Source organism: Amblyomma mixtum, chromosome 4 (genome assembly GCF_055824585.1).
Source record: "Amblyomma mixtum isolate Tamu chromosome 4, ASM5582458v1, whole genome shotgun sequence".
Taxonomy (NCBI): domain Eukaryota; kingdom Metazoa; phylum Arthropoda; class Arachnida; order Ixodida; family Ixodidae; genus Amblyomma; species Amblyomma mixtum.
The window spans coordinates 27,091,241-27,163,329 of NC_143015.1; the positions used below are offsets into that span (position 1 = coordinate 27,091,241).

The 72,089-nt window shown below is 47.5% G+C and overlaps 1 protein-coding gene across 10 annotated transcripts; it reads right to left on the reverse strand.

Annotated features, from left to right (window-relative positions):
- Nucleotides 1–5,362: 5,362 nt before the first annotated feature.
- Nucleotides 5,363–49,281, reverse strand: LOC149345965 (nucleoredoxin-like protein 2). Of its 10 annotated transcripts, XM_089586309.1 has the most exons (6): nucleotides 47,516–48,794; nucleotides 26,816–27,151; nucleotides 13,639–13,747; nucleotides 12,203–12,398; nucleotides 8,045–8,148; nucleotides 5,363–5,555 (listed from the first exon to the last, which is right to left on the reverse strand). In XM_089586309.1, exons 4-6 carry the CDS (start codon nucleotides 12,389–12,391, stop codon nucleotides 5,411–5,413), a joined length of 438 nt encoding a protein of 145 aa, XP_089442435.1. In that variant the 5' UTR covers nucleotides 12,392–12,398; nucleotides 13,639–13,747; nucleotides 26,816–27,151; nucleotides 47,516–48,794; the 3' UTR covers nucleotides 5,363–5,410. The 10 variants fall into 10 exon arrangements, 9 of the variants coding, with proteins under 9 accessions (XP_089442435.1, XP_089442434.1, XP_089442437.1 ...); XM_089586308.1 differs by lacking the exon at nucleotides 13,639–13,747; XM_089586311.1 differs by lacking the exons at nucleotides 13,639–13,747; nucleotides 26,816–27,151; nucleotides 47,516–48,794 and adding an exon at nucleotides 49,210–49,281.
- Nucleotides 49,282–72,089: the final 22,808 nt, after the last annotated feature.

Consider the following 72,089-nt stretch of genomic DNA (forward strand, 5'->3'; position numbering starts at 1 on the left):
AAACAATGGTTCAACAAAAGAAAGCTTTTTATGAAAATTACGAAAACAAATGAGTTTAGTTTTCTGTTGATTAATTGCAATAGAATTATTTAAGAACCAGTTCATAACATGCACCACATCTGTTCTAAGAGCATCCATGGACAGAGGCAACGAAGTATTTGTTGACAACAATAACGTGTCATCGGCGTATTGAAAGATGTAACATTTTGCGACAGCATTCGATACATCATTTACAAATAAATTGAAAAGCAAAGGCGATAAAACAGAGCCCTGTGGAACACCTGCCGACAAAAATGATTCAGAACTTCGATGCCCGCTTATTTGAACAAGTTGAGCCCGATTAGAAAAATATTCTTCCAGTAAATCATTAAAAGGACCCCTAAAGCCCATGACATCAAGTTTTTCTAGCAGTAGGTCATGCCGAACACAATAAAAAGCTTTGCTAGCGTCCAAAAACAGACCACATGCGAATTTGTTATTATCAAAGCATGAGTAAATGATATCAGTAAAGGTTTCTAATAACAGAACAGTTCCTTTACCTTCAATAAAACCAAACTGTGCCTCTGATAAGATATTATTCGTGAAAACAAAACTGTACATAACTCGGAATAGGTGCTTTTCAAGAATCTATGCAATCGCAGGTAGAATTGAAATAGGCCTGTAATTTTCAATAGCTTTTAAAGATCCACTTTTATGTAACGGTTTAACTATGGCAACTTTTAAATTGTGTGGAATGAAGCATTCAGTGATAAAACCATTCAACATAAAAAGTACTACCGACTGCAGTTTCGTGAAGTTCCGTTGGAGGTCACTCATCCTGATATTGTCAATACCTGCGGCTTTATTCGAATTAAAGCTAAATATTATGCTGTGAAGGTCCTGGGGTGTAATAGAGGGGAGAAAAGCTAAAGAAGCTGTGCAATATAAAGACCGAGGAACCTCATAGTGAGATAATGGAAACTTCCTGGAAACCTGAGAGAAAAATGCATTAAGCTCAGAGGCAGCAGAGGGAAGGTCTTTGAAGGATTTGTCAAATGCATCGCTAATGGATTGTTTAGGGTTTCGTCCAAAAAGGCAATTGATAGTTGACCAAGTTTTACGCGAAGAAGAGTGTTGGTTGTTACGGAAAGCCGAATTGAAGTAGTTACGTTTCGAGGCTCGAATCATGGCAGTGACTTTGTTTCTAAATAACCTGAAATTATCTTTGAGGCGTGTGTTGTTGGGAGAACGCTTGCAACGTGTCCAAAGGGCGTCTTTTTCAGCAATGGCCTTTAGAATGTCCCTTGTTAACCAAGAAAGGTTTGGGTTACGTTTTTTGATCACTTTGACCTTTTGTGATGAGGCTGTTATGGAACTGACAACCTGCACAAATCTATCGTATACGTTAAAAGAATTCACTTCCTCGAGGAAAGAGGCCCAGTTAAAGTCGGCTATAAGTTTATCGAATGTGGCAGTGTCTGTATATGAAATTTGCTCCTTATTAAGGCATGATTTATTTGAAGAAGGAAAAAGGATATGAGAACCTACAAAGCAATGATCTGAAAGTTTGTATGTAATCACAGAAGAGAAATTCTGGGCAAACGGAGCTCTTATATCGATGTGATCAATACAAGAAGCTACGAGATGTTTTTCCAGGTACTCTTCTCTTGTGTAGTCTTTTATCGTTGGTTCAATGCCATGTTTTGCCAAAGTGTTGAGGTACTCGCAAACAAATTAACGTGCTGGTGACAAGGTGTTAATATTGAAGTCTCCAATGAGGCATATAGCATGATTTGTCAATAGGGAGCCCAAAAAATTGTCGAGCTCAGAAAGAAATTCTTTCACATTTTGGGAAGGAGGCCTGTAAATTCCTAGAAGTGTAACCTCCGAACTTAAAAGTGATATCTGCAATGCAACACACTCAGCAAAGCAAAATGTTGACTTTAAAGGGTAAGCATTCCATTTGCTGTGAACGAAAACAAGAATACTTCGTGGAAAATTACAAAAAAAAATGCAGATTGCTTACTTTGCCTCAATGAATGTTGGTTTCCTACTTAATTTTGAACAACTGCCCGTGCTACTTTTTTAGAATTTAACTGCCTGCTCCAAATGTGCAAATCGTAGAGGTCAACCTTGAAAATGCGCTGCAATTGATGCACTACGCCACTGTATCGAGTTCCATTGACTGCAGTGACAACTCTGCAATTTCAAGAACGAGCGACCTATCTCTGCTGAAGCAAGGGTATACCGAATAGTTTCGGAACAAGAAAGGCATAGTATCTATCGTGGAGTCGAAAGTGCGGCTCAGGAAGGGGTTAGAGCAGGGTTGAATGGACAGATGCCTAAAAAAATACTGTTTACACCCCAGCTATCATAGACCTTTTCTGTTTGTGCAGCAAGGATTCCAGGTAGCACCGAACATTATAACAGTGTTATAAAAATGTTAAAACATACTAAGCCGCATACTGTACCCAATTGCATCTAATCTCGCCTACGGAACTAGCTGTCATGATAAAGAGGTAAAAGCTAGTATGGAACATTCTGAGATGCTACCTGTACACAAGCAATTTATTTTTGAAATATTGCGCACAAATTTCTTCCACAGCGCCTTTAAAATCGACAACATTAAAGCACGGCCTCTCCGTCAGTCGGAATAATACGTCATACCACGGATTTACACCAATTATGGAAAAAAAACCGCACTCATTATGTTCCTTATTACTTCAATAAGATACAAACAGCCCCGAGCATTAATGGATTAAAACAACTTAATAAGTTTCTTCGATCGTGGTTGAATAGTAATACTGAGTGACAAATTTTTAATCTATTTTTTTTCATGTTCTCAGCGTTGTCATTTCGTGCATGAAAACGGTGGATGCTTTCTTGTACTCGATGTTTTTTGTTCATATATTCGCCTTGCATCGCGGGAGCAGTATCTAAGTCTGTCTGGTTTCAGCTCTTTTGTGTTTTTATGTTGTATTGCATTGCGGAAGCAATTTCTGAAACTGTCTTGTTCGAGCTCTTTTTTTGTGTGTGTTTTATTCACTGCTGATCATGTACTTCACACTCCGGCTGCCCAGCCACGCACACAAGCGATAACGCTTACGCGGGCTGGAGCATGTACTTGCGAATTGAAGTGAATAAAAGATATTATTATTATTATTATTATTATTATTATTATTATTATTATTATTATTATTATTATTATTATGTAAGTAGCAGTAATGTTACATGTTGCAATGTAACTTTACATGAACATTAAAAATTAACATATAACGTTATAAGTTAAATAGGAGACGTTATTTTCACGTTCTAAACAAATATTGTTTTAATATAATCTTCTAAATTTTATTATAATGTTAGAGTCGCAACTATAAAACAACATTGCAAATATATTTCGAGCACTGATTTCCAGACCTTTTCTCACTGTTCGGAGAATAAAGATGTTTTTCAAGTAACAGTACCTTGCAACCACATCTCTTAGATTGTACTCGCCACAGATTGCATGAACAGCCCCATTATTTTGTCACAAATCTTTACTTATTACCCATTCGCCACTATCACTGATGGGACACCCCGCAGTAGTAAGTATATAAGCTCGATGGCATGATATCCGTTCGGATGTGAGTGAATACCAGTTGTATGTTGTGCTGTAGTATAGTGGAGAACGCATCGTTCATGTTGTTGGTTCTTTGAAAGCGTTGTTGTGTGCCGTCACCACTGGCAGGCCTGCATGCTTGGGCGGGGCTGCTTCACCATTTTCGAGAAAGTTCCATTTTTGTTGTTCACATGTTTCATGAATTTTCGGTAAGGTTATTCTAACATTTATATGCAACATTACAAACACGTTACAAAAAAAAGGACATTAAGTACATTGAAATAACATTTGAGCATAACAAAAATGTAACATTATCGCGATATTTCGGTGCTACCTGGGAGACATTGTACATTACATTTTCTTTCTGTCAGCTTTCAACGACCACGTTTCCGGCCTCCGAAAGGCATGCTAATTATTCGTGTACCACGCACACCCACCTAAGCAAATACGCGTGTTCTTTTTTCCCCATAAGCCGAACATGCACTCCACCTTGTGTTTGACACTTCGACCCTCGCACGATTTGTAAACATAAGTGTTCGACAAAGCTGATTCTAATGGGGCAATTTTTTTTTTGTGAATACACTTTAGGCAGATAGTAAACACAGATTACGGAGTTCTCCGCGCCGTTCTACCAGGGGACCTTCTAATTCAAAACGCATTTAGATACAGAAAAATGTGCTAAACTGGTCACCTTTCTACACAAGAATTTGAGAAACAAAAATATGTGTAGTATAACTAGCTCAGTCGGTGAATCAGGGCGGATGGATTCCATCTAGCGTCCGCTATAAGTGATAGCTTCCGCGAAAGCCACATCGAAAATAAGATTTGCCTGTTCATAGGGCCTGGCAGCACCACCTAAGCCAACACCTATCTTTTGTCACCATAGAACGTGCGTGAAAACAACTACACGCGAAATTTCATCCCTGTCCTTAATTTGACTAGTGCTATGAATGCTGCATTTGGTACAGTACTTGAGTTTCATACGTTAATCACGTAATCGGTACATATCGCATAATACAGGGAATCAAATCAAGTAAGCATCCAGCTACCTCTTGCACCACTCCACTTTTCGGAGAAAGGTTTCAGTGCGGCGCAACATTTCAAACTACCGCGGGAGCTGTTTTTGAGAGGCCAACAGCAGCGGACACATGCATGGATGGTCTCTGACACAGGTTCACAGCGGTCCTGCAGCGTGGCGTTCTGCGCAATATGGATTCACGGCACACCCGAATGATGGCACTAGGGTCGCTTGCAGCTGAGTCTTGGTATAGAGTCGGCGCGCGCATTACCTATTGCGGAGACTGCGGAGACTTCTACCTGCGGAGACTTCTATGTATGAGGTGATATGTGCTTCGGAAGTTGTCGAAAGAACGTATTTCGCAGCGTTTAAAACTCACGAATCCCTGTGGATGCTGAGGGGAGAGCATGCACTACTTCGGCGTAGATTGCATTGGGGCTGTGACACATCCGCCATAGTGTACTCGGTGTGGTAATGAGAAGTTGTAACGTCAGTGGTGGTGATTAAGCAGCGGCGTGTGTTATCGACGTCACGGCTTAGCCTCGTGAAGCTATATAGCACAATTGCGTGGGGTATCTTACTGTATAGTACTATCAGACGAAACCTCAAACTGCAAAACGTATCAAAATACATCACCCGCATAACACGGCACAAAGCTAAGTTTCACCATTTACGGAGCATAGCGCAAAGATTCTATATTTTACGCGCTCTTGGCGTGCACATACACTGGACGCGTTTATGTGTCAGGCCGAACTGAGCATGATAATTATTGCATTTATTTGACGACACCATGTCGTTCCGTTCTCCTTCGTGGTTCATATGCAAGTGAGCCAGTCCTTAAAAGCCTGGCATCCTTTCGTCTGGACGTCCGCCCTGCCGTTGGCGCAGACGAGAGCGCCGTCCGCCTTGAGCACAACCAGCGTCGGTATGCCTGCGACCTTGTAGCGAGACTTGAGCGTCCTGCGATGAAGCAACTTCCTATGCAATGCCGCTTTTTAATATGGCTGAAACGCAAAAAAAAACTCATGTGGTGTGCGATGCGACATTACAGAACCTCTGGTTATTGGTATTATTTCTGAGCCCCAACCACAGCACCTCGCTTAGCTATTGCGCAGACTTTGGATGTTAAGTGTTAGACTTTGGATGTTAGTGAACAAGGGAGCCGTAGCGCTCCCGAAACGTCTTTCCATCTTTATTGACTTTGGCCAGTGACCATCAATCCTCATCACCATGATTCCTGACCAGACGGTATGCCGTCAAACCCTCGACTAAGACCCACATACTCTACCACCACCTACCACGGAAAGGCATGTTATATCATACTATATATTTTGCCACACCATATTGCACCGCACCACACTACACCTTTCCATTCGCTGCCTTCAAGGACTGTCTTAAGATTGTTCTTATAGACCCCTTTAGCATACCGTGCACCGCGTTATCGTTACCGGTACAGGACTACCGGGAGCTCGCTCGCAGCTAATGCGCAGGCACAAATACTCTTGACGGCGCCAGGTGGCGCCAGGCACCTGGCAGATGCGCGTGCGCCTGCAGCATCGGGACCAATCAGCGCGTGCTCAGCAGTGCTCCCGGTACTCCGGTAACGGTAAAAGGTAACGCGGTACACGGTATGCTATAGGTATCTAATGTCTAAGAAACATAAAGTGTCGTTCTTGATTCATATTGCAGCGAAGAAGCACACACACACAGAACGAACACGCAAAAAATACGGACGAACGCTGCACTCACAACTGGTTTACTGCGGAAAGATTTCGAGCTTAGAAGGCTAGCGCATCTGCGCACTACAGAAAGAAAACCATAACAACCACGTGCCAAGAAATATCAGAAACATCTTATCATATTGCCGCAAAAAGGTTGAATTCCGAAGCGTACAAACAAACGGAAGCATCACTAATGCAGCAATCTGCTCTTTTCTGCAATCTGCTGCATTAGTGATGCTTCCGTTGAGGTAAAAGCAGATCTGTTGAAGTACGGAGGGGAGAGTGTACAAGAAACACTAGCCGCCCTCTATGCTCAATGTCTTATGACTTCAAGCGTACTACAATTTTAGAAGAACAATAGTATTTTAATCCATATGAAAGGGGGTGTCCATATATAATACGGGGTGCGAGCTTGTGAAGCTGCCCATAAGGCAGCTTTTTTCTCTCGCCCCCTCATGTCCTTTCAGTACATGAAATAAATGAAATTAAATAAAATGAAAGCGAACGTCATCGTCACATCATCATTTTCCTGACTACGTTCACTGCAGGGCAAATGCGTCTCCCATGTCTCTCCAATTAACCCGGTCATTTGCCAGTTGCGGTCACCATATCCCTACACACATCTGAATTTCATCCGTCCACCTAACTCTCTGTCACCTCTGCTACGCTTGCCTTCTCTTGGAATCCACTTCGTTACCCTTAAGGACTAGCGCTTATCTTGCCTTCGCATTGCATACCCTGCCCAAGGCCATTTCTTCATCTTGGTTTCGACTAGGATGTCATTAACCCGCGTTTGTTCCCTCACCCACTCCGCCCGCTTCCGATCTCTTAACCTTACGCCCATCATTTTTCTCTCCATAGCTCGCTTCGTTGTCCTTAACTTAGCGAACGTGCAGCACTTCACAAATTACCGACCGATCAGGTTACTGTCCGTTGCCTGTCAGGTATTTACTGAGGTAATCAATTATATCTGAGCAACCTTAGACTGCAGTCAATGAAACCAGGCCGGCTTTCGTAAAATGTACTCGGCAAGAGCCAGTATTCGCACAAATGCGCAGAATATAACCAACACTTATTCCTGGCATTTCACATAAGATGTCCGCCAATTCTTAAATTGATAGGCTTTTTGAGTTAGAATACTTTTTTTTCGGCGTAGCATTATTAGCGGTTTAGAGCATTATACTACAGCTAAGACAGCAAACTAGTAGGCTGGTTAACTAATGCGCCTAAACATTCGTGCGACTTATCGTGTGTAGACTCTGAGATACTGGACTGATTTGATCATTTCAATCACCTGTCTGAATATAAACCAGGTACTATGCATTTCATACTAATCACAGGCAGCCCTCCAGCACCACGTGAAAGAGAGAAGAGGAAGGGGACCTGGGTGGAAATTTGGGCAAGTCGGTATTGATCCATAACGTAAGAGTAGCGCAAAACCAGGACGACGGACACAAGGGGAGAGAACACACACCAACAACACAGGCGCTACACAACAGCGCCTGTGTTGTTGGTGTGTGTTCTCTCCCCTTGTGTCCGTCGTCCTGGTTTTGCGCTACTCTTACGTTAAGGGGAGCCTACGCACTACTCAGCTCACTCTCAGTGCTCTAATATCGCATTGAGTTCCTTTATCAACAACTCCGTCATTTGAGTAGAATGACGAATTCGTGCATGTTATACAGGTCCCAAATGTCGGGTGAAAAAAAAAGTGTACAGCTCATTACTCACGACTGCAGAGTATCGCCGTAGGGAACCGTAAGCCATCCTCCGTGGTGGCTACTGAAGTCGTCCTGCATTTCGGCCACAGTTCGGTCCTGCGACACGAACACGATCTGCGTTGAAAGGGGGTTCTCATTGGCTGTTTCCGCGCCGCAACCACGCCGGTGGACACGGATTCGGCGCGTCTTTTTTCCGGTTTGCGATAACCGTTTAACAGCAGCAAAATTACCAAGGAATTAAAAAAATACAACCACGGCATTATCCGACCCAAGGTGCGCACAACCAAAAGCGCACATCCAAATCAGAACGTTCTAGCACCAGTGAATTTTATGGAATCATATTGTCACCGACAATATTTCGCTCGAGATTAAGGATTTTGTGCACTTCGGGCAACTAGTGTGAGGTTAATAAGGTGGATTGGTGAGCTAGTTGGTTCAAGTGCCGTATAACTGAGCAGCAGAAAGTGAACAAGGACGTTGAAGAAACATACAACACGATGTTTCTTCAACGTCCTTGTTCACTTTCTGCTGCTCAGTTATACGATCATGAACCAACTAGCCCACCAATCCACCTTAATAACGTTCATCTCTAGCCTTTCTACTTGTCACCCGCATCAACTGTATGTCACGTCTGTATATTTCTTCAACGTCCTTGTTCACTTTCTACTGCTCATTTATACGGTCATGAACCAACTAGCCCACCAATCCACCTTATTAACGTTCATCTCTAGCCTTGTCACCCGCATCAACTGTCTGTAACGTCTGTATATTTCTTCAACGTCCTTGTTCACTTTCTGCTGCTCAGTTATACGATCATGAACCAACTAGCCCACCAATCCACCTTATTAACGTTCATCTCTAGCCTTTCTACTTGTCACCCGCATTAACTGTCTGTCACGTCTGTATATTTCTTCAACGTCGTTGTTCACTTTCTGGTGCTCAGTTATACGATCATGAACCAACTAGCCCACCAATCTACCTTATTAACGTTCATCTCTAGCCTTTCTACTTGTCACCCGCATCAACTGTCTGTCACGCCTGTATATTTCTTCAACGTCGTTGTTCACTTTCTGCTGCTCAGTTATACGATCATGAACCAACTAGCCCACCAATCCACCTTATTAACGTTCATCTCTAGCCTTTCTACTTGCCACCCGCATCAACTGTCTGTCACGTCTGTATATTTCTTCAACGTCGATGTTCACTTTCTGCTGCTCAGTTATACGATCATGAACCAACTAGCCCACCAATCCACCTTATTAACGTTCATCTCTAGCCTTTCTACTTGTCACCCGGATCAACTGTATGTCACGTCTGTATATTTCTTCAACGTCCTTGTTCACTTTCTGCTGCTCAGTTATACGATCATGAACCAACTAGCCCACCAATCCACCTTATTAACGTTCATCTCTAGCCTTTTTACTTGTCACCCGCATCAACTGTCTGTCACGTCTGTATATTTCTTCAACGTCCTTGTTCACTTTCTACTGCTCATTTATACGGTCATGAACCAACTAGCCCACCAATCCACCTTATTAACGTTCATCTCTAGCCTTTCTACTTGTCACCCGCATCAACTGTCTGTCACGTCTGTATATTTCTTCAACGTCCTTGTTCACTTTCTGCTGCTCAAATATACGATAAAGTGAGGTGCGTTAAAAACCTACAATAAAGCCTTTATTTATAAGAAATTAAATACAAAATTACGGAGGGTACTTCAGACTACCTCCGTTCCTTAAATGTGAAAGCATAGTCTCATGGTGAGTTCTGTCGCGAGGTTCATTAGAGATTCCTTGATTTGTAATGATACATTTGCGCATTTTAATACGTTGGAAGGACACGCAATCACAAGGTTCATCTTTATTCGCCAAGAAGTGACGCGTTTTTGTCGCCAATGGGTTGTGTGCTCCCCTCGCAGTCTGAAGGTTCTTGGTTCAGTACCCCACACCTTCCAAACAAATTGTAGTTTTCTTTACTACAGACGTCTCTATCATATGTCTACCGCTGACGTCATGCGAGACGACGATGACGTCACTGGGGGCCTTCGAAATACTGCTGTTGGTCAACGCCGTTGGGTTTCGTTGTCGATGAGCCATATAATATTCGCACACTAAAATTATTCCAGCTTAGAACTGCAGATTGCATGCATAGTAAATTGTCTATACTAGGCGACATATTTTCTTCGAAGAGAAGAGAATGCTATATTCAGCCAAATAGTTAATAGTTTAACAGCCTAGCCGACGGCTGCTTTACTACACGTAGCCATTGGAGCTGGCGCCATCTATTGAAGCTTCTTGTAACGTAGCCGTGCATAGCAAATCCCTTGTATTCTAGGAAACTGCTTTTGGCTCAACTTTCGAACGTTGAAGGTGGCGGTCTTATTAGAAATATTCCTTAAATAAATAAGGCGTATTTCCAGTAGGCTACGGTTAAAGAAGAAACTCAACTGATACAGGAAGACAGGCCGCCTTTCAGCTCCGTAGCTTGTGCTCCTCGTGCAAAAAAAAACAAACAAAAAAAACGTTTTCGTAGAGCTAATACAGCCACGGCAGTGCTGTCGGATTCTCCCTGTTTAGCAATGCGATGCTTGTGGGACAGTCTTTCCTCGTTTGACCCTCATGCCCTTTCTTCCGCATGTTCAGTTCAAGCGTTTGCATCGTCCTGCAGTTGCCACGACATATCCTGGAATATACACGCATTTTAGATTAGGGGACTCATAACTGCTTTTAATTTGTATTATGTGCCAAGAGAATCTGGGTAGTTGCCCAGAGAAATCAATTTCAATATACTTCAAAGCAAGGGCTTGTCACATGATCTTGGAATTTGGCGCCGTGAGGCTCCGTTCAGGCAGTGCTCGCCTTGCCTTGATGATCTTAAGTGTGGCGTTCTGCTGGTCCTTAAGAGTAACGGAGTGGATTCCAAGATAAGGACAGCGTAGCAGAGGGCAGCAGCAAATTAGGTGGGCGGATGAGATTAAGAAGTTTGCGGGAATGCGGTGGCCGCAGGTGGCAGAAGAGAGAGTTAATTGGACGGACATGGGAGAGGCCTCTGCCCTGCAGTGGGCGTAGTCAGCAAAAACGAACAACATCGACAGACGAAAACCGCCGTGCGAAATCGCAGACGAATTAAGATTCGTTGAGTGCGACAAGGAAGTCATCTATGACGTGCCGCTCCAATGCGGTAAGAGATACATTTGACAAACCGGTAAGGTGCATCAACACTACATTGAGGGAACACGCCAACTCATGCGGCCAGATAACGCACCCTGGCAATCTGGCTTCCCACTGTCACCATTGCAAATGGAACGCTCATCATAATGACCCAGGCATGCAAGGCCATGCCAAAACCAGACCAGAAGGAGGATGCAAGCCTCACCTGGATGACACCACCATAATAGGTCACGGGAAAACAAAAGGCTGAGGCTTAACTTGGTTAAGCCTGGAGAATGCGAAGCATCATCGTGTGGCGTAATTTGGAGGCGCACAACCACAGCGACGGCGCGAGGTGGGCCCCCGTTTCTCCACTGTCGTGACGTCATCGTGTCACGTGGTGTGACGTCATGTATCACGTGATTTGGAGGCGCACAACCACAGCGACGGCGCGAGGTGGGCCCCCGTTTCTCCACTGTCGTGACGTCATCGTGTCACGTGGTGTGACGTCATGTATCACATGATTTGGAGGCGCATAACCACGGTGAAGGGCTGAAGTGGTAGCTAAAGTAGTATACTTCGCATAAAAACTGAAAGTGAAATCATTGAAGCCTTCAAGATCAGGATTATCGGAACAGAAAACTGGGTCAGCACACCGTCAATAGCTCTCGAAGATAACGAATTAGACTGGTTGAGGTCACTGGCCAGATTATAGACAGGAAGGTGAAGGCAGCTTTTCAGATGCAAATTGATTATTTCGTTCATAGATCGTTTATGCCACCCTGCTCTGTATAAAAGGGACACGTTTTGGGAAGTAAACTAGTTTAAAGTAGGGGCTTCGTCCGTCTGTGTTCTCGTCTTTCTGTGCCTTTTAGCGCGACTTGATCAGTAATCAGGCAGATGATGATGTTCTATGGCTGCTAAGCAAGGTTAGAACTCCACCGCCTGGCCTCATTTAAATGGTGGCCGGTGAACCTTACGGGATCGTGGTTGATGCGAGACCGTACAATGGCGCTTACCTCGATAGGGAGTCCTTGTTGCTTGGCTTCCCGGTAGGCGTCGGCCAGCATGGGAGTGAAGGTGCGGCACGGTACGCACCACTTGGCCGAGAAGTAGATGCAGACGATCCGCTTGTTGCGCAAAGCCACGTCGGCCGCGATGCTGGTGCCGTCCTTGGTCAGCAGCACTTTGTCCCGGAGCAGTTCCATCCACGACCTGATTTCGGGCGCAAACAGGTGACGGAGGTTGAAAAAATACGGTCGGCACTTAAGGGCCTTCAACCAAAGGCCTTTCACATATATATATAATTTTAATACATATATCGTACAGCATGCATGTCCTTCAAACTAAAGGCCCTGAAGGCTTTCAACCTTATGGCCTTTGTCATCGCTGTTGTCATTAATGACTGTTATAATTATTCAGTACCGTCCTCAATTATTCCAACACTATCACTGTCCTTAACAATCCGTATCCCTAACTACTACTGCCTCGTCTTATGTCTTGCTTCATTGCCTATAATCACAGATTAATATCTTACCGTCTACTGCTGAAGGCATGCGAGACCATTGTGACCTCATTACGGTTTTCTGATCACTTATGCTTTCGCATTAAAACGATGCCTAGTGCACTGCGCAGAAGGCAAACGACAATGACGATTGTAGTTTAGTTGTGGCCGGAATACAACGATGTTATATGGGGCACGAAATGTGTCACGTATACTTGAGCTTCTTGTAGCGTATCGCGTTTATGGTATAGGCGTCCGGAGAGCACTCGCCATATTCTGAGCTCTTTCCATCCGCATACATGCAACGTTGAGACCATGCCGTTGCGCTTCGGCAACATTCACGGCCGGCCCGCAACGCAAATCATACGTTTGCACTGAGGAGCGCTGTAGTGGGAGACTACCTAGGAATTAATCAGTCACATGTAAATACAACGCACCGGGAAACAGCACACTCATTTGGCTTCGTCTCCAGCAAACAGCTGCTGCCCCATACCGATATTTGAACCACAAAAGGCTCGCTTTCAACACAAGAACAACGTGGGTGCTCAACCAGTGCTGAAGGCGCTTCAATTGATACGTCATTCGTTAAGAAGGCTTGTATTTATCTCGGCTAAACCCTGTAGTGGTCCGTGGACAGACGGTTTTCTCGTGGCCCTCTTTAGTGCTGTCACATATTTCCCCACCAACCCGAAGAACCACAACACAACCAACTCGCCTACAGCCATCATATCTGGACGCAGAGATGATGTTCACAGGGCAGCCGCTCTTCCACTGTGTTTGACGTTCTTAACAGTGCCTCAGAACGAGCAAAATTGAAGAGAACTGCTACAAGCAGCCCACTCGCAAAAACAAACTCGATCGTTGCGTCTACGCTGAATGGCCGTGTGGCCTTCACGACGTGTAGGATCCGGGCGCAAAGCAAGGCAATGTTGGCAACGCCGACAGACTGACCTTATCAACCTCTGGGTGGTGGCTAGATACCCAGCACTGCGTAGTGTGGGCCTCGAGGAGCCTGTGTCCACACAACGACGCCGTGTTCACAGGTAGGCGTGAGGCAGTTCTGCGACAGGCCAATATTCGTTTCAAAAGCCCGACCGGCCAACGTTTTTAAAACGTTGCGACCGGCGACCGACAAGCGCAAGGACGTGAAAGACTTCTTCTTCTTCTTCTTCTCCACATGAAAATGGCACATACCGACGTGTGGGGATTGGCCAAGGTTGTTGTTGTTCACCTCTTAGAATGTTTTTTTTATTTCTTTTTATTCGAGCTGTTTGCCATTAGGCATAATGAAAAAAGGAAAGAAAGTTATAAGATGGAGTGGAAACAAGCCTCGCTTAAAAAGTGGCAAAAGTTCGCGATAAAGCGATTATCATGAGTCCACTCGCGATAGTCGCCTGCAACGTCCCATCGCAGGCCTACCTTTCTTAGGAAGCGTCGTCTCACGGAAACTGTAGCCGGGCAAGTCCACAGCAAGTGTTTTTCCCACTCAGCTCTATTCCCCATACTCCGCTAGACCTTTCACGGTGGTGCAACACACGTCAAGAGGTCGTCGCCCTTCTTGTTAAACCAGCACGCACCCCTCTTATTCTAGTTTCTTTTTATGGCCGTCCTAGCTCCGCATCTCCCAATCTTGGATGGGTACGTTTCCTTCGTTGTACCAACCCGGGTATCCCTATTCTAGTTGGTGGAGACTTCAACGGCGCACACACTTCGGGGGGTTACCCAGCAGATTCTCAAGGGGTGCGCACATCCAAGGCAGCTTTTCAGATAATTCCTTTCAACTTTTAAACCACCCGAATACCTCTACCCGCCCAAGAGGTGGCCCGTATTCACCTGACTTGACTTGGTGGTTAGGGCTCGGTAACCCTCGTTGGGATGTTGAATCAGATTCTTTGGGTAGTGATCACTGCCCTATTTTTATCTCCCTCACTCCTTCGCGTCTACGGAAAGTACGCCGCAGCGTGCGCATAACATCATGGGACTCTGTACGCGCTGACAATCGTTTATCTACATTCAACCGTCTTCAGGAGTGTGTACTCTCTCTGATGTTCTCGCAACTCATACTATTACCAGTACTGTAAATGAAGGCGACCCAAACCCGGACATACACCTCCTGAATCTGTGGGCTCTTTGTCGCCAGGCCGATCATTATGCTTCTCGCCACCCTGAGGCCCCCTTGGCTCTTCCCTCTCTTCACCGAGCTACCGCCCGAGCGCGGCGTTATGCAAAACAACTAGGCAGGAAACGCTGGGCTGCATGGTGTGCCCACCTGTCCTCTACGCAGGGCAATCGACATCTTTGGAGAGTGTTTCACGCCATGGAGCGCCCTTCTCAGGTTGCAGATTACACTGAAAGCATTCGCCTCGCGCTGAATGTGGACGAAGATACATTTGCACAACAAGCGGCCCGTCAGTTTCTTCCACACCATGACTGCACCCCTACATCTCCTCCAGTCTTATCGGTTACAGAGCCTTCCGATGAGGTTACTTCTGAATTAACCATGGCAGAATTGCTAGCCTCCATTGAACGCCTCAAAACTACCACTTCTCCCGGCCATGACGGCATAGCAAACTCTTTATTCCGTAACTTGGATGGGTCTGCTTTGCAAACCCTACTGGATACTTTCAACCATGTGTGGCGTTCTGGTGTCATCCCTGGAGAGTGAAAGCATTCTATTGTGGTCCCAATACCCAAGTCAGGTCAGCCTCCAGTATCTCTTCGGCCCTTCGTCCAATTTCTCTCACGTCTACCATCTGCAAGCTTTACGAAAGCATTCTCGCCGCACGCTTGTCGTGGTGGCTAGAATCACACGATTGTTACCCAGATTCCCAAATAGGTTTCCGTCCCAAAATTGGAACGGAGGATGGTCTTGCTACTTTGGCTACTGACGTGCTTCACCACACTCCGCAGTCACCTCGTTCGAACCGTGATCGCGACAGACATAACAAAGGCATATTATAACATCCTTCACTCTGCCATTCTTGCCTCCCTTCAAACTCTTGGTCTCCCTCACCGGTTTCTCCTATGCTTTCACGCCTTTTTAACAAATCGAACCTTCAGTGTACGGGTCCATGGAAAGCCCTTTGGTAACTTCACTTCCAATAGAGGAGTGCCCCAGGGCTCCGTTCTCGCCCCCACATTATTCAATGTGGCTTTTATTCCTCTTGTTAGAGCCCTAGAGACCATCCCTTCTATCCGTGTGCTTGCGTACGCCGATGACATAACCTTGTGGTGCTGTCACCCAGATGCGTCTATCCATCAGTCGGCCCTCCAACATGCGCTAGATGTCTTGACATCTCGCCTCCCACCTCTGGGTCTAACCCTCTCGCCTACTAAGTCATGTTTCATTCGCATTGGAAACAAAGCCGGCTTACGCAAAGCAGTCCCTTTAAACGTTACAGTAGATAGTTCTCCGATTCCTCCGGTAGAAACTGTTCGTATTCTTGGCCTCCTCCTTCATACCTCTGGGACTGGTACCCCTTGGCTGACAGCCACACGTAAATCAGCTCACGCTACTATAGGTCTGATTCGTCGCATAGCTATGCGATCTGGTGGCGCACGTGCTCTTACGGCCCGCCAGCTTGTGCGCTCTATCCTTCAGCCACGGATAATATATCAGGCACAATTTCAACGTCTCACCCGCAGACAGTGGGACTCCCTTGAAGCTATCAATCGTGAGGCTATGCGCGCCATAACATTTTTGCCTCGTTTGACACCCATACCCGTGCTTCAGGAGTTCACCCAAATTAATACTCTCAGTGAACTCATCGACCAGCGGGTGGCAAACAGAACTCGCAAACAGTCTCTACAACTTCATCGTTTAAAGACGCTCCCTCCGTGGTCGTATTGTCAGCTCACAGACAATCACCCCACTGTTTCCCCGTCGGTATCAGCCGCACATCTGCCTGAAGGGTGCATATTGTACACCGATGCATCACATACTGCAGAGCGGGGAGTTACTGCTGTATATAGTCCCTCCCATCCGCATCTCAACTCTCGTGCGACGTACACCGCAGATACATGTACCCCCCTGGCATTAGAACTTCAAGCCATTTACAATGCCATTGCTTCCCTTCCGCTCGTTCCCACATTCAATGCAGTTCATATTTATACAGACTCCCTCGCCGCCCTTAAACAGCTTAAGGCTGTTCGACGCACATTCCAGATTACACAATCAATTCACCTACTCTGCGCAAAATACGCATGTCCTGTACGCATACACTGGATTCGCGGTCATGCTCACGATCCACATAACATTCAAGCAGATGCTATGACTCACATTGACACATCAGACGACCCGCCACCTTCCCCTCTTCCCCCAGATCCGTTCCTGTCCCATGTCACCGATTCACAAGCTCTGCGCCAGCGAACACGCGCTCTAATTCTTCCGTGTTCGCACCCTCTCCCCCGTAGTCTAACTCGGCAGGAGGAGGTATCAGTGCGCCGGATTCGGGCAGGGGCGGCCCTGACCCCATCTGTCCGTTATCGGTGGGGTGATAAATATCTGCCAGCAACTGACAGGTGCCCTCACTGCGGCGCTGCACCGGACATTTGTGATGTGCGGCACCTGTTGTGGACTTGCCCAGCGACGGCCCCTATTAGAAAACGGCTCCTCAGGGAGGTCGGCCTGTAGTGGAACCGCGACGGGGACTATGTGAAGTGGACTACGGACAATCACTTCACCAGCAGCCTATGCGAGTACCTCGCCGAAACTGGTCTACACTCCTTCTTTTAACTTTCTGTAACCTACATTCCACTCCCCCTTTTCTCAACTTATGCCTCAAGGCAGACTTCTCGAATAATAAAAAAAAAACTAACCCACATCCCATTAGCGTTAGCATTGGGAACACCCAAGGTGTGGAGGCACAGGGGCCTGAAATACACTAGTAACACGAATGTAACTAGTGCGTTGTGAGCGAGGCGGGCTGTTTGATCATTACAGCGTTTAACGTTTACCTAATATTTTCCGTCCATGACTTTAAAAAAGGAACTGCACTTAGCCTTTGTGTAGAAAGGATGGTAGTCACTGCCGTTCAGTCACAGTCTCGATGATAGTGAACAATTCATGGTAATCGCAATCAGATAAAGTGCTCTACCGCAGTTTATATTTACAAGAACACGTAACAAAACCAATACAACTACATTACTGTTTCGTCCCTGTATTTTTCTTACCCGCCTTATTACATTCTCGTATCGGGAGGACATTTTTTCTTTTCATATGTCAGCAAAAAACAAACACTCTTATACTGGCGCTGTCATGACGCTTAAACACGGACTGAAGGCAAGAGTTTAACCGGTAGCGTGGATACGTAGTATTTTTACTTGTTTTCCTGCCACTGCAGCTGCATTTTCAACACTTCTGGGGATATAAGTGGCGTTTCGCCCAGGGTTTCACCGCCCCATCCTATGAAACCAAGAAGAGTTGGGTGTGAATAAATGTAGTGTGTGATACACTTAAGACTGTTCGACCATGAAATGTGAATTTCTGGACGTTCATGATGAAGTGAGAGTTCTTTTGTAACCTTGTTGACAATTCTTGTATGAATCATGGAGTTCTTTGAAAAGCATTTGGCTAATTTTGGAGGATCTCAGTGGCATATCTGAGCATGCAGTCCAACTCCATCACTCTGCGCGCAAATGAAAATGACACGGTGCAAAGATTGATTCATTAGGCTGCAGGCTTACCCGCAGCCAGATTAGTCTACTGAGGTTTTAATGAAGTGTTCTTTCTAACACAATAATTCTTGAAAGAACTAATTGTATTTTTAATTGAATTTGTAAAAGGAATTGTAAAAGGAATTGTATTTTTGTTGCAGGGCCTCTATACATAATCAGGCACACAAATGTGACAACCAACTTGAGCTCGGTGATCGCAAACATTTCACACGCAGCCTATATCTTTCAAAACAATACGTGTAAACAAAAGCGCAAATAAATTCCCAATGATTCTCGACCGACAGCACAGGCCGCAATATTCGAAATCTGCTGCGGTTCCCGTAGTATTATTTTTTTTTTCACAATACTGCAGACCCTCATTTGGGTCCAGGCAGGGACGGCAGAAAAACACATTCACACAACAGTGTAGCACATATACAATCTAAAATAGCTCACAAAGTGCGTTGTCAAAATCAACAGCCGATATCACTTGTAGAGGCAGGGCGTTCCATTCGTCAATAGTTTTCGGGAAAAAAGAAAATTTAAAAGCGTTAGTATGCGCGCAAAAAAGACAGCGCTGTGAGCAAAAAAGACAGCGCTGTGTAGATGATGGAGCGCAAAAATTCCTGTTTCCTTTTCATTGAAGTGATTGTCTAGCAAGTTGACCATACACCTAGTGCGATGAAAGTTGTGGGTGAAATTCTCAGCGCAGTGTTCTATGATGTAGGTTTCAAATCGATACAAGCTTGCTACTCTGATGATCCATTTTTGCTTATGTGAAATCATAAGAACAAGGTATCAGCGAGGCCGTTGATTCTACTGCCCGGTGAGCTGTTTCATGAATTGTTTCATGAGCTGTTTCATCAATGCTTCATGAATCCTTTCCATGCCCTACAATTTTTCTCTAAACATAATTTAAGTAGAAAAGGAAATAAAATATACCATGTAGAATTGTATTCCTCATTAAGTCTGTAATCTGATTTCGAAGCGCTACTAGGGGCCTGTGCTTCACTTAAACAGCTCCGTCACTGGTGCATATTTTTTCATCACGGTACTCCTAAAAGAGAAATGGCTTATGTACAAGAATTACTCACAAAGAAAACAGCAGTCTACTCTAAGGCAATCTGAGCACACCAACAACATCACAGCAAAAGATATACACACGGAGGCAAGGCTGAGGCAAGGCTGAGCACTCAACGAAAAGGGTGCAGCAGTTAGGTACGTCATCACGTTTGTGATAGACATCTCAGAGATATACAGTTGTTGGGCAGAAGTGCGAATTTGATGAGTCCAATGGCTCCGCTAGTAGTGCCAATCCGTCACATACCTTTTGTATAAGATACGGAGTTCAAAAACAATGATGTGTAATGGTACATGAGTATAATGTAGTGTAGGGTTCCTCGGGTAAAAAGATTGGTTAATTTGGTTTATTGGGGTTTAACGTCCCAAAGCGACTAAGGTTATGAGAGACGCTGTACTGAAGGGCTCCGGTAATTTTAACCACCTGTGGTTCTTTATTGCGCACTGACATCACACAGTACACGGGCCTCTAGAATTTCGCCTGCATCGAAATTCGATCGCCGCGGCCGGGATCAAACCCGCGTCTTTCGGTCAGCAGCGATTCTAGCCATAGCTACAATACCAGGACTCTCGCGCAGCTTCTACGCGACTCTTCGATAATAATGGACGTACGTCGACCGCCGCTATAGACGAGAGTGGCGCTGGTGAACACTCTGAAGGTTCGGTTACACCACACATAAATACCCTCGAAAGCAGGAGATTAGACAGCCAACGCCATAGCTCACTCGGTAGAGCATCGGACGCGAAGTTCGGAAGTCGTGGGTTCTCTTCCCACCGGTGGCCCCTGGTTGTTTTTTTTCTGCTTTCTAATCAATTATCTTTTTAAAAAATATCCTATTAATCTCCCATTGACAAAAACAACACGTTAAAAAAGCATCTTCTGTGCTCTTCGGTTTCGGCGACCGTTATCTTCCATCATGTAAGCAATGTTCGGATAAATCGAGTCCTAAACCGAAATATCAGCGTCAGTGTATTATGGACGAAAGTTTTAGCTCATGGCGCCAAACACACTTTGGGCGCTTTTATTAGAGCGTCACTTGATGGTATGTCAAAGTACACGGTTTTTCAGGAGTTTGCTTGCCACAAAGTCTGGTTTTCACCTTCATAATCTGCAAGTAAAGACACCTAGCAGGATACGAACGCAATTATAAGTGCGAATAACATTTTTGCTGCCATGTGCGTATATTTTTTGTCTCGGCGGCGTGGTGGCTGCCTTAATGCATGATTAAAAACAACTGGAAAAGCAGAGAAATAAAACTGTTATGAAATAATTTTCGCGGCACAGGAACCCTAGAAAGGAACCAACCGAAAGTGAACACCAAGATACACCTAATTCATAAACTGGCACACATAAGGGCGGTCAGAAAATTTAGAGGAAATTTGGTTTTGTGGGATTAACGTCCCAAAGCGACTCAGGCAATGAGGACGCCGTAGTCAAGGGCTCCGGAAGTTTCGACCACCTGGGGCTCTTTAACGTGCACTGACATTGCATAGTTCACGGGCCTCTAGAATTTCGCTTCCGTCTAAATTCGACCGCCGCGGCCGGGATCGAAGCCGCGTCTTTCGGGTCAGCAGTCGAGTTGCATAACCTCTGAGCCACCGCGGCGGTATATTAGAGAAAATATTACTATTGGTATAAGCATTAGCTCAATATCTGCAAGGACACACAGACGAGATGTGAACTGTATGGGAACAAGATAAAACGTGAAATCAATCAAATCAAAGAATGAAATAAGCACAGTCGGACAGGGGAGACGAGGCGAGAAAGGGGTCGTGGAGAATCACCACTATGCGCCAAGCAAAGGACGAAGAAAACGGTTCAGCTACTCTGCAACTACCAAGCGGCAACAGGATCGCCATTGCAAGCGGTGAGCGATACTATAAGCGAACATCGTTCGCAGTGGCATGCAGTTAGGCAAGCTTTAATTATGCCCTTGGAGACTTGCCGACTCCTTGGCTTGAGGAACCTTGGCCACTGGACGCGCTTTGTCTTGGCGTTGACCACTTCGTCACTGTTTCGGGCGATGGCACATGAGACATTTACTACGAAGCGAGCGCATTACGCCGCCTTTACAGGCGAAGCTCGGTTTGTATTCAGGGCAGGATAAACGCGTAATCCGCAGGCATTTCTGCGCTTGGGTATTTTAGGCGTATCACTGATTACAAAGCTGATTTCAAGCACTGCTGGAGTGGCATATTTGTTTCTTCAATTCTGGTTTGTGCTATGCTTCAACCAATCTGCCACATGACGTGCAACGGTTTCTTTTTAGGGACTGGCTTGAATGCTCAAGTACATCCTGGCTATGAACCTCAGTGGATGCTCTCGGCCCTTCAGCACTTGCTCCAAGAATCAAGGCAGACAAGCCAGTGCGATGTGCTACACTGATGAGATAATCATAAAAGGCTAAGCTTACAAATTGCTTCTTCAGACTTGAGGGCGTAAATGAACAATGCCTTGAATCTCTTGCATTTACTGCATAAGACCAAATCCAATGACCAGTCGGCAGCCATCAGAGCTTTCAGAGTGAAATTTTCCCGAACGAACAGCCGGCCAGCTTAAGCAAGAAAAGACTTACCATGAACTTGACAAAGGAATGTTAATTTTATTTATTTATTTATTTATACACACTGCAGCGCAATTATACGCGTTATGGCAGGAGTGGGAAAAACACAAAATGCAAGGTAACAAAATACAGCAAAATATATAAAGGGAGCACTACAATAAAGTTACAATCACAAGAAAGTATCAAACAACAAAGGAAATGTTAACGACACGGAAGGAATATTCAGCTATTGTGCGTCTTCAACGGCAGTTACAAAATTTTGAAATGGACGAGAACAAATGAACCCAGGTAGAAAATTCCAGTCTTCTATTGAACGGGGAAAAAAACTGAATTTGAACAAATTAGTATGCGCAAAATACGGTATCAAATTAAGCTCGTGATGACTTCTTGTAGATGATAATGGTGCAAAGTAAATGTAGTGGTTAGCTGAGAGCCTTACTGAGGAATTGGCGATACAATGTAAGAATTATAATGATTCAGTGTGGCGACGGGCAGACAGCGTGGTTAAATTCAATGAAATAAGTGTAGAAGAGGGTGAGAAATCGAGATCATAACGATGACATATAAAACGCACCGCTTTCTTCTGGACTGCTTCTAACATGTTAATTTCGAATTGCTTGTATGGGTTCCACACTACAGCTGCGTAATCAAGAACAGCGCGGATTAGAGATTTATACAACAGTAGCTTTGTGTCTTTTGGTGAATTGGGTAGCGTGCGTCGTAGATAACCTAGTTTTTTTAGTGCTTTATTACATACGTAATCAATGTGTTTAGACCAAGACATGTTATGCGTGAATATGACACCAAGATATTTGTACTGAGAGACCCTATCTACCACACGGCCATTGAAAGAGTAACTAAAATGGCAAACGGAAGATTTGTTACAAAAACACATGAGGACGGTTTTGTCGAAATTAATTCTCATTTGCCAGGTACTACACCAACTACAAAACATAGCAAATGACTCTTGGAGGTGGCGATGATCATTAGGGCCATTAATTACTTCGTATAAAACGTAGTCATCAGCGTAAAGACGAATGTTAGAAGAAATGTTATGTGGCAAGTCATTTATATATATTAAAAAGAGTAGTGGTCCAAGGACGGAGCCTTGAGGCACTCCTGACGTTACATCAATAGCAGCAGAATGAGAAGAATTATAGGATACGAACTGGGAACGAGTTGAGAGAAAGCTCCTCCAGATCCCCATAACTCAAACTGACTGTTTTAAATATTTGGGTGTAACAATTACAGAACATTTAAGCTGGTCCGCTCATATTTACAATATCTGCTCCTCGGCGCGCCGCAAACTCGGCCAGTTAAGACACAGACTCAAATACAGCCCCTCCCATGTAAAGCTTCTGGCCTACAACACACAGATCAAATCTAGATTGCAGTACGCATGCGAGGTTTGGGAACCTTTCACTAAAAAAGGCATTAGCAAACTTGAACTGATTCAAAGATCAGCAGTTCGCTTCATATATAACCGGTACCGACGACATGACTCCCCATCTGAATTAATGAGAATCAACAACATCAAACCCTTAGAGTACTGGAGAAAGCTAGCAAGAATTAAATTCCTCTTTAAACTATACCATTCTCAGTTCCGTCTTCACCCTTCATTGTATGTGAAACCTTCAACAACTAGAGTAACAAGGCATTGCCATCCGCATAAATTATCTCCTTTGTTTGCCCGCACCAATAACTTTAAATATTCTTTCTTTCCTCGAACTATAGCACAATGGAACAACCTACCCCCTCATGTGTTTGTATCCGAAAATGTGCTTTCCGCCATTGAACAAGTACTTGACCGTTAACTATTGTCTGTTGTTTGTTGCGACTTGTTTTATTTTCATGCTCCGTATCGCTTCTACTGAATTCTGCTGTTGGCGTCGTCTTCTGCGGGTCGTCAGAGTTCTCTGTATGTTTATCCCACTCCTTCTTGGGCCTTAACGGCCTGCAGTATTGTATAAATAAATAATAAATCAAAATAGAAATCCAATCAACCATGTGAGGATTGTTTAGTATAGCATTTAGTTTAGCAAGAAGCTTGGAATGTAGAACAGTATCGAATGCTTTCGAGAAGTCTATAAAAATGGCATCAACTTGGTTACCGACATCGAGGTTATGTTAATTGTATTACTGTTAATTGTGTTACCGTACTAAAACCGCGCCTAAACTCATGCTGAATGTTAGATAGCAAATTATTGGATTCAAGAAAAAGGATGATGTGTTTATGAATGACGTGTTCCAACATTTTGCATGACTGCATGCGATGTCAATGAAATCGGTCTGTAGTTCGACAAGCACTGTCTATCACCGGATTTAAAAAGAGGGAGCACTTTGGCTAATTTCCAACAAGAAGGAACGGTAGCAGATGATAAGGACTTGTTGAATATGATGGTACGATATTTCGAAGACCACATGGAGTAACGAACCAGGAACGCATTGTGTATTCCATCTGGGCCGGTACATTTCTTAACGTCGAGGTTTAATACAAGATTTAGGATGCCATCAGTGTTTACGACAACATCACTGATTGCTGGAGAAGAAATTATATTAGTGAGTGGCGGAAGGACGTTGTTATCCGGAACGAACACCGAGTGAAAATATTTGTTGAAAGCATCCGATATTACAGCCGGCTCACTGATGACGTCATTATCTAATCTGAACGAAGTGGATGAAGTATCACGAGGTAAGATGGATGACCAAAATTTTTCGGGGGTTAGTTCTTAACAGATCGCGCAGGTGGACACGAAAAAAGAAATCGTTGGCCATGCGCAACTTGAGGTTAAGTTCTTTTTTTGCCTTGTGAAATCTGTCTAAGGTTATGGGATCGTTGCTTCTTTTAGAAGGCCTTATCCTACGAACGCGACGAGATAAATGCAAAATGTCTCGAGTCATCCAAGGAACATTAGTATTTCTTTTCTTAGTTTTAATAGGAACAAAGCGTTGGACGCATTCCTTGACAAGACATTCAAAATAATTAGCAAGAAAAGTTACGTCGTGGCTTGCTGAGAAAGCAGAGAATGTATCGAAACGATCAGCTAAAACATCAATAATGGAATTGTCGTCAGCACGAGTGAAGTCAGGAAAAGTAGTAAACAAATAGGGTGATTTGGAGACTGGACAGGAGAGTGAAACTAACACGCCTTTATGGTCTGAGAGCCCATCAATTACTTCACAAGAGAAGTCATTTTGGGCCAAAGTAGAGCTTAGAAAAATTAAGTCGAGGATGGAATTCAGCCTAGTAGCACTAGAAACAACCTGAGTTAGTCCAAACAATAAGGAAATGTTTATTAGTTCTTTACAAATGGTAATGTCACGACCAAATGGAGACAACGATGGCCAGTGGATGCCAGGAGTGTTGAAGTCTCCCAAACAGATAAATCTTGATGAAGTAATGTTGATCTTGGTCATGAAATATGCGACAGCGTGAAGGACATCAATGGAAGAACGAGGTGGACGATAAATAACATTGATTAGAATACTATAATTGTTTAGATAAACTTTGCACCACAAGGATTCTGTATCAGGGGGAGAAGGCAAAGCTGAGAATCGTAAATCCGATCTGATAAGCATTGCCGCACCGCCACCAGTACTGCAACTTCTGTCTAAGAGCACGGTAACAAAACCTGGTGGAATGAATTCGGAGTCGTAAATTCCACTATGCAGCCAAGTCTCCGTTATGCCAATAATATGGGGGGAGTGAACAGAAATAAGGGACAGTAAATCTAAATTTTTTAACCATGCTGCGAGAGTTAATATTTAGAACAACTAGCTTATCAGGACGGCCAGAGCTAAGTCAGGGAGTCGATGATGCGACAGTCAAGGACACAGGCGCAGAACAAGCAGGATCATTGCATGCTCTTACCAACGAGTTAGAACTTTCATCCCAATTGTAAAGAACCTTGTCAATGAAGGCATGATCGAAACTTAACCTCACGATAGAACCGTTGTCACGAAAAGACAGTGATGCGCCCCATATTTTTTTCCGAATGCACCTAACCCTTGCAGAAAAATCTTCTGTAATGAAGAAGGCAGGGCCCTTGAGTTTAGAGACCGTTTTTAAAAACCACACTTCTGTCGTTGAAGCTAGAAAGATTTAGGATAACTGGACGAGTATAACCTCTGCAAGCTGCACCGAGCCTGTGGAAGCGCTCAATACTGGGACAGGTAATCTTCAATTTATCAGTAAATACAGATGAGATGCTAGCCAACAATGTGTCAGCGGTTTCGTCCGGGTCTTCTGAAACGCCGTGTATTATAATGTTATTTCTTCGAGAGCGATTTTCAAGGTCATCATTCTTTTGCACCAGCTGTGTTACTCTGGAATTTAAAGAGTTAATTTCAGCGTGTAAATCAGAAATTAGATTGGAATTTTCGGGAGTGGGTAAAGACTCTAATGCAGCCACACGTGGCTCCAATGCATCAAAGCGACAAGCAAAAGATTGCTTAATGTCCGCGATGTCACGGGCCAACTGATTCTGCCCTGCTAGTATTCTAGAAAACATGACAGACACCGAAGGATTTGAAGAGATTTCACTGTCAGGATTCACAGCGGAAGAACTAGCATCGTCAGCCTCCCCGAGAGTGAGACTGGAACCACTCACAGACCGGGTTAACGGTCTGGTACCAGATGTACTGCTTTTACTGGAGTTCGCTGACTTTGATGAGGGGCCTGGATTGAGTTCCACGTCACCACTCAGGAGGAGATTACTTGCGCAATAAAACGCGTGTACGCAGCAGGACACAAGAGTATGCGGGCCAGGGTACAGCAGCAAGTTTCGATCATCAGACCGGACGCACTCAGCGTCAGAATAGTAACATACCTGCATGAAGAGCAAGCAGCGATTAAACATGATGCCGGTGCCGCTGCAGCCTAGCCCACTGAAGAGTTGATCCGCGCACATGGCCTTTATATCCTTGGCAGGTGACGTCATAGACCAGCAGTGCAGCGAGAGTGGCTGATCTAAGGAGAAGTTGGCGAGATGACTGGCTTGCAGATATTTGAAGAAAGCGGGAAACCCGAAGCCATCACACAGGGTATCAGCTGGCAAGTCCAAGGGTAAGCACACGGTGGTATCCACGTGCCCATCCAGAAGCGAAGAAGCCAAGCCAGACGAGACGATTCCGCAAGAGCCGTGGTCAGCAAAACAAGCGATGAACTGCATGAACAGCAAGCAGCGATTAAACATGACGCCGGTGCCGCTGCAGCCTAGCCCACTGCTGATGTCTGCTTGTTGTTTTTGCCGCTGAGTGAGTATGTGGTATGGTAGGTGGTATGTAATGCGGCTATTGATTAGTGCATTTGTCATATTTAGGGTCTCGCGTTCAGACAGCCCATGATTACGTGCTACCACCTGCCTGATAAGTGCAGCGACCTGTTTGGTCTGTCATTGCAAGACCTGAAGTGTGGCGGTGGCATCGAGTGTGTTGTTAATCAGAAGGCCGAGAATCTTCACCTGAGGCACAATGGGCAGTGGATTCCCGTACATGTGCAGTTCTATCTGGGGGTCACTGGGGAGGGGCTTCAGCTGCAGGAGTTCCGATTTATTTGGAGAGAAACGGAGGCCTGTGTTTGCTAAACTCGGGGACTGCGACTAGAAGTGCTTTCGCACTAAAAAACAACAGAGCTATCATTCCTTGCATTCTGCCCTACACTGAGGCTGGAATAATTTAAACTCCTGAAATATATTTGCTCGTCCGCAATTTTAGCTATTATTCTGCCCGAAACGTCTTCGCACTTTGTAAGTGCACCCAAAAATTAATACTATTATAAAGAGACTGCAACCATAGTTCTTTCCAATATCCCGCGGCGAGAAGTATGTTAGCGATTGTCGTTGCAGAACAGGTCAGCTTGAGTGCAGCCTCCGGTACAACAAAAACACTGCGTTCCACCGTGCAGCGTGGAAGAAGCTGACACCTGCATTCCGCTTGCGCAGCCACAGCGCTCGCACCCGACCAAGCGGTGACGTAGAGTCACGTGAGGGCAGACAGGGACCGCCCTGTCCCCGGACGCTACCCACCCCGTCCAGCGACTGTCAGCAGTGTGCGAAAAATATTGTGTGTGCATGACTGTTTCGGTTAAATGCTACAAAACCATTTTAATTATTGTTAAGTATATAATGTTTCAAGATTTATACACATGGACGACAGTTATTGAACTGTGAGTTTCTTTTATAAGTAATATAAAAGGTCAGGTCGTAACTGTCCTCAGTGTTAACGCGCGCAGCCTTGTCAACAAAAATTGAACTGTTAGAGGCGATCCTTATCGCCCACGCGCCTGATATTACCTGCCTGACTGAGACATGGCTGCACGCTGACATTGAAAACCACGAACTGGTTCCCTCGGGCTATACCATTGTGCGAAAAGACAGAGCATCTAGAGGCGGCGGTGTTGCTTTGCTCCTGAAACAAGGCATAAGCTACTCAGTAATGCCAGATGTCCCAGGCGTAGAAGCCGTCTGGTGTAAGATCCAGGCAGGCCGGAGCCATGTGTGTGTCGGTGCCGTGTACAGACCCCCCCAGGCTGAACTATCTTATCTTGAACAGCTCCTAGATTATATGCGCACGCATATGGTGGGAAGTGCCATAATAATGGCAGGAGACTACCTTCCCGGACGTGAACTGGAGCTCTTTGAGCCCATCGAATGTTACAAACAACATTTTGCTTAGTTTTCTATTTATCTTCAACCTGGCTCAAATAGTTTCCAAGCCTATTCGTATGCATTGCACTTCAAGATCCATTTTAGATCTTGTTTTCGTCTGTGACTACTTCTTAAAAGGAAGGATTAATGTCGATATACTTGAAGGTTTATCTGACCATGATATGGTTCTGTGCACGCTATCGATTGCAAATCAAATTCGCCAACCCAGCACTAGAAAGCGCGTGTACGCCTTTAACAAAGCAGATAATGATGCTATTATGACTTACCTTGACCACGAGTACTACGATTTACATGAACTCATTACAGAGGGCTCTGCTAGCATAGATGAAATCTGGTTACAGTTCAAAGCACATGTAATGCACTGCTTGAGACAATTTGTACCGCAGGTAAGAAAGACTACAAATAAGCACAATCCTTGGATTACACGTGAAGTGATCCATTTAAAACGCAGAATTAAAAGGTCAAGGAAATCTAATAAATTACGCCTACTTCCAGATTACCACAAAAAAAAAATTGAATTCATTAAGCAGACAAATAAAGGAACAAACAGCAGCAGCCAAACAACGATTTTGCAGTACAACGCTGAGCAATTTTATCAAAGATTCGCCCCAGAAATTCTGGCGCTATATTACTCACAAAGATAACCCCCGAGAACCGTTGTCACCGACGGAAGGAAAAAAGCAAGTAGAAGCGTTCAATGTGTTTTTCCATTCCGTATTTACTCCTGATAATGGCACGATGCATGATTACAGGCCAGAAATAATGCAGAAAAACGATGCATTAGGTGCACCAGTTATAACTGAAGCAGGAGTGTTCTTGCTGCTGTTAAATTTAGATGACAAAAAGTGTAATGGCCGAAACGGTATCCCTAATTCCTTGCTTGAACGTTATGCGGAACCTATAAGCAAATATTTATGCCTAATTTGCAATAAATCCATCAGTGAACAATGCCTCCCAGCGGATTGGAAAATTGCAAAAATAGTGCCTATCTTCAAGTCGGGAGATATTTCTTGCCAGTCAAATTATAGGCCCATTTCTCTAACGTGTACTTGCTGCAAAATTTTAGAACATATAATTTTAAAATTTATTACGCAGTGTGTCGAAGAAAATAACGTTATTCACCCTCACCAGCATAGCTTCTACTGTCACCCAACTTCCTGAGATTCTACATGATTTCGCTAAAGCAATTAGTGACCAAACACAAATAGACGTAATTTACCTGGACTTTTCAAAAGCCTTTGACCGTGTCTGCCATGAAAAATTGCTTCTCAAACTCAAATATATTTGAGGGGATGGGCCATTTGCGCAATGGATTCGCTGTTACTTATCTGACCGCCGCCAGTTTGTTCAGCTCGGCGCCCATACTTCCCGAACAATGCCAGTCCTCTCGGGTGTACCACAGGGCTCCATTTTAGCGCCTATCCTGTTCCTCTTGTTTATAAACGACATAACTAGTCAGGTGGATTCCAAGATAAGGCTAATCGCAGATGACTGCGTCCTGTATAGAGAAGTTCTGAACCGGCAAGACCAAGTTGCTCTCAACAAGGATTTTGGTTTGATAGCCCAACAGTGCACGGACTGGCAAATGGCCAAAAACCTCAGCGAAACAGTGTCAATGTCTATAACAAAAAAGAAATCTAACCTTTGTTTTTCGTACAGATGTGACAGTACGATCCTCAAAACAGTCACTGGGTATAAGTACACTGGCGTCGTGGTGTCATCAGATCTGGGATGGTCAGCTCATATAGACTATGTGGCAAACAATGCTATGCGGAAGTTAATGTATCTAAAACGGGCCCTGCGTTACTCTACGAGGGAAGTCAAACTTTTGGCTTATGTGATGTGTATTCGCCCGATCTTGGAATATGCGAACGTGCCATGGTTTCCCTCTGTCCAAAATCAAATATCTACCTTCGAAGCTGTCCAGCGGAAGGCCACGCGTTTTATCTGCAACAGATACCAGCGCACCGACTCGCCCACGCAGATGCTGACCGAGATTGGGCTTCATACACTAACCAGCCGTGCGATGCTACAACGTCTGAAATTTTTGTACCTTATCTTGCAGAACATGATGAAAGTAAATCCTTATACCTACATTTCTTTCAATACTTCCAGAGAAACCCGTCATTAGCATCAATTGACACTCGAAGAATATTTTTGTGCCAATAATACATACGGTTTTTCGTATTTCCCGCGAGCTTTGCGTGAGTGGAATTCTTTAGATCAGAGTGTGGTCTCGCAGTCTACTATTGACAAATTTGTTGAACTTCCTGGCAATTCTGTACTGTCATCAACGAGGATATGATGTCATCACTAATGTGTCTTTCTTTTGCTTTGTATGTATAAATGTAAATCTGTGCTAACGTCAGTGCACGAATGACGGTATCTTAAGTGTTTTTTTATGTCCTTGCCTCTTTTTTGTTGCAGTGGTCTTCGCATACTCTCGTCTACAAACGTGTGTATGGCTGTATGAGCAAATGTATACGGGTCCTTAATCCACTCTTGTAAAAATCCCTAAAAGGATTGACAGTATCTTCAAATAGAAAAAAATATATGAAGCCAGGCCGCAGCGAAATCGTCGAACACAAATAATAACGTTGATTCCTAACACGTTAACTGCCATCTAAGCAGCCCGCCGTTGATCAAATCTGGACCAAAAAGCTGCATTCAAAAGAGCGCAAAGACACCTCCGCCAAAAACGGCTCCGCCGAAAACGTCTTGTCGCGACGTCCGTGGGGAAAGCCGTGCTTCATAGACAAAGCTGTCGCTCCAGCCAATGACAAGCGGATGTTTCCTTCTGTCAGTGACGGGGCGGAGGCAACATGGCTTCCCAATGTGAAGGCAGCCTGGCACACCATGGTGTGCCTGTATTTCGGCTCAATGTCATCGAAGGGCAACACGATCCAGTCGGTAATGTACACCCAAAAAGGATGCTTCAGGATGCTCTTCGCACACAACGCCTGCTGTCCAGGGGCGGTCAGCAGAAAAACTCGTTCTCACATTGTTAGCCGTTTTTTTTTCAGCATCTGGTAAAATCGGTTGCTTGGAAAGGTCCGCAGTGTTGTTGCCTTTGGAATAGCTCGAGATATGGGGTGCTCGAATTTTTACTTCTGGTTGGCGCAAAACAAACTCCACCTCGTCACGAAGTGACATCCAATATTCCATCGAGGTGGAAGTGTGTCCTACAGGATCATGGCGAACCGCGATGGAAGTTGCAGGCAGTCCGCAAGTCGCTGTGTCTAGCAGAGCGAACATGACCGAAACAAGCCTTCCAGACTTGACCTCTCCCTTTTACGCGTGGTTGAGGTGTCCACCAAGGTGAGTTCGTGCTACGAAGCAGCTGTGGCGTTTCCACGTCCTACGTTGAAGACTTGATCAGAGTAGGCTCCCTGTATGATCTTTTCGCTGGAAGGCCTCATAACTTCAGGGTAACGATGATAACTGGAAAGAGTGTTTTGCTGCCTCTGACGGGTGGCTTCACAGAATCTGCAGTCGAGGGGAACTGAGGCCATTCTTCCTGCATACATTCTAATTGTAGAAGCGCAAATCGCTTTTGCAGAAGTGCCGAAGGAAATTCTGAAGTGAGCCTGAGGTACTGCTTGCATGAAGACCACACAAAAGTAAATTAAAATGTAGGGAGAGAAAACGACACCAATGCTTACAGAAGAATAGTGCGCGCACGTAGTGCCTGTCACGAGTTTCCGAAAAATATTGCCTGTGCATGACTGCTTTGGCCCAATGCGAGAAAACGGTAATAATTCTTGGTTAGTATACAATCCATCAAAGTTTATGCACGTGGGCGACAGTTATCGAACCGTGAGTTCCTTTTTTAAATCAAATATAAAGCCAGACCAAAACAATATATCGTCCATGACAAATGACAATGTATAATCCCTAAAGCGTTCGCTGCGGTCCACGGAGCCCACTATCGATCCAATTTGGCCAGAAATCATGGATTCAAAACAGCGCGCTAAGCTCCCATAGTAGGATTACACACAACAAAACAGCAGTTGGTAACAATGGGCAAAGTTCCACGGCATCCTGTACTCCTCCGTCGACCAACCTCAACCGGGATCGAAATCGGCTTTTTGACATTTTTAATTCTTGCGCTTATAGTTTGTCAGGTGGTTAGTCTGCTTGTTTGAGCAACAAGAAAAGCTTAAAGAGTGGACTACTTTCAATCGCGGACAAACACTGCGGGCCGACCATGGCAAGCTTGCGTTGTGTTCGACTACAGCTTCTGCCGACATACACTCGTACTGCGTGGTAAATTAATGATGAGCAAGGGAAATTACGGTGGCGTTTAAAAGCACAATAGGCTTTCAAGGCATTCACTCTGTCCAGCGGAATCCAGACAAAGCTAAGGTCATTACTTTGTGCGCGCAGTATTCTTCTGTAAGCATTGATGTCAATTTCTCTCCTTACATTTTCGTTTACTTTTGTGCGCTGTTCGTGCAAACAGTGCCACAGGGCCTCTTAAAATGCGCTTCGGCACTTATGCAAAATCGATTTGCGCTTCTGCAATTATAACTGATGCATGAAGATTTACCCACTTCTCTTCGACTGCATATTCTGCGAAGCGACCATTCGAGGAAACGAAACACTCTTTCCAGTTAGCATCGTTACCTTGAAGTGATGCGCACTACGCCTCTTGTTTCGGTCATGTTCTCTCTGCTAGCTACAGGGACCTGCGGACTGACTGCAACCTCCATCGCGGTTCGGCATGATTCTGCTGGACACACTTCTACATCGATGGAATATTGGATGTCATTTCGTGACGACGTGGCGTTTCTACTTTGCGCTAACCAGAAGAAAAAAATTGAGCTCCCCATATCTCGAGTTATTCCAAAGGCAACAACACTGTGGACTTTTCCAAGCAACCGCGTTTACCAGATGCTGAAACAAAGCACGGCTAAAAATGTGAGAACGACAGTTTTTCTGCTGACCGCCCCTGGACATCAGGCGTTGTGTGCGAAAAGCATCCTGATGCATCGTTTTTGGGTGTACATTACCGACTGGATCATGTTGCCCGTCGATGACACCGAGCCGAAATACAGGAACGCCATGGTATCCCACGTAGGCTTCCCATTAGGAAGCCATGTTGCCTCCGCACCGTCACTGGCAGAAGCAAACATCCGCTTGTCATTGGCTGGGGCGACACCATTGTCTATGAAGCACGGCTTTCCCGACAGACATCAGGACAAGATGTTTTCGGCGGAGTGCGCAGGGCAGCGCATCGTAATTGCGTGCACGCCTGCACGATCGCACAGAAGTTTGGCTCACCTCAGCTGTGCGTCAGGCGTGTTTGAAGGAATTAGGGATGCGCTCATCGCCCTGCACGCAACCATAGAGATCAAAAAGTAGACAGGAATGAACGTAGCTTTTCGGGCTCTCATCGACGGCTCCGTGGACCTCTACATGGAGCTCGCCCAGGCGGCCGAAGAAACTGCGGCATTCGTCCTCTTACCGCGTCCGCTTCGCTTCACGTATACGAGACCTTTTACGTGTGGAAAGACAACAGCGTAGCAGAAATAACCTTCTTCGAGGTACTGAGACATTCCGAGGGGGCTTACCTAGCTCTCATGTTTGCCATGTTCGCCGTGTGGCTGGCATTGAGTCTCGGTGACTACTTCGAGCAGCGTCTTTGTCGAGTAGACTCACTGGTGGACACGGCGCTTTTCCTGATTGCTTCCTTCCTCGCATCTTCGGCGCCAATGGACACGAGACACGCAGAACATAGAAACAGGCAAGGTAGGCTAGCGCGTATCATAACGCTGACTGTGTGAAGCCTCGGCGTTATGCCGTTGTGAGTTTACTTCCGAAGTGAATTGACATCGCGACTCACTGTGGCGTCGCACCAAACCCCCTGGACACACTCGAAGAGCTTGAGACGGCGCTCGAGAACAAAACTATAAAGATCTGCGTCAATTCAGATGGATGCGTGCACGCTGAGGTCTATGGTTCGTTGAAATTGATGCGGTACAGTAACAACACGTTGTACACCAAGCTGAGACGCGCCTTCGGGCGGAAACATGGAAGCATTGCTCTACCTTCTGGATTCCACGGCGAGTGCCACAAATGCGCTCGGAGGCCTGGATTCTTGTGCCTTTTGTGCGGCCTGGAGTATTGCGACGCCCAAAGGGCAGCTAGACAGTACGTCGAGTCACGTGAACCATTAAATCTCGCTTTTTCTTCGACTCCCGTGAGTAAGAGCTATCGCTTCGCCAGAGCTTACGATCGACTCCTCCAGAGATTGATCGGGACAACACTGCGTCCCGACTACAAGCTGCAGCGGTGTGATGCTGAACAAGCAGCAAGTGGTCCCAGTCGGAATAAAGGGGGTCTAATCTCCCAAATGCTTGAATTATCAGCGTTCTTCGTCACTTTCATGTCTTTGACGTGCTTTTCGAGTGCAACATTGGGTTTCGAGTTGATTCTCGGTCGTCGTAGTAAATTCTTCATTCACGACTCGACTTACCTGATACTATCGGCAGAAGAAGCTCTAAAATGCTGCCGCTGATTGTTATGCTTTGCACGTTGCTCGTAACAGAGCTCGCGCAGCCATGTTTCTAGCTCAACTTCCAACGAAGGGAGCTTGGTTCTAAGCACTCTCATTGTAATACTGCAAGAATGTGTCTCACTTCCACATTCTCGGTTCTTGGTCAACACTGTTTTTCTTTTGCATGTAGATCAGCAGCCGAAGGTCGGCCTGCCTAAATATCAGCATTCACTTCATGAGCGCGCCATCTATAAACGACTACGAATAACGCGCAGCGCATATATAGCCGTCTAGTTTGGAATCTATGCCAACCGCGCCGTGTGATAGCACTCGTGCTCCGCTTTCTGACTCAGCATACTGACATGTAGAAGAGAATACCAGGCCGTCCAGATGTTCTCAGGGTAACAAGGAAGTGAAAGCGGAGAATGGGGGTGCCAGTTATGGGACATACCAAATTCTTGAAATGATAATTTGAGGGTCTCGTGCATCGGGAACTGTTGTCTTAACTGGTGATGCAGACCAAGCTAGGCGCTTCGTGTGAGGTGGTTTCCTGGTATTGTGAAAGTAAGTTGAAGTGCGATGGTAGCAAGGAAAAGGAAGTGCTGTACCATCGCGGGCTAGACCGCCAGTTGGGGCTAGAAATAGGGTTAGGCAGAACAAACTTTAGTACGATGGATTTTTGCGTTCGAGCGTGGGGCTCTTACGTCGAAAGCCCAGCGCTGGCTGGCGTCTCCCACGCACAGTGGACAAGGAGACTCCGGTGGCCGGGCAAGGGCAGGGACAGGCAATGTTCCCTCATGGATCTTGTAAGGTGCCGGATTGGTGGTTGAGGTATGCTCGCAGGAAGCAAGACACTGCGGCAGAGGGTCCGAAGAAGTTCGCAAAAGTTCGACAAGTGTTGGTGCAGTTACTTGCCTGTCGGCTTTATGGCAGTGGGAACGTACCTGTCTATAGCAGCCAATATATGACTGTTTCCAGTCGAGAGAGAGTGCGTAGAGGAGGAGAGAGGAGTCGGGGAGGGGTTTATGTGGCAGTATTCACGGCGCCAGCGTAAGTACTCCGCGTTTGATAAATGGACGCTCCAAAGCTACCCCGCACTCTGTGCCGAACCATTACCTCCGCCCCCGTGGTAACCAGATTTCATTGGTCACAGGCGAGCGCTTGTGTGCGCTCATTTTCAGGGACAACCGAGCATGCTGGTACCCGGACAATGCGGTATCGGGGACAAAAAGAGCCTAGAGCGCGACGAATTGCCATGGTAGAGGCATCGAATCGTATTTGTTTGAGGGAGAGGCTGGCTGAGGGAATTAGATATACACCCTGCGGGCGATTAAGAGGCAGTACCAGAGGAAGTCAAAAGCGTCTGAGAAAGTGTAGGTTTCAATGGGAGCTTACGCAAGAAAATTAGGGGATACTCGGAGTAATCTTTCTGCTTGGTAGCGCTTATGGTTATGTCTGAGAAGTGGTTAGAAGACAGGCGCTTGCCTTGCTGCAGCAGTTAAAAAAACACATCATCATCGTCATCATCAGCCTGACTACACCCACTGCAGGGCAAAGGCCTCTCCCATGACTCTCCAATTAACCCCGACCTTTGCCAGTTGCGCCCACCATATCCCAGCAAACTTCTCAATCTCATCCACCCACCTAACTTTCTGCCGCCGCTTTCTACGCTTGCCTTCTCATGGAATCCACTCCGTTACCATTAAGGACCAGTGGTTATCTTGACTTCGCATGAGATGCACTGCCCAAGCCCATTTCTTCCTCTTGATTTCGACTAGCACGTCATCAACCCGCGTTTATTCCCTCCCCCACTCCGCCCGTTTCTGATCTCTTAACGTTACACCTATAATTTTCTTTCCATAGCTCGCTGTGCTGTCCTTAACTTAAGCTGAACCCTCTTTGTTGACCTCCAGGTTTCTGCCCCATAGGTGAGTACCGGTAAGAAACAATTCTTGTATACTTTTCTCTTGAGGGATATCGCTAAACTGCCATTCATGATGTGAGCGCCTGCCATATACGCTTCCCCCTATTCTTAGTCATCGAGTTATTTCCCTCTCATGATGCGGATCAGCGCTGTCTACCTGCCCTAAATAGAGACATTTTTTTGCTACTTTCAGCACCTCGCTACCAATTGCGAACTGCTGTTCTCTTGCTAGATTGTTGAAAATTACTTTGGTTTTCTGCATGTTAATGTTTAGCCCCACCGTTCTGCCCTGCCTGTCTAACTCATTGACCATGCTTTGCAATTTATATCCTGAAAGACTTAGCAAGTCAATTTCATCAGCGAATCGCAAATTACTTAGGTCTTCTCCATTAACTCTTATCCCCAACTGTTTCCATTTCTGGCCTCCGAATACCTCCTGTAAACAGGCGATGAATTGCATTGGCGAGATTGTGTCTCGCTGCTTTCCATCTTTCTTTAATGCAATTTTATTGCTGAGTTTATGGAGGACTATGGTAGCTGTGCAATCGTTTTAAGTATCTTCCAAAATTTTCAGACAACACTCTTCTACACCCTGATTGCGCAATGCCTGCATGAGAGCTGAGGTTTCCACCGAGTCAAATGCTTTCTCGTAATGAATGAAGGCTATATATTTGGGTTGCTTATATTCTCCGCATTTCTGCAAGACCTGAATCCAAGCGTGAAAATGATCTATTGCCGACTATTCTTTACGAAAGCCTTCCTGATCATTTGTTTCATTGAAGTCCAAGGTTGACTTGACTCTTTTAGCGATTACCTTAGTAAACACCTTGTAGGCAAGGGACAATAATATGATCGGCGTGTAATTGTTCAATACCTTCACGTCTTGTTTCTTATGAATTAATATTAGCGTTCTTCCAAGCTCCTGGTACACTCGAGGTCACAAGGCATTGTGTATACATTGTGGCTAGTTTTTCTAGCACGATCTCTCGTTCTTCCTTCAACAAATCTCCTGTTACCTTATCCTCACTAGCTGCTCTCCCCCTTTGCATTCCTCCTAAGGCTTTCTTTACTTCCTCCTTTGTTACTGGCTGGATGTCCCATTGCCTTGCTCGACTGCATCTCTCAGTAATGTTGTGATTACATTCGCTGCTGTATATATTTGTGCAGAAATCTTCGGCTTCTTTAACTATCTTATCCATATTACTAATGACATTGCCCACTTTCTCTCTTAGCGCATACATCAGGGTTTTGCCTATGCCCAGCTTTCTCGTCACTGCTTTTCGGCTACCTCTGTTCTTGAGAGCATGCTTGATTTTCTCCATTTTGAACTTCCTTATGTTGGCTACCTTGAGCTTATTTATTAAGTTTGACACCTCTGCTTGTTCTATTCTGCCTGTGGAGTTAAACGTCCTCATGCTTTGGCGTTTCTTAATCTGATCTTTAGTCTTCTGAGATTGTTTACCGGTATCCTGTCGAACCATCCTACCACCAACTTCTGCGGCGCACTCCGTAAGGATAGCTGTGAGATTATCGTTAATTGTTTCAACATTACAGTCGTCTTCTACAGTTAATGCGCAAAATCTATTCTGCAGCGAAATCCTGAATTCCTCTACTTTCCCCCTTAACGCCAACTCGTTAATAGCTTTCCACTTTAAAGGTGCACTGAAGAGGAATCTGAACTCTTGTTTTTGCCGCGGGAACTCATTCTACACGTTCTGAGCATTCTTAGAAACTTCGATTTATTGACCTGTGTAGCGGATTTCTCTAATTAAATCGAATTAATGTCCGGCTCCCACCTTTTTTTTTAATTCTCCCTCGTACGGTGGGCGGAGTCGACCAACGCACGGAGTGCCTTTCACCCAGTCCAGTGGCGGCTTGCCGCTCTGCCATCGGCGGAGTAATATTGAGTAATCCGCAGAAGCAAATAGTCCGCGCGTATGTTTATTTCTGCGGGCTTATTTTGCGGCTATATTATCTGCGAATTAAACTATTTATTCACGGAAACCTAAAAAACAACATAAAGCGAAAGCAAAGCCTCTACGGAGCTGACTGAAAGGCACTCCACGCGTTGGTCGACTCCTCCCACCGTATGAGGGAGAATTCAAAAATAAAGGTGGTAGCCGGACGTTAATTCGATTTAATTAGAGAAATCGGCCACACAGGGCAATAAGTTGCAGTTTCTAAGAATGCTCGGAACGTGTAGATCGAGTTCCCGCGGCAAAAAGGCGAGTTCAGATTCCTCTTCAGTGCACCTTTAATAGTTTCCTCCGTTCCTTCTTCAAATCTAAGCTAAAACGATACCTTACCATTCTGTAGCCGCTACAACGGACCTTTCCGAGGACCCCCACATCCTCTACAATGCCAGCGTGAGCGCACAGTATAGTCTATTTCATTTTTAGTCTCACCATTCAGGCACTTCCACGTCCACTTCCTGGTTTCTCGTTTGCAGAAGAAGTTATTCATTATCCGTAAATTATTTCTATCTGCGAACTCTGCTAATAGCTCTCCTCTGCTATTCCTGGAACCCATGCCATAGTCACCTACTGCCTGGTCTCCAACCTGCTGACAAAACTGCAATTTTCATTTTACGATCACCGATGAACTGTGGTCGTTGAATTTGCGAAGTTCTAAGTGGCATGCGTCCCAAGTGGAGGCTGCTGTAACTGCGTCCATCTGAACGAGCTACTACGGGCTGTATCCGTATCAGTAGATAGTAGTAGCAGAAGTATCAGTAGATACCTCGATAATTGTACATTGGCTCCCTGAAGAAGGAACGCCTGGTTTTATCTCATGACATCATTGATATCGCATGCGAGATCATAGTTAGAGAGCACTTTGCGCTGCGCTGTGCTTATCTCTTCTTTTGATGGATTCATAGCAGCAAGATCCCTTTGCTTGAAATGCTGGACTCAGCTGTGACACGGTTTGGTTGGTTTATTGGGGTTTAACCTCTCAAAGCGACTGAGGCTATTAGAGACGCAGTAGTGAAGGGCTCCGGAAATTTCGACCACCTGGGGTTTTTTAACGTGCACTGACATCGCACAGCACACGGGCCTCTAGAATTTCACCTTCAAGAAATTCAACCGCCGCGGCCGGGATCGAACCCGCGTCTTTCGGGTCAGCAGCCGAGCGCCGTAACCACTGAGCCACCGCGGCGGGGCCCGTGACACAACTGGCACATGTAAAAAATTATGTTCAGTTCTGCTTGTGCCTGGTAAGTTTAGCGCCAGATGTAGTTGTGTAATTTACGTTTCATTTTTTTCTCTGGTTCTGATTGTTGTGAGCACATATGTAGTGCGATATTTCATCATCGCTCGAGGATCTTTTTGATTGGTCTTGTCACTCTCTGTTTTCAGGATGTACTTTTGTTCAGGGGACTTTTCTTTCTTTTCAGCTTGTGTTTAGATTTCACTATGTGCGTGTATCACGTGTGCAACGTTCCGAACCTGTGTATCCTGGCATTCATTTTTCGACAAATAAAACCATTTGAGTAGATCACCTGGTTTCTTATCTCTAATGTCTCGACTGCATGTTCACCTAAACCCGTGGCGGAATATAACTGCATGACAATTACTTTATTTACGCCGGGTTTTCGCACGCTTATGTTTTCATTTTCTCCCAGAAGTCGCTGATACAGAGCACGAGCATATTGTCTCTGCATATTGCCACAAGATGGAACGAGAGACAAGGTAGTACAGGGCAGAGAGTCACTTTTGCTCAAGTGCATTGAGGACTGCGTGACATCCCGGAGTCGTGGTTCGGGAAATGTCTTTTGTCCGTCTAGAAGGTTATGGACCTCGACTGAGTATCATTGAAAGTTCGATGCTCAGGAAGAAATCCTGTCCTAAGGTCACACCTCTGGAACACTACCGAAGAAATATGAAGAACGCAAGACAAGTAACCGCTAATCGTTAGTCATGCGGTGCATAGTCCTAATGGCAATACATAGTGGACTACAGCGCTGCGTATTTTTGGACCGCCCGAAGTGGTCGACATCTTCGTAAGCTGGGCTGCGAACGGTCCATATACGCCTACCAATGCATAAATGCATACAGACATAAAGGGCCTACGAAGACAGCGACCGTCGATAGTGAACTGAGAAGCAGCAATAGGACAGCCTTTGCAAGCTGTGTGTGAGAGGCGCAGGGGCCTGCAATCCAGACAAACCTCTACGACACCCTCGGACACTCGACCGTGGAGAATCCTTTCTATTGGACGCGCTTTCTTTTGGAGTTCTCTCTGGCCCCGTTTCTGGGGGCGGCATGGAACAAATAACAACTTGAAAAAAATCTTCTTTTCCTAGCCTTCCTCTAGACAAATGACCCAGCAAAAATTGAAATATTTAAGAAGTATCTGAACAAACCAAATGTGGCATTGTGAAGAGCAGCAACCTTTTCAATACTGAAAGAAACCAGCGAACGGACAAAGTTTAGAAAATATTCAACGAAGCCCTTAATAGACAAACGACCCGAGGAATCCCTTCTGAATTGGCTATAGGGGGTAGAAAATTATCCGGAATTGCCCTAGCCGAGTCTTTCCGAGAACACTTCGTCAATGTAGCGAAGCCAGCAGTCGACAACTCGACTAGCGCTTCACTTCAATACCAGTGTAACGAGACGCTATTTTTTGACCGAACTGACAAAACAGGAATGTATCGCAAGTTTGTAAGTTCGAAAAACACCAATGTCAGCGATATCGACGTCTTTCAAACAAAGGTGGTCAAATAGGCTATTCATATTCATATCATATTCAAACTGGCTCTTGAATCTGGTTGCTTGCCGGACGGGATGAAAATCGCAAGAGTTGCAGTTATTTTTAAGGGCGGCAAAAAAATGATGTTAATAACTATTTACGAGTCTCACTGCTTCCTGTATTTTATAAGGGTTTAGAGAAGATTGTTCTTTTGCGAATGAACAGCTTTTTTCTTGAAACATAACATGCTCTCAGGTGGTCAGCATGGCTTTTGCAATGGCAGGTCAAAGAAAATAGCATTATTAACTATGAAGGAATTAATAATTTCGAATATTGATTAAGGCAAGCTTACACTCGCAATTCTCATTCAGTACAGCAAAGCATTTGATCGCCTAAACCATGAAATATTACTAAACAAACTGCTCAGTTATGCTGTCCGAGGAGTTGGTTCCGCCTCACTTAAATTTCTTCTTTTGAATAGTCAGCACCGAGTTTCTATCGCTGAAAGTAACTCGTACCACAGATTGCTGACTTCCGGAGTGCCACAAGGGAGTATTCTAGGGCCCTTTCTTTTCGACATCTACATCAGCGATATCGTGCAAAAGGAAAACAATGCAGTATGCGTGCTTTACGCAGACGACAGGAGCACCTTTTTCACTGGTAAAAATGTAGACGAAGTAGTAGGAGAAGCCAATAAAGAGCGTGCAATGATTGGGGATCGGTCAAATGAGAGTTGTTTAAAAATAAATAGCAATAAATATAAGGCCAAGATATTCATGGCTACAGGCAAGCAGCCACAGAAAGAAGAAAGGTTGGTTCTCGGAGATACACCCTTAGAAATTTTTAAGAACAAAATTCTTGGCGTGACCTTCGCTGCTGACATGTCATGGACTCATCACATTCAATCATTTTCAAAGAGATTCTCTACATCAGTCGGCGCACTAGCACGGTGCCGCCATTTTCTTCCCCATTCAGCAGATCTTCAAATTTGTCATGCATTGTTTTCCTTTCGCATAGTTTACTGCGCACTGGTTTGGGCCACACCCACGCAAACAAAAAATTAGGAGTCACTTTGGCGACTAAAGTGGGTGCAAGGCGAAAGCCTGAGTACAGCATTCTGCCACGAATGTGGTTGTGAATGATGATTCAAGTGCTGCCAGCGAATGACGCGTCCATTGGCTGTCTGCGTGTGTTACTGATGTGTGGTTAACATGTTAAGCTTTGCCTGTAAGAGTGGAACGCGACAGCGTCTTGCAACGCTGCCAGGGAGTCCACAGAACGTCATCGCCAATTCGGCTGTACGCCTTGCTGGACGGTAAATTTATTTTTTGAGGAAAGGAAATGTATCTCTCTCGCATATCTGGGTGGACACCTGCACCTCGCCGTACGGGAAAGGAGGAAGATGGGAGTGAACGAAGACGCCGTATTAGCTAGACGCGCCTTTGTTCATTCCAAACCATTCAGCTGGCATTACGGAGTGGCTAGCGTGCTCGTATTGCACTCCGGAGACCCTGGTTCGATTCCCCAACTCGACCAATTTCGTTCTCGGTTTTATTGATTTATGCGGTCTAACTAGAAAGGTTAATTAGGCTATTTCATATTTATATTATTGTATTTCTATCCATCGTGTTCTGTCATTCACCTGTCAAATGTTGGAACTGTCTGGGATGTTCGACACAACGTATATGAAACGAGAAACGTCGAACTGAGTGGGGAAGTGCGTGGTGGTGGAGCGAACGCGGCTTCGTACTTATCCCAAAATTCCTAATTCCCAAAAAGTCTCCTTTCTCGACATGTCCGGCAGATTGGCGCCCTATCACCCTACTAAATTCAGATTACAAAGTACTAGCAAAATTACTCGTTCGTCGTCTGCGGTCTCTCCTCCCGTTGCTTATTTCCTGCCACCAGGTTTGCTCCATCCCAGGCCGTGAAATACATAGTTTATCTTCTGTAACGCGAGACATCCTAACGTATACTTTACGGCGGCGCGCACAGGGTCTTCTTGTTTCCCTTGATCAAGAGAAGGCGTTCGACTTTTTAGAGCACGAGTATATTTACGGGACGCTGGATGCTTTCGGTTTCCCAGCTTCTTTCGTGCTTCTCATTAAAGAGATGTACAGAGATATTTCAAGCACTCTGTTCCTCGATGGCCGGGAAAGTACCGCGTTTGATGTTCGCCGTGGCGTCCGTCAAGGTTGTCCGCTCTCCCCCCTTTTGTTTGTCTTAGCATTAGAGCCTTTCCTCTTGGCAGTGAATCGCCACTCCCTTATTAGAGGTCTGGCTTTGCCAGGGAGCGAAGCGGTACGCGTCACTGCTTATGCAGATGACATCACTCTGTACTTAGCTGATGAACGCAGCTTGCTTGAAACTCTAAATGTTTTTCGTGAGTACGCCTCCTTGTCTGGAGCTGCTCTTAATTACTCGAAGAGTTGTTACTTTTTTGTGGGGTCTACCCAGACTCGTATTTCATCTGCAATACCTTTGCAGTGGTGCGCGCAGATGCGCATTTTAGGTGTGACCTACGACTGTGCTGGAATATGGGATGGTGTGTGGTCTTCGGTCGTCAACGACATTACAGCTCGTGTGCGAAGGGCGCAGACATTCGACCTGCCTCTGCTTGAGAGGCGCTACCTGGTTCAGTCAGTCATTCTCGGTGCCTTCTGGTACCTTTGCTATACTGTTAAACCACCCCTCCGTGTCATAAGGCGGGTGCAGACTACAGTTTTTTCTTTTTTTTGGTCAGGCGGTACCGAGCTTGTGGCTCGTGCTGTTCTTGGACAACCACGGGAGAGAGGAGGTTTTGCCTTTCCAAATTTGTCTGTTACGTCCTCGCTGTTAGCTTTAAAGGGTATTTTGCGTATCCTGCTAGGAAACGCGTCTCCGGCGCGAACCCTGACTCGGTACTTTCTGGGCCCTTCTTTGCGCTTTTTGGATCCTGCGGCCCCTGTTAATCATGGACCTCAGTCAGAGCAACCTTCCGCTTTCTATGCCTCGTCAGTGGCCTTTTACAGGCATGTAACAGCAGTAGCACCTGATGTCAACATCGTCGCAGACCGTGTGGTGGACATTATGGGCTCGCTATTGTTGCCTGTTGTGCCGGCGGCTCGCCGCTCACTTATGCGCCGCGTTCAGTGGGCGCGCTTAGCGTCGACACCTCTCCCAGACCATCTACGCGACTTTGTCTGGAAACTTGGCTGGGCAGTGCTCCCTACTTGTGATCGGTTAGAGCGATGGGGTGTTTTACGCTCCAGTACCTGTCCGAATTGCCCGCTCCCGGAATCTAATCGCCACGCTACAGTCACCTGTGTTGTAGCGCGTGTCTTTTGGCGCGCGGTTCATGCGGGATTTCGTGGGCAGGGCATTTCGTGCTTCGTCTCCCGCGGCCGCTTCCCCAGCGGCCGTTTTGCTCGCCTGTTAATAGTTGCAGGTCTTTTTAGTTTATGGCGCAGTCGATGCGCCGCGGTCGCTAGTGGCTTTCGACGCCGCGCTGTGTGGCCAATTCTCGGCCGTCTCCGACGGGAGCTAATCAGTTTTTTGTCCGAGGAACTCTTTTTCTTGGGTGAGGAAGAGTTTCTCCGACAATGGTCATGCCAATTTATTTCTGTTAATAACGGTCGTCTTGTCTTGGTTTTTAGGCCAAACTGGCGCTAAGGTCAACTTTTCAATGTTTCAATGTCTAATTATCGACTTTTCGCTCTTCTGTCAATCGGTATATATGCATTCCTATTTTACATTGCCCATTCCTGTTAGTTACTTAGAAATGTTTATGGTACCTCTTTAATTGGCTTACCTTACATACTTAATGTCATGTGTTTTTGTAAATGTGAATGTATCTTGTAACCTTGGCATGTGTACATATGTAAATAAATTTTTTCTAATCGTACTTATCTGTTTTTTCAGCAGCGTCTCATTCCGCGGACGCTGTTGTCGCTGCGACGCGCGTCTTTCTTCTCTTTTCCCCTTTCTTCTAACCTCTTCATTCTCCTCTATCTTAATTACGCTAATTGATTAATTAATCAATTAACTAAACACAGTCCCACTTAGTTAGAGCATCACTATACGATCCCTTTGATTGGTTGCATGGTTACGAGCCAAAGTACAATTGGCCCCATTTGAAATTCGCGCACTGTGACGTCAGAACCGTTTCCACCAATTGAAAAGCGTGACATTTTCTGTCGACAACTCCTGCTTACAACGATGAGACATTAAAGGCTTCCGCCTTAATATTAAGGCGGAAGCCTTTAATGCCTCATCGTTGTAAGCATGAGTTGTCGACAGAAAATGTCACGCTTTTCAATTGGTGGAAACGGTTCTGACGTCACAGTGCGCGAATTTCAAACGGGGCCAATTGTTCTTTGGCTAGTAACCATGCAACCAATTGAAGGGATCGTATAGTGATGCTCCAATTAAGTGGGACTGAGCTTAGTTAATTGCTTAATTACCCAATTAGCCTAATTAGCTTTACTAGTCAGGCCATATAAACAAATAAAACCGATTAAGAAATTGGTCGAGCTCAGGAATCGAACCCCGGTCTTCGGCGTGGGAGACGAGCATGCTATCCACTCCGCCATGCCAGCTCGATGGTTTGGAATGAACAAAGGCGCGTCTAGTGAATACGGTGTCTTCACTCACTCTCATCCTCCTCCATTCCCTTCCCGCGAGGTTTAGGTGTCCACCGACAAATGAGAGACAGATACATTTCCTTTCCTCAAAAACCAATTTACTGACGAGCGAGGCGTAGAACCGAATGGGCGATGGCGTTCTATGGACTCCTTGGCAGCGTTGCAAGACGCTGTCGCGTTACGCTCTTAGGGGCATCAGTGACCACACTTTAGGTAAAAAATTGCCCCCCTGAATTTTGTGAGACAGTTACTGCGTAATTTCCTTTCCCCAAATACAATTTTCATTTTCTTCATTACGGCTCCTCTTTATCTATCTTCTTTCACTCCCACTTCCTCCCTTCCTCTACGGTGCGGTTCAGGTGTCCACCGAGATGACAGAGAATTACTGCGCCATTTCCTTTCCTCAAAAAGCGTTGGGTTCAAAGGGCAAGGCATCGCGCTGAACGGGTGGTGTTCCGTGGACTCCCTGGCAGCGCTACAACGCGCTGTCGCGTTCCACTCCTAAAGGCGAAGCTTAAGCGTCATTAATTAGCAGTTAATTAGTATTCAGGCATTAACCAGCAATTAACGATTAATTAGTGATTTGTCATCACTTAGTAATTAGTACTCGATTATATGTGACGCCACCGGTGCCAGAGAAACAGCGAAGGTGGTGCGGAGAACGCTTCCGCCTCTACCCACTTTAGACAGTCAAAGTGCCCCCTGAATTTTTTCAAACACTGCTCCTTCTTCAAAAGAAAGCACGTCGTTGCATTTCAAATGTGTCCTATTTACATTCATCTGCACCACCAGTCACACGATATAACATGACAAGAGTTGAAAAAAATTATGAGTTTCGTCTACTGTACTCATAGTTATTTTGTAAAGAAAAGTTGAAGAGCCTAATAAAATTCCTTGCGGAGTTGCAGAAACAGAAAAGTAATTGTTGCACCCGTGGATCTGAGACATGGCTGATACCACGCAGACATACAAATTATATCATGCTGCAGCAAGAATATCGGTTTTGAATGATTCGATATCATGCATGTGGTCATCAGGGGTGAAGTGGCCACCGACGTTATGGATGACGCCGAGGCATGAGATGGGAGGATTAGGGGCATATGTTTTAATGGTGACAGGCTTACCGTGAAGCTGAAGATGCGTGATAGAAAGCAGGAGGTGGGCGGTGAGAGGGTAATGTGTTTGTAGCGCCCGGCGACGCTACAAAACGCAGGCGCTGAGATCGGCGTTCCCGCGACAAAAGAAAATAAAGAACGACAGCGCGTGCTCGGAGCGAACGCCCGGCACACGCAGTCCGGAACTAGAAGCCTGCCACGCTGGTCGTCTCTCTCTCTCGCGCTCCGCTGCGACCCCGCAAATCCTCAACAGTGGTGACCTGGCGAACCGTGCCTTCTATCGCAGCGGCGTTCCAGCATGGCGTACTGGCAGCACCCAAGTTTCGACCCGCCGCTCCCGGCGTTCCGGCCTGCAGGCGTCGGCGGGTGGTTCGCCCAACTGGAGGCTGCGATGTACCTGAACGGCATCACCATCCAGCCGTTCAAACACGAAGTCCTTTGCGACATCCTCCCGCCCGACCTCCTGCGTCAGCTCACCTACTCTGCTTTCGGCGGCCGGCCATACGATGAGCTGCGTGCGGCCGTCTTGGCGGACTTCGGCGCCTACTACGTTCCGCCGCCGCTTTACGACGCAGTCGACCCGTTTTCGCCGCCGCCAGCCTCTGGTCCTGCACCGGCCTCGCTCGCGACCACGCAGCCTTCATCAGAACCCGGCCCGCCTCAGCAGCCCGTTGTCGCATCGCCGCCGCTCCCGTCCAGCGTCTCCAGCCCGGCTGTCTCTCTCGACGCCACACCAGGTGGGATCCGCACGAGCTTCGCCTCGCGTCCTTCTCCCACTACTATCGTACCCGCGTCTCTGGCCCTGCCTCTTTGCGCTTCAGTGGCGTTGTCGCCAGAGCCTCCTGCAGCCAAAGACGACTCTGCGGCAGCAGCCGTGCCGAGGCTTCCGGCATCTCCATCTACCTCGTCACTACCGCCAACAGCTCTGCAGGCCTCTGCTGTGGGGTTGAAGCCGCCACCGCAGCATATGCCACATACCAGCCCCACTACCCCGGCGGCCACACCGCCTGCCCAAGAGGCCCCACTCCAAGCCCTCAGTACTGTCAACTGCTTCTCGGAGTCTGACCCTGGCAGCCCGACACTGTCGCAGCAAGCGTCTGCTTTGGTGCCTGACTTGAGCCACCTTCAGCAACGAATGGTCGAGCTACTCACACCGAGTAATGCAGCAACTGTCCATCCCCCAGCTGTGTCTGTTGCTGTCAGCCAGCCGTCTGATGTAGCCGTCTCAGCTCCACGGCCTGTCACTGGCACAACCTTCTTGCAGCCACCCACAGCCGACCATGCCCACACGCACATCACCACTGGCCAGTCGCTCCGGACTGTCACTCCAGCTTCACCCAACCACCTTGCATTGAGCCTCGCAACTTCCTCCGGCATCGTCACAGCTGTCACCGTTGTGTCGATGGTCAAAACACAGCTGCTGTCAGTCCATGGAGCCGTTTCGGCCGTTACAGTGCTTGTGACGACGTACTCGGCGCGCCAGACTCCCACCGACACCGGCTCCAACGTTCCAACGCCGACGACACTTGTGTCCGCGGGCAGCACTACAGTCGGTGACGGCCCGACCATGGCCTCCCCTGCTCCCATGTCCGTTGTCAACTCGGCACCCTGCATCATTCGCCCCTTGCGCAGCAGCCAGGCTCGTCCACCTGAGCCGGCGCACTCCACCCGACTGCTCTTCCCGGCCCCTGACCTCAACTTACCGGACTTGTGGCGACCCCGTGGGGACACTGTTACTCTAGCTGCCTGCTTGTCTGCCGGGGCTACTTCATCTCTGCCCCGTCGGCACGTAAATTCCGACGTTCCGTCTAGGCGGGGGGCCCTGTAGCGCCCGGCGACGCTACAAAACGCAGGCGCTGAGATCGGCGTTCCCGCGACAAAAGAAAATAAAGAACGACAGCGCGTGCTCGGAGCGAACGCCCGGCACACGCAGTCCGGAACTAGAAGCCTGCCACGCTGGTCGTCTCTTTCTGTGGTGCTCCGCTGCGACCCCGCAAATCCTCAACATGTTTTTAAAAACACAAGGCTTTGGGCTGGCTTGGCCTGAAGGGTAATCTCTGCACTGCTCTCGGAGGACAATTGTGCAGCGGAGACGACTGCGGCGAGCACGTCGTAGAGCGGTAGCTTGGGGGTGAGGGTGCCAGGGGGAAGCTGGATGGCAACTGTGATGAGCTCGGTGCGGGGCCGGGTGGCGGAGGCAGGCTCACGGCTGGCACCGATGGTGGTCCAGCCGACCTCAGGGGCCGGAATGAGATGGCCGTCGACCGGGGACGCCGTGAGGTCCATGTCTGCTGCGTCGTCAGCCTGAGCCGCAATCTGCGACGCAGGTACCAAGGTGCTGGACTTGCTGTCAGCGGGAAGTGTGGTCAGAGTTGGTGCGGCGGCACTGGCGGCGGCGACGAACGCAGTCGACTGCGATGCGTCTGTGAACCCGAAGCTCTTGGCTTCCCTTAATGCGTGGAGTTGGCCAGCAGTGGAAGCCGCGGCGGTGACGAACGCTGCCGGCTCCGTTGCGGCTGTCGATTCGGAGCTCCCAGCGTCGGTGAACGCGACGGGAATGGGCGCGGTGGTGTGGCCGGTGTTGAACGCAGCCGGTTGAGACATGGCTGTAAGCGTGGTTGGAGTAGGCCCCGTGGCGGCCGCGCCGGAAGAAGTTGACACCGGCGAAGTATGGGTGGGTCTCGGCTTCAGGGGCTTGTTGAGACGCTGCATGCCAGAGGTGCAGGCGCGGCGCGTTAGGGTTAGTGAGGCGCCGCGCCGCAGCAGATTTTTGGAGGCGCTTGGAGCGCCAGCTCGACAGCGGGCCGTGATGCCAATGGTGTCCACGTGGTGCGGATGTCTTCCTGACGCGATGGAGTGTAAATCCAGGGGCGGGCAAGGCCCTGGACCAGGCCAGGGGCAGGTGAAAAACGAAGCACGATAGTCAGCCAGCTAACCAGGGCGGCGCCACCTAGCGGATATATGGGCACCACTCAATCGGTGCTCATAACTTTCGCTGGAACCGTAATCCCCCACTTTGTGTATTTCAAACGCCTTGCCTTCCGGTGCCGTCCCCATAACCCTAAGCCTCCCACCTGCACCCGTTGTCTCGCTCTTGGACACCGCGCCCACCAGTGTCCAGAGCACAGCGTTCCGGCAAAGTGCCGTCGCTGTGCTGCTCCTCTACCCGCCGACCCTTCCGCTCATGTATGTGCCCAGCCCTGGTGCGTTCATTGCCAGGTAAACACCCACCCCTCCCTCGACCCGACTTGCCCCTTCCTCCTCGCTAAACAACGCGAGTGTGCCAAAGCTGCGTACCTCCGACGCCTAGCTTTGCGCCAGGCCACGCAACCCACCCCCTCCTCCTCCTCTAATCATGAACCTCTATCAGCTCCGGTGACGTCACCACCAGGCTCCTACGCCGCCAAAGTTAAAGGATCCTCGGTTCCAGCGTCCCTTTCCAGCGTCTCTTCCACTGCACCACCCTCTCCATCCCTGACTGACGAGAGCCGCTCCTTCGACCTCCGGCTCGCTATGCTGGAACGCCAGCAGCGAGAGCAGCAGCGCATTTCCCACGACCTACAACAGCAGATCCACGCCTTGACCCAAACCCTCCAGACAACCACCTCCTCGCTTACCTCCCAGCTTACCAAGCTAAATGAGCACCTTGCCACACTCACCACTCCCTCCTCCACCGCCCCTTTGGCTGATCTTATCGAAACCACCACACAGGCACACCACACTCGCTTGGTTCAGCTAGAAACATCGGTGCAGATTCTTACCACCCTCCAAGCACAATCCAAACAATTAGAATCCTTCACTTCTACGCTTCAATACCTGCATGAGTCACTGCCCCCGGCCAAAACGAAGGAACGCGTATACCCTCACGAAGTTCTACCCCTACACTATCATAATGGCTTTTGGCGAGGACCTCGAGATTGTGCAGTGGAACTGCCGAAATCTGTGCCATAATAAGACCCCCCTCCACCAGTATATACTCGCCCACCCCTCTCTGCCCTATTTTCTCCTCCAGGAGACCCGGACGGCCCGCACTGTCCCAGGCTACCGCGCCTACCATGCCACTACGGCCACACCACTTGCGTCTATTTATGTACGTAGCGACGTGCTCGTGGAGCCGCTTGATATCCCCTCCGTCCTTCTTAAATATTTAGTTGGTGTGGTCTATTACCACCCTTCTTCCCGCGTCTCACTCGCCCTTTTGTCTTTCTACAACCCCCCTGCCACCTCCTCTTTATTTTCCGCCCTGGGCAGGTTCCTTCACTCTTTTCCTTCTAACTCCCATCTCCTCTTTGGTGGTGACTTTAATGCCCCTCACACACTCTGGGGCTACCCTCAAACCCTCAAACCCGGCCGCTTTCTCCACTGTCTGGCCCAGGAACGCCACCTTACCCTTCTTAATACTCCTGGCTCCCCTACTCGAGCGCGCACTGCCTCACAGCGCCCCACGACACCCGATATCACTTTCTCTCGGGGCTCACTTTCATTTCACTGGCAAGTGACAGCCGAAACTCTTCTTAGTGACCACTATCTTGTCCACATTTCCACCTCTCTTTCCCACATCCGTCGATGTCATCCGGTCACTCATGCTGACTGGCACGCCTTCCGCGCTAATCTCGCCTCTGACTCCTTTCAATCCTACGACGACTGGACGTCGCGCATCACTGCAGCGCTCACCTCCAGTAGCCGTCGTGTTCGCTCTTGTCACCCAGTCCCAGACCCAGATCCTCACCTACTCCGTTTATGGCGTCGCCGTAAACGTCTTCAACGCTCCTTCCGCTGCCAACCCCACAATGCCCAACTTTCCTCTCGGATTACTGCTCTACGGGCCGAGATCGTCGCCCACTGCGCCTCACTCGAGCACTCTCGTTGGAGTGCTCTTGTGACCGTCTTGACTCTGCATTGCACTCGCGATCCACATGGTCTCTCTTCAAATCCCTCCTTGGCACTAAGCCTGTCCTTGCTCCCACTCTAGCTAAAGCCCTCACTCAAGGAACTCCCTCCGATGTTTTAAGCATGAAATGCTTTTAGCTCCCGTTGTCGGCAGTGTAGTGACGTTACAGTGTACTAGAAAGCCTTTGCAAAGTATTCTAGTACACTGTAGTGACGTCACGCCGAGACCGAGAGCCGTCATCCGGGCACTGAAATGCACTCATCCGGGCACTGAATTCCAGTCATCCGGGCACTGAAATCCACTCATCCGGGCACTGAATTCCAGTCATCCGGGCTCTGAAACGAGAATATCCGGGCACCGTACGAGACTTAACGAGACTCTCTAAGCCCTCCTACGCGACCGGCATGCAAGCGCTGGTTGGTCTCCAAACGAGACAAAAAATAACTGCTGCCAGTGCCTTCTCAATGTTTATCAAGATATCAGTGGAGCTGTGGGTTTGATAATGCACGGAATTATAATTTCCGATTTCTAATAACGCGTGCAAAAAGCACATAAATGCCACGTTACACTTCGTTGTCATACGTGATCTCTTAGGGGCTTCGCGCATCGAAGCAAAGCCGCGCAGGCGCACAGGGGCCCGGGGGAGAAGCGCTGCGTTCAAAGGGCAAGGCATCGCGCCGAACGGGTGGTGGCGTTCCTCCGTTCCTGTACGGTGCGGTTCGGGTGTCCACCGAGATGACATTAGGCCCCCCGTAAACATTTCATGCTTACTCTACTCTCGTTTACGGGAGAGGCAGAGATTTTTTTGATCAGCTCGCCTCTCTCTATCTCCCGCGCCCTCTGGCACCCTCCTACCCGGTGTACTGCGGTGGACCTAACCCCGATCTGGATCAATCCTTCACTCTCCGGGAGATCGAATCGGCTCTCGCTGCTAATGCTACACGCTCGGCTCCCGGTGAGGATGCCATTACATATACCACACTTCGCAACCTTCCTGACTGCGCCAAAGAATTCCTCCTTAAAACCTACAATGATGCATGGGACAGCGGCTGCCTGCCCAGCTCCTGGACCTCCTCCCTCATTTCTATGATTCCAAAGCCAGGCAAGCCTCCCCCTCTCTCTAACCTCCGCCCAATCTCCCTGACATCATGTGTTGGTAAGACCCTTGAGCGAATGGCCCTGACTCTCTCTCCTACCCTTTTCAATCTTGCTATGGCCCCTCTCGCCTCCCAGCTGAAATTCCCGACCTGCATCATATATTTTACGCCGATGACATCACTCTCTGGTGTTCGTCTGCCTATCCCGGTCACGTACAGGACACTCTGCAACGTGGCCTAGATCTCATCGACTCCTTTCTCACCACTGCTGGCCTCTCTTGCTCCTGAAAAATCCGAGCTCCTTCTCCTCAACCATTCCTCATACCAGCGCTCACACAACCACTTCGTCTCTCTCCACCTTTCTGGCTCTCCCAATCCTGTCGTCACGCAGTGCAAAGTTCTTGGCTTTCCTTTGCATGCAGCCAAGAACGTGCAAGCCCTCCACCACGCTGTCACCACCTGCCACTCCGTAACTTACCTCCTGCGGCGCGTGGTCACAGGTCTCCACGAGGCTCACGCGTGCCGAGTTGCCCACGCGCTGGCCCTCAACAAGGTCTTGTACTTTGCACCATACGTTTCCTTCAATCAGACTCAACTTAACGCTCTTGAGACTGCCCTTGTGGGCCTCTACAAGGCAGCTCTCAATCTCCCTATCACTACCTCTACTGCGAAGATCTTTGCAACAGGCCTCTTTCATCCTCTCCGTTCTCTGCTCTCTCTCCATCATGACTCGCAGCTTGCCCGGCTTTCCCTTACCCGTCAGGTTCAGTGGTTACTGACTCAAGCGGGTATCTCGCCCATTCGCTACGCCCCGTTTACCTCTCCTATTCCCACCCCGGCTCCCAATCTTCGGATCCTCCCTCTTCCGACCAACATGTCCCCCGTCCTGCACGCCGGCCGTCGTCATGTGGCCGCACAGCACCACTCCCCTCTCTTTGATACCCAGGGTGTAGCTTACACGGATGGCTCCTTCGTGGCTCCTCGAGGTTCCTGCGGCTAGACCCTGTACCACCCCCACCTCCCCGCTCCTGAAACTCACACCAGCGGGCCGTTTCTACGCCCTCCGGATGCATTGTCGCTCGAGGTCCTCGCCATTGCGCATGTCCTCCAGTCATTTGCCCTCCTTCCCTCTCTTCAAGTGTACACAGTCTATTCAGACTCACAAGCCGCTATACACGACATACAGAAACGCACCCTAACCCCTTCTCTTCAACAGGAGGTCGAACGAGCGGTCTCCGCATTGCAGCCCTCCATCGTTTTCCTCCGCTGGGTCCCTGGGCATTCAGGGATTGACGGCAATGAGCTGGCTCATCAGCTCGCCCGTGACACACTTTTCCGGGCACCGTTGATCTCCTGGCCCAAGCCCTCGGAAGACGGTATGAGACTCACCCTTCGCCGCACCATAAAAGAGGTCTACCTCGAGCTCCGGCCGCCTCGACAAACGCCTTTACCCTCCCCCTCATCCATCACTCACAGTGCCGGAGGCTCGCCTTCTTCGGCACGTTCAAATGAATGCAGTCATCACCCCGTCTCGCCTCTTTCTGTATCGCTATCGATCGGACCCTTCCTGTCCCAACTGCCCCTGTATCTATGCAGACCTTGCCCATTGCCTCTTCTATTGCCCGGCCGCTCAGCAGTTGGGTTCCTACCCCCCACGTTCTTTATCATCACCACCTGGCTCGACTGGCTTGGCGCTGAAGGGGAGGAAGAACAGCGACTTCTGGTCGCCAAGGCGGTCTACATGTTCGGCCTGTAAATTTTGGCCCAATAAACGTCTTCTACTACTACTATCATGCTGCAGTCACTCACACACAACTTGGCATGCTTGCTTAACAAATTTCTGTCTGAAAATTATGACTTAAAGGGATACTGAAGCAAAATCTGAAAATTGAACGAAAAAGCTGAATATAGATTCTCGGATTGTGATTACAGCGAAATCTAGTCGTCACTGCGCATATTTTTCAGCGGATGGTTTTATTTTTGGTGTTTCATGAGCGCGCGCCAAGCCCTCCCGCTCGGCGCGAGGTGGAAAGCGTGACGTCATGGCACCCTCCCGCGGCGAGAAATATGGCGGCGCCCTTCGATGCATGAAACGTCGCTTCGGACTGGTTGCGTCGTTGTTACTGGCTTCTTCAGCGCGTTCACTGGCCATAAATGGGCCACCAGTCTTTCGCTTCATCTCCTGTTGCACATAAAAAAACTTACGAGTAATAAATTTGCTTTATTTTTCATTTAGAGTGACGATTCTGCCCCCTTTAGGCTAAGAGGGGTGTCGGTTTGTTGACAACAACGCTTCCCCTCCTAATTACCGGATGGCGCCACTAGTCTGAATATCGTCGCGCTTCTGTTTTAAAAGCGAGAATGCTAGAAATGGCACAAGGTCCGGAAAAAGTACCTGCATGTAGCGGACGTAAGCGTGCATACGGTTATGGTATGTAGACAGCATAGATTAACATTTTGACATATCTGTGTACGCCGTGAGCAGACGACAGACATGGAAAAGCATAGAGTTAATATAACCAACTCTAGAGGGAAAGCTGGCCATTGAGCCCATCCCATGCGTTCCAGTGGGCAACGCATGAACGCCGCCATGATCCAGCGGTTTGTGTATGTTGCCAGCTGTTTAGACACTCTCTAAATCTGGACAAAGAACGGAGTTGGAACCTGGCAACGTAGACCGTGGGAAGATGGCGGTATCCAGAGTAGCTATCGACTACTCTAAACTGCTGTAAACAACGGGAAACAACGGGAAAATCGCCGCGTTTAGACCATTTCCAATTGTATGCAGTGTCGCATACCGAGTGCAGTTTCATGTAGGTGGCTTGTGTGTACTGAATTGTTATTTGAAGGCAAGTACCGCGATTGTGACGCGCTTGGAGTGTATTTCGTCCGTAGAGTGCGCGGGATTTTGCATGTCCTCTGTTGCCGAGTGCAAATACACGTCGGAAATTTGCTTTGGCCCCAAAAGGACGAACACAATTCGCAAAGGAAACGTATGCCCAAGGTAAATGGAGCAACTGCTCTGCCTGGTTTCTCTTGAATGTTCAGCGTTTTGTTATATTAAATGTCGAAGGTTTGTTAAACTACCGCCGGCCTCTCGCATTTTTTTTTATCCTTCGCCTTCGCCGAGCAAGACTGCGCCGTGTCTTTACTCGCGCGGGACGAGCTCATAATGGGTTTTTTTCGTACGTAGCAACGCCCAGAGCTTCATCACGAACGACTGAAACAAGGCGGAGGCAGAAATATATGAAACAGCATGTACCGCTCGAGAAACTTTCGTTCGATGTGTAGCATTGTACACACTAAATTGTGGGTGCTTGGTTGGTTGTTGTGGTGCTTTTGTGTTTTGTGCTTTTGTTTCTAATGTATGACACTACTTTCTTGCTGAGATTTTTTTTTACTCCTATGTTTGGTTTAAAAACCTGTTTATGAGAAGCTAGTGCCGCTAGTGCTTTATACGCACGGGATACAAAAGTGTCCTGCGATTACATGTAGGCTGTCTTGTTTTCATGCCGATTTCCTGTCACTGGCTCTGGTCGGAGCGATAATGAGCTGTGTCACATGCTTGAGCTAAGGATCATTAGTGTGCCTCTTTTCCGTCTAATAAAAAGTTGGTAGAGTGCGTATGTGTTGTCCTTCTTCTTGTGCCGTTGTCGTTGCGAGGCCGTTCATTTCAACAGTGTTACCTTTAATTACCGCATGCATTAGTGCTGAAAAACGTAATCAAAATGCATTTAAGCAAGAACACCTACATCCTTTATAAGTAGCACCAATGTGTACTCTGTCAAGCAGATCGAGGCAATAGCGTTAAGAAAGCCGAATACCGTGAAAAAGTAAACGGCAGCAAGGTTGATTCGCTTCGTGTCATCGGCCTTTAAAGAGAAATTCCGAGAGCGGGAGATTTTCGTTCACACCCTTTGCAGTAAACAGTTGTCGCGAACTGTGCCCGATTCTTTTGGAGCTTTTGACATGCATCAACGCACGAAGGTGGCATCGCGCTGCACGAGAGCGCGAGTGACTCCTTGTCGTATGCAGCTCCTTGCATTAAGTGCCTTGATCCCATAGCTTAAGCAACTTGAAATCAGATTCGAAAGCAGAAGTTTAAAACCGAAACTCCGAGAGCGTTTTCTCAGTTTACTCGTGAACATGTTCACAATCGTCCAATATTAAAAGAAATGACCACAATCAGTATGCTAGAGATTACAAAACGTATTTAAAACATTGAAAATACGCGCATGGGTGACATAAAATTATTTTCTTTGCCGCAGTTTTCCGAATTCAAGTTCAAACTTCACCCATCCTTGACTTCGCGAGAAAAAAACTGTGCTGGCCACATTAATGTGCTGTAAGATGGCGTCCAAGATGGCGACTTACATGCATGGACCGCTTTGCTGGCTCAGCTTTACCCCCCTGTGGAAAAGCCGCGAATAGCGATGGCAATCGTGCTTCTGCGGGAACGGTGGGCGCGCGGGTGTTATGACGTCTAGCCGCAGCTTCCACAGGCCGCCACCAGGTGCAACGATACGGCAATAAATCGCGAAAAAAAGCGTGTTATCCGCCTTTTTCGCTAAAATGCTTGCCATATTTATCAATTTTAGCCGTCAAGCTCTTGTTTACATGCAAAAGAGCAGCTCCAAAAGTTTGGTTCAGTATCCCTTTAAGCACATGTGACAGACAGCAGATGCGTGAAACTTTTTTTCTCATCCCACTTTTTTGCACCGAATGGTATTCACTGTAGTTTGATTGCACTTCAGTTTTTCATATTGTATGGTTTCTTGCTGAATTGTATTGACAATATCTTTCGATCAGTCAACTTGTGTGAAAGCGAAACCGTTCACGTTTGTTAAAGGGTCAGTCTACTGAATTTTATCGACCATATTTTCTTTGCGGCAACCGACAGCTCTTTACTCAAATTACCGTTTAGCCAGCTGTGGTGCCAAGGAGTGCGGTAGAACATTTTAAAATAGAATTTATTTATGTGGGAACACATCTGTATAAGATGGTAGTCTCATCTGGCAACCATCTGGATTTCCGCCGCGCGGCGACAAACATGGCGGCGCCCGTTGAAGCCGGACCTCTCACTTCGGACTGAATTCTCGTTGTTGCTGCCTTTTTCAGTGCGTTCACTGGCCATAAATGGGGCGCCTGTCTTTCGCTTCGTCTCATTTCGCCTATAAGAAGACATATAAGAGATAAATTTGCTTTACTTTAATAATTAGAGTGACGATTCTGCCGCTCCTAGGCTTAAGTGGAGAGTCGGTTTGTTTTCAGCAATGGTTCCCGTCCTGACGACCAGATGGCGCCACTATAGGCTTTTTATTTTTGCGTCTCTGCTAGCATACGCTGAACTAAAAGTGGGAATGTGCCTGCGTTTTGCGTACGTGTAACTATAAATATTCATGTGATTTACAGAAAAAGCGAGCGGTACGCCTTCTGCAGTTTACTAGAACAAAACGTGCGTTTCTCTGACATTGGGGCATACAAATGGTACGTAGTATAGACCGTTTTCAGCGCGAGGAGGGAAACACCCTCGAACCGGCGCGCGCGCGCCGCCGCTTCTCCTCCTCCTCTCCTACTGGTATGCGCGGGCGGCGAAGCACGCGTTGAGTGACGTTCGTGTCCTGCTGTCTTTTGCACGAGAAAACAGCTTTTACGTGTTTTGACGCAGACTGTGAACATGAATTGTGAGCTGAGGTCATCAGGATACCACTGCGCGGTTGTTGGCGGCACCAACAACTATCGCAAGCGGGAAAAACTAGCCGCACAGCCATGTGCACAGCATGAACAGCCGCAGCGTCAGTGCGGCTGCGACCTGCTCCATCTGCATCGCTTTCCGTCAGATGAATACGAGCGATGTCTTTGGCTGGCTAGCTTTAACAGAGAGGATTTTTTGCCTCCTTGATGCCACATGCTTTCTTCGTCAGCAAATAAAAATGATGTGTGGCATCCAGACGTGTGGCCACTTCAGTCAGTGACAACACTTGGATGCCTGTACAGCTTGTGACGTGCAGACAAGTATGAAGGTTACAAAATCAGAGCAGTAGAAGTGGATATATCTCAGATAAGCAGAAAAAAGACCTCTCCAAAATTTTTGTTGCATGCTAAGTATGACAGCAAATGATATGCGATATTACAGCACTGCCGAGTAAGCAATGTTGTTGCAGCAGTGTGGCTGCCGCGAACAACCGGGCCTTGGCAGAAGCAAAAGAGAGTCTTCACTGCACCAGTCGTTAAGATACCAAAGTCTGCAAAACTTGTGTGAAGACGCATAGCGTGCTTAACGACGACTGCAAACGCGCTTGATTACCAAAGCACAATCGAGCTGCTGGTGGCGTGGCGAATTTCTACTGCCGCGTGGCAAATACCCATGCAACCTCTCATCTAACTTTCTCTGTTTAGTGCGGACATTTATTTAGGGCCGCAACACTTTTCTTTCGTCCAGTGAAGAGTGGACACGTACGAGAAAAAAAGTGGCGAGGCAGCGAAAACGAGCATTGCTCGCGCTCGCTCGGTGGCCAAGCCCCCAAGCAAGCAACGGTGACATACGCGACGTCAACTAGTGTAGACAGTGCTTTCCTTCGGTGCGTGCGCGCTCTGACTTAGTAAACATTCTCGCACCTACCAACTAGACCTGCACGTAGGCGAGCATTTATCTCGAAGTGATAACCAGCTGAAACGCGGAGAGGACACCAGGCATCAAACGCCTCAATCTGGCACAACGCGAAACTCGCTGAGAAGTGCACCGTAGTACCTGCCTGAAATTGTGAAGTGTATACGGGTCAGCTTTCACGAAAGAAATTCATCACCGTGAGTGGTCCAACAATACAGTTAGCGTCTGCGCACCACGCACACTTGTGCGGCTAACGTAAACGTTCATGAAGTGACTTTGTTATCGTAGTCTATCGAACTCAATCAGATAGCATAAAAGAAGCTTGGTGGCTGCCCGTGTCGCTTCTTCGACAGCCATCGTAGATAGCGGTGCGACCGTTGCTGTGCACTAGAGCAAACAAGCAACTCGTAAAACAAATTTCGTTTGCCTAGGTCACGGTGTAAGAATGCCTAGGTCAATCATCGGAAAGACGGTGGGAGTGCCTCCTGCCCCATAATCCGATGAAGTTCCGGCGATCACTAACCAAACGGCGGCAGTCTTGCTTGAAAAGCTTTTACCGTCATCCAGGCGCTTTGCGCGCACGCACGCACGCACAAATCAGAAGCTCCGAAACGCCAATTTGCGACGCCGCCGTACTGCATCGCGGGCGCAGCACAAACGCGCGCGCGCATACCAGCATGGCGATAGGGACAAGAACAGAACATAGACGGCGCCACCTCCCCAAAATGGCGGCGCCCTAGATGAAATGGTCTATATTCACTTATGCTTCTACAAAAAAAGACTACCACTTTCTTGAACAAAATGAACGTTTGGGGTCGCCACCATGCTTTTTTACGCGACTTTTAACGCCGAAATAAAATATAAATTCCTGCCTAAACCGGGCGCAGACCCCTCGTTATTGATGTTATAGGGTGCCAACTACCAGAATATGCCATTATTTATACACTCATCTCGGTGAGTAGACTGACCCTTTAAGAATTTTCTGTTGCCTATATGCTGCTGCCTTGTACGGGCATCAGGCACTCTCAAGATGCCAATGGCAGCTTTTTCGCCTCATGACCCCATCGAGCCGTTACGAATAAAGTTTTCAAGTTAAAGTTTAAATGCGCAACGATGCGCACGTGTTAAGCCGTGCCACTCCCAAAGCTCCGCTTGTATGGCGAGCAAGGAATACGGCCCGAGAGGACAAGAATAGCTGCCGCATGTTTACTAAGGCGGAACACGGATTATTCCGCTATTTTTAAAGCGCTGCTTGGGTGGCATATTCATGTCATCAGTCACAAAGTGTAAGGGTGGTGGTGTGATTCTACCACTGACGTCCACCTGTTTTTATTGGGTACAAGCTTTGTTACGAACTCATGCTCAACTTTTCTGGGAATTTACGTCAACTTTGTCTGTTCACACGGTGCTGCCACGGTGCTTTTGCGAGTTTTTATTTCGCGGGGACATCGAGCGCACAGTGTTCACATTGCGCAAAAACTGAAGTGTTTAGCAGATGAGTGAGTGCGCAAACATTTTTTGAAGATGGTGGCTGGAGCGCATGTGGGTGGGCCGTGAGTCCAAGTATCTGGAGGCTTGTGCCGAGCTCCTGGCGATGAGAAGGAGCGTTTCCTTGTCGTCGAGGCATGGGCTGGTCAGCTCCACCGCCAACAGCTCCAGAGCCGCATTACGCGGCATTAGATGGTGGAGTTTCCGGGCACACGTCCATGCGATGTGTGTTAGTGTTGGGTTGTCTCCGCACCAAGAACATTTGTCTTCGTAAAGTGTTGGGCGTAGGCGATGTAAATACTGTAGTCTCAAAACACGTGTTTGTTTGAAGACGCCGTAGGAGGAAAGAGTGTACAGAGGAGAGGGAGGGATTGGGCAGAAAGTACAGGTGTCTATGAGGCATTGCATTTCGAGCCTGTTGGAGAAGTGGGAGTTGAGTGGTAAAAGGCCGGAGGGTCTGACCTCACTCCGTGAGTATATTCTAGAGCTAAGATGTCCGCCTGAGATTGCCATGAAAGCCCTCGTGGCCGGGCACCCAGATGATGACGTGGTCTTGATGGAGAGTGTCCCAGATGTGTAGCGCCCTTCTTGGGACGCGGCCGCTTGTATACGCTCGACTGGCGGCTTGGCAGTCTGTGAATATGTGAGCGCTGTTGAATTGGGTGTCACAGATTTTTATGGCGAGGGCGATGGCCATCGCTTCAGCGGCGGTTGCGTCTGGCGCTCGGACCGAGGCTACCAGAAGTGGAATGTTGGTACTGTCTACGACAACACAGGCGTACGTCTGTGAGTGGGCATAAAAAGCGATGTCAACGTAGACAACGCTAGAATCATGCCCGTATTGCCTTCGTAGATGCCGTAGTCGGACTTGTCTCCTGGCCTTTTCGAGTTCATAGTGCTTGTGTTTGGGAATAAAAGGTGGGTGCGGATGATGGGGGGCTAATATTCCTGTGAGGGCGAGTGTTTAGGTTGCTTGGGGATCCCCGATGTTTTTGAGGTTGACCCGTCCCGCAGAGGTAGGGACTGAGCGCGTGCGTTGGGAGTAGAAGACCGTATCTTGGATTTTATCGAAGATTTTGCGGATGCCCACAATCACCGCGAGTCCGAGAGCTCTTTTCAAAAGTGTGCGAATTAGGACCTCAGCCTTGTATTGGTTGGTCTTGGTGAGGTGGAAGTAGCTGATAGCAGGGGCCTTGACGAGCCGGAGAGTGTCCTCTTCGCGCATGCCTTTTCTGTGCCCTGCTATGTGGCGCATCATGCGGGTAATGTTGAGAACCGAAGGGCGGAGGGTATGAAGGGTGTAGTTGGGTTTGCCGTCGTGTTGAGCCCAGGGAACGTGGACTCGAATAATCAGGTGTTCCGCAATGAGATGCTTGTAGCGAAGTCCTTGTATTAGAGTGACTGCAGGTTTTTCCAGGGCACATTGCATGCCGCCGCTAGTGATGAAATCCTCGATGGTTAGGATGGCTTCTTGAAGATCCTCTTCCTTGGCAGCGAGGGAGCCCCGAATAGACCACAAGGTAATATTGTAAACATACATGGTGTAGCCATGTCTTCTTGAGCAAATATTGGTCAACTCAAAGGGGCCATAGTGATATTAAAAAAGAGATGAAGAGGACAATGGGATGGCCTTAAAAGGGGTGTCGAAGGGTTGGGATCTCGTGGTGCCCATGACGATTGTGGCGGTGTGGTTCGAGAGGAAGGTAGCGATATACCGGTAGAAGCGGCTGCCACAGTTGATATGACTAAGGTCGTTCAGTATGTCTATATGGGCGATGCTGTCTAATGCTGCCTTGATGTACAGTGTAAACTGAGAAAAAACCAGTCACACAAGACGACGGACAAGAAGAGTGTACACACCACAACGACTGGACTAACAACTGGAGTTTAATGGAAAATACATGGTCCGAGCAAGGCCAGCAGAGCATGCGCAACAGCATCATCACTAATCACTGCGCAAAAGAGACAAAGACAAGAAATCTAAACTATCGTGGACGATCTAAAAAAGCAAATTCTTTTTCAAGTAAGCGCACCGAAGTTGTGCTTATACAATCAGAGCCTAACAAACCGATATGATATGCCTCCAGTATTTCCCGCTCCTGTTTTCCCTTGCCTCTACCAAGAATGGTGGCATTGCTAAACAAAGGATAACAGCCACATTCATTGCAATGGCGAGGCAAGTTTGCACCGCCACCGGACCCCAGGGAGGAGTGATGCTCACGAAGCCGGTCATTAATACACCGGCCAGTTTGGCCGATGTAAACTCTCTCGCATGTGAGGGGGAACTTGTACACCACCTGTGCGACACATGTCGCGAAGCGATTCTCATGCTGCGTTGTGCAAACGTGGCTCCTTTCCCTGCCTCGAGAAATGCGCGAACAGAGTCCCGACAGAGAACACCATGCTCACTCCCTGCTTGGCCGCCACTTTTTTCAAGTTGTGGCTCACTTTGTGCACGTACGGCATGACCTCGAACTTCTTTCGTTCAGTTGGCCCAACGTCAGTCCTCTTCGTGCGTCCTTTCTTGAGGTTCTGAAGCAGCGATTCAGCCACTGCCTTCAAAAGGGGTTTAGGGAACCCCGCGGCTTCCAAACCTTTGCATTGATTGTCAAGGCTGGTTTTGATGGTATGGTGACAGCTTTTTCCCAGTGCATTGCGGAAACAGTTCATCGCAATCCCTCTCTTTACAATCTTAGAGTGCGCAGAACCGAAAGGTAACAAAGCTTTCTTGCTTCTAGGCGAAAACATCCAGCATAAATGGCCATCGTCAAGGAATGTTAGTTGCAGTTCTAGGAACCTGATAGAATGATTGCTAGGGAGTTCATGAGTAAAATTAAGAGTGCGTGAAGAAGCTTTAAAAGCAGTCAAAACATCGTCTACTGCTGCGGGCAGAGTGTCATTAGGTGAAAGGTCTAAAAATACTAAAAAATCGTCCACGTACCTAAAAACTTTGCACACACGCTTGTCATGAAGTAAGTTTTGAAGTGTTCTGTCAAATTTTGCTAAAAATATCTGGGAAAGCACTGGGGCAACGCTAGAACCAATACATATTCCATTTTTCTGAAGGAACAAGGAACCTTTGAATTCAACAACAGTAGATGACAGGTAAAAAGATAACAACTCCAAAAAAGAATCAACCGGCATGCCACATGCGTTCTGAAAGTTCACAGGACTACAATAATCAATAAGATCACGCACGGCTGCAAAGAGTTCATCGTGGGGAATGCTGTAGAAGAGGTCCTCAATGTCAACCGAAAAAGCCGTGGTGGCACCGGGGATGCCGAGATTAAGTGTGTCAACAACCGCAGCCGAGCTGGCCACGCTATAAGGGTCCTGTACAGGAAGGGCCGTCAACTGCTGCTGAAGAAATTGGCTCACTACCTTCTGCCATGAACCATTCTCCGTAACGATGGCTCTCAGAGGGCAACCCACCTTGTGTGTTTTAGCTGAAAAGAACACTTGCAGGCGGTCACCCTTGCTTTTCATGACACCATTCGAAAGTTTCTCCAAGTTGTTTTCTTTCAGGAGCTTCATGGCGGCGGTCTTTATCCTTGAGGGCTTCCGACTGTCGGGACTCTGTTCGCGCATTTCTCGAGGCAGGGAAAGGAGCCACGTTTGCACAACGCAGCATGAGAATCGCTTCACGACATGTGTCGCACAGGTGGTGTACAAGTTCCCCCTCACATGCGAGAGAGTTTACATCGGCCAAACTGGCCGGTGTATTAATGACCGGCTTCGTGAGCATCACTCCTCCCTGGGGTCCGGTGGCGGTGCAAACTTGCCTCGCCATTGCAATGAATGTGGCTGTTATCCTTTGTTTAGCAATGCCACCATTCTTGGTAGAGGCAAGGGAAAACAGGAGCGGGAAATACTGGAGGCATATCATATCGGTTTGTTAGGCTCTGATTGTATAAGCACAACTTCGGTGCGCTTACTTGAAAAAGAATTTGCTTTTTTAGATCGTCCACGATAGTTTAGATTTCTTGTCTTTGTCTCTTTTGCGCAGTGATTAGTGATGATGCTGTTGCGCATGCTCTGCTGGCCTTGCTCGGACCATGTATTTTCCATTAAACTCCAGTTGTTAGTCCAGTCGTTTTGGTGTGTACACTCTTCTTGTCCGTCGTCTTGTGTGACTGGTTTTTTCTCAGTTTACAATGTACCAACTGGCCCGCATTTCAACCCTTCTTGATGTACAGGGTGAGGATAAAGTGTTCGCCTCCAGATGGGATGCCCGTGAGTGCATCGTTTTGGAGCAGGCGAAAGGCGTCTTGAGCGAGAATTCCTGGGTGGAAACCGAGCATGTATGGGAAAAAGAGGTTTTTAGCCTCAATATAGTTTTTGAGCCAGGTGTGAACGACCCTTTCATAAACTTTGCCAATGCAAGACGTGAGGGAGATGGGGCGGAATGCCTTAATGGAGGGAGGTGACTAATAGAGGTGATTTACAGCGTCGTCGATAAGCGGGATTGTGCAAACGTCTTTTTTAAGTGATTGTTTTCTTCAGATTGCAGGAATGGGAGTCGGGGCACCATGTTCATAAACAGCGGTTGATCGCGGTGTTATGTGGTCGCCTCGTAGTGGCGTAGAAAGGTCTCGTCCCCTGTGTCGTCGAGCAACGTCCCACTCAAACGCTGCGGTTTTAACTATTCCTTAGGGGGCTTGATGAACTTACCCGGGGCGGGGTTGGGGCTTACCGCCGTCTGCTGTCAACGCCCTGCGGTTTTTCCTGTTCAGATGACAAGAACCACGCGTGAAATCTGGTCAAGGTGAGGGGAAAATTCTTGTTTCCTCACGCTCGGATTAAACTGAAGAGCCCCGAACTCTGATGAAAGACCTTGTAGCCGTCGTCTGGTTTGATGTATAGGTGTAACCTCAGTCAAGAAGGACCGGCACAGTCTTGACTCTCGACTTACAGGAGATGTCTGAAACATGGGGTGCCGTACGCAGGAACGTCGTTTTTCTTCTCGATCATCTTACGGCAAAACTACGCTGAGCAGTTGGCCAAGCCCCGTAAGGAATATTGAAAGCAGCTAACTCTAAGAGGGAGGTTGCTTATCGTAAAAGTGGACAGGACCCTCCTACGCCGTTATGAGGTGACCGCCTATAGCCGCGACCCACCGCTCTTCATGAACATGATACCCTGACGCCACGTACAGCCATGAAATTTATGAGCGTGAACACGGCATCACGTGGAAAATAGCCTCGAGCCCTACTCGTGGCGATACGCGGCGGCCGCTTTCGTAAACAAAGTGGAAAGGGAGGTCTGTCCTTCGGCTTGCCGGAAGCTGGCAACGCGGCATAACCCTTTCCACCACGTTGCGGAAAGCAGCCGCCGCGTATCGCACAAGTAGGGCTGGAGGCTATTTGCCACGCGCTGCCGTGTTCACGCTCATAAATTTCATGACTGTACCTGTGACCAGAAGAAAACGATCACTGAAAGTGACATTTTCTTCCGATCCGCTAATCGGTGATGCTCTAAATCCCATCTGCCACCCCAAATAGTTTTTTTTGGGTTCACCTACTTGGGATATTGGCAAGTCGAGTGGGAGCGCGAAAAAAGAGTGCTTTTTACTCTGGATGGGCTTCATGTATTCAACCTCATTCCGTTTGGAGTGTGGCCTGCAAAGGAGACTTTACAACGACTCGTGGACACCGTACTTATCGACCTAAAGTGGCAGACGTGCTTCGTCAACTTTGCCGATGTTTTCATCTTCGCCCCGACTTCGAGGATCACCTTCGACGACTCCAATCGGTCCAGCAAGGAAAAAAAATTCCTCTCCTATCATTCTAAAAATGTGAAATCCCGCTTCACTTGCACGGAACGCAACTTCTTGCAGCACATTGTGAACCACGCCGGATGTCGGCCTGATACCTAGAAAACAAGAGATATCGTCACCTTCCAGCCGGTGCAGGACCAGAAAGCTGTCCGCAGTTTTCTTGCAATGGGCGCTTATTACCCCTGCATTATGAAAGATTTCGCTATAATCACGAGTATTTGGCGCGCCTGGCAAAGACCGACACGCCTTTCACTTGACAGGCACCGCAGCGCCAAAACATTTTCAGATTTTCATCGCCTCCACCAGGCAGCTCCCATTCTGGCTCACTTCGACCAAAATGCCGTCACGGAGCTCCATACTGATGGCAGCGACGTAGGCTAAAGGGCTATTGTGGCTGCAATCAAGGTAAGTCAAGAACGGATCCTCGATTAAGTAAACCGGAGTATGTCGAGAGACGGATCAAAAGCCGAATGTCATGGCATCCTCTGGGAAACATCGAAATTACAGCCCTATCATCATACGGATCCCTTGAGAGGCGTCACCGATTGTCACGCCTTTCGCTGGCTCGCCAACCTCAAAAACCTGTCCGCTAGGCTACGGCTAAAGGAATACGACATGACCGTACCATACAAGAACAGATGCCAGCACTCTGATGCCGTTTTTCCCCCTCGCACCGCAAGATTTTCCAAGCGACGACTCTAATAATGACGACGCTCTCTTGAATGCTCTCAGAACCACCTGCCTCGATAACAAGAACGCGCGCCGATAAAAATTTTCGAGACGTCATAAAATGTTTGAACGCTAGGCACCTCCCATTGCCGAGACATTTCTAGCGTGCTCTCTCATCACTAAGCATTTAGAACGCTAATTCCAATTTTACGAATTAATGCATCATTATCCCCACGGAATACAAGGCACGCTACGCTAAAAAGGTCAGCTCTCCCAAGAGGTGGAAACCTAGAAGTCACAAAGTTCGTGCATGAAAACCTGCTATGCCACAGCGACCCTCAGATCCTAATCCCCGACAGGGGCACTGCATACATGGCTGAGGGTGTGTAACCGATCATTCGTCACAGCCACGCAGGCCACCGAAGAACGACATCGTACCATCCCCACACGAACGGTTTGGCGGAAAGAGTGAAAGTAACGTTGCCGACATGCTTTCCATGTGCATCGATATAGAACACGAAGCGTGGGACGAAGTGCTCCTCTACGTGACCTTCACATAATGCGGCCATACATGTCCCCACTCTTTTTCGTTCAGGGCCGAGAAGTGACGACGATCCTCGACGCCATGTTGTCATATCTGACCACCTCCAGCCCGCAAACGGCGCCGCATCTTCCTGGCACGCGCCGATGAAGCTCGTCAGCTGATCAAGGCGCAGATTCAGGTACAGCAACGCCGGGATGCCGAACTCTACAACCTTGGACAGCGTGATACTCATTGTGCACCTGGAAACTGTGTGCGTGTATGGCTTCTGGTTCAGCGTCGAGGGCTAAGCGAAAAACTCCTCCACCGCAACTTCGAGCCATGCCGAGTGATCAGGCCATTGGGTGACCTCAACAACGAGTATTCCACGTGACCCGCCTGAAGCCCTATTACGAGTGATAGGGCAGCTCAGTAATCCAGTTCGGTGCAGCCAACTACTACGCTGCGTCATGCATTCCGGATTAAATTTTGGTACGATGTTTATTTTTGTATTTTTGCACGTGCGCTAATTACGCGGTTTGGTTGTCGTCGTTAGTATGCTGGGATATCGAATTCGCGGAGTTCGCGAGAAGAAAACGCTGAATGTCTAGCAAATGCGGTCAACGCCAACGTCTTGATGTTCTTCCTATTCAGGGGTCCTGTAGCACTCGTGACATCTTGAACGATGCGAAACAATATAAAGCGCAATACATCATAGCTATGGACCTCAGCGCACGCTCTATCCTTGAACACTTCCTCCAAGATTGCAGCCAGACACGTCCGCGCGATATAAACCGCGGAGATAATGTGAAATAATAAAAGGCTTAAAAGTTATGCCGAGCACAACGTTCGCTCACTCGGAATGATTAATAGAGGACATTGAGCGCAAATTAACTATAAGCCTGAACTTGCATACAACACGCAGCTTGCCCGGCTTTCCCTTACCCGTCAGGGTCAGTGGTTATTGACTCAAGCGGGTATCTCGCCCGTTCCAATCTCCCCGTTTACTTCTCCTATTCCCACCCCCGCTCCCAATCTTCTTATCCTTCCCCTCCCGACCAACATGTCCCCCGTCCTGCACGCCGGCCATCGTCATGCGGCCGCGAAGCACCATTCCCCTCTCTTTGATATCCAGGGTGTAGCCTACACGGATGCCTCCTTCGTAGCTCCTCGAGGTTCCTGCGGCTACGCCCTGTACCATCCACACCTCCCTGCTCCTGAAACCCACACCAGCGGGCCGTATCTACACCCTCCAGACGCATTGTCCCTCGGGGTCCTTCATTGCGCATGCCCTCCAGTCATTTGCCCTCCTTCCCTCTCTCCAAGAGTGCACAGTGTATTCAGACTCACAAGCCGCTATACACCACATACAGAAACGCACCCTGACCCGTTCTCTCCAACAGGAGGTCGAACGAGCGGTCTCCGCACTGCAGCCTTCCATCGTTTTCCTCCGCTGGGTCCCTGGGCATTCAGGGATTGACGGCAATGAGCTGGCCCTTTTACCCTTTTATTGGTCCTCTCAAAAAAAGGTAAAAAAACATAAAAGAAAAAGAGGATGTCTGGACCAGCAATGCTTTGCCAGGCTTAACGCCAATTCAAAATAAATGAAAAATAACTAAATGTTCCAAGGAAGAAAAAAAAATTTAAGCGAAAAACAGATCAGAAAAAAAACTCAAAAGAAAAGAAAACAAAAGGCTCGTCACAATAAAAGTTAGTCGCAGGCAGATAGCCAAAGCACAGCGTGCATTCCGCGGAATAAATAATAGTAATAAAAAAGAGAAAACTCAAGTCACTGCAAAGTCATGGTCATCGTAACAGTCTAAGAAAGCACTGAGCGTCGGCCACAAAATAAAAATCAGAGAAATAAAAACATAATCAAGACAGAAAAAAAACCGAAGTCGCAGTCACACAGTCAAGGACACAGTCACAGTCACACAGTCAAGGACACAGTCACAGTCACACAGTCAAGAACGCAGTCACAGTCACAATCACGCCACGACAAAGCCGTCTATGCTCCATAAAGGAGCACGGGGCGCTCCTCTGCGCAAAGCATGGGGAAGAGAAATGAGAGAAAGAGAGAAATTAGCGTGAATAATTTGGTATTGTACTACTTATGATGTGATCCATTTGAAGGAGAAGAGCACAAGCAGCAGGGTCTCGGAGAAGGGAGGGGTAAACAGATGGCACCGTTGATCGACTGGCCCAAGCCCTCGGAGGACGGTGGGAGACTCACCCTTCGCCGCACCATAAAAGAGGTCTACCTTGAGCTCCGCCTCGACAAACGCCTTTACCCTCCCCCTCATCCATCACTCACGGTGCCGGAGACTCGACTTCTTCGGCACATCCAAATGAATGCAGTTATCACTCCGTCCCGCCTCTTTCTCTATCGCTATCGATCGGACCCTTCCTGTCCCAACTGCCCCTGTATCTATGCGGACCTGGCCCATTGCCTCTTCTATTGCCCAGCTGCTCAGAAGTCGGCCTATAAATTATGATCCAATAAAAGTCTTTTACTACTACTACTACAGAAATAGCTGCTCGAAGGCGCAAAAGGTATTCAAATTTGGCCTATAGGGATACCAGCAGCTCTTTTGGAAACAATCTTCCCATTGAAAGAGATGAAGCAGGATATGAAAAGTAATGAAGCATCATCATAAAACGATATAAAGCCGATATAAAATTACATTCTCCACAAAGCAGTGTCATTGCCTGTGTGATCTGGTCCGGTGACACATCCACACCGGGTTGTCGTCAAATGCTTTTCAATCATTTAAGCAACTACCAGTTCGATCTTCGCACAGTTATTTTGGAAAGTGACAAGACACGCAGTGAATTGTGATAATCAAGCCCTCAAACGATTCGCGGCTGCAAACAAAGCCTCAATCTCGGTTTCGGTGAACTGCTCTTCCTATGCGAATCAGCGTTTTGAATCCACATTATTATCCTGGAGTTTGCAATGAGCACCTCGCCTCGAAGGTCGACTTACTGCAGCGATTCTACTGTGTATAAGGCTGCACATCTCCGCGATGTGCCCGACCACGGAGAATACAGAGCGCGAACAACGCAGTGTCCGTGTATATGAGGAGCTCTGCAACCAGTGCCGCACATGATGCCGCGCAGCCAACGAGGTAAACAGCGTAGTAGAGATGAAACTGCTCCTCTCCCCCTTCATGATTGTAGCCCCGATGAAGGACACCTTGTCGGAAGCGTCCACCAAGACCATGTTCTGCGATGATCAGAAGAAGCCGACGGTGTTGGTATCTGCGAGGAAACACAGATATTACAACACGTTTCGCAAAGAGAATACACAGCGAAAATTTATGCGGAGGCAAGTTTAAGAATCCTTGGATACCTAATAAAATCTCCTCTTTGACGAGAGTCTGCTCAAGAGCTTGAAAACAGGTAACTGTACAGGAAGAATTCTGGAAAGAAAAATATTTCTATACAAAATTAACATTATTGTTACGGGCTTGAAGAAGCGGTGGAAAAGGCAAGGCAGAGAAAGAAAAAAAGAGGAAGTTGGAGAGTTGTG

Bases quoted from the DNA above. Each gene is read 5' to 3' on its own strand.
- LOC149345965 (XM_089586302.1), bottom strand. From the start codon at position 49,123: ATGATGCAGGGTGCCGAGTTGACAACGGACATGGGAGCAGGGGAGGCC. The intron at 12,399-48,658 runs GTGAGTAGCTCG...GCCCGAAATCAG, and splicing joins CAGTTGCTGCATTACTCGGT to GTCGTGGATGGAACTGCTCC. The intron at 5,556-12,202 runs GTAAGCGCCATT...GCTTCATCGCAG, and splicing joins AACAAGGACTCCCTATCGAG to GACGCTCAAGTCTCGCTACA.